The 72,089-nt window shown below is 42.6% G+C and overlaps 1 protein-coding gene, 1 long non-coding RNA gene and 1 other non-coding gene across 6 annotated transcripts; all 3 read left to right on the top strand.

Annotated features, from left to right (window-relative positions):
• The first annotated feature begins 12,180 nt into the window (after positions 1–12,180).
• On the top strand, positions 12,181–12,287 carry LOC113198052 (U6 spliceosomal RNA). Its single transcript, XR_003302796.2, has one exon. It is a non-coding gene; the product is annotated as a U6 spliceosomal RNA (small nuclear RNA).
• Positions 12,288–38,498: 26,211 nt separating this feature from the next.
• Positions 38,499–58,316, top strand: Pitx2 (paired like homeodomain 2). Of its 4 annotated transcripts, none has more exons than XM_026410629.2 (5): positions 38,499–38,820; positions 42,476–42,531; positions 43,032–43,169; positions 54,259–54,464; positions 56,894–58,316. In XM_026410629.2, exons 2-5 carry the CDS (start codon positions 42,486–42,488, stop codon positions 57,455–57,457), a joined length of 954 nt encoding a protein of 317 aa, XP_026266414.1. In that variant the 5' UTR covers positions 38,499–38,820; positions 42,476–42,485; the 3' UTR covers positions 57,458–58,316. The 4 variants fall into 4 exon arrangements, with proteins under 4 accessions (XP_026266414.1, XP_026266415.1, XP_077659283.1 ...); XM_026410630.2 differs by having other exon boundaries at positions 38,500–38,820; positions 43,071–43,169; XM_077803157.1 differs by lacking the exon at positions 43,032–43,169 and having other exon boundaries at positions 38,503–38,820.
• A 998-nt stretch (positions 58,317–59,314) lies between these two features.
• LOC113198048 (uncharacterized) lies at positions 59,315–62,984 on the top strand. Its single transcript, XR_003302795.2, has 3 exons — positions 59,315–59,732; positions 60,137–60,301; positions 62,385–62,984. It is a non-coding gene; the product is annotated as an uncharacterized LOC113198048 (long non-coding RNA).
• Positions 62,985–72,089: the final 9,105 nt, after the last annotated feature.

Here is a 72,089-nt window from a genome sequence, read left to right as displayed (position 1 = left end):
CCCAGATAAGCAATGCACCTTCATTCATTCATTCACTCATTCCTTCAACATGGTGCTAAGGACTGGGGTGCAAAGGTTAACAAGACTCCACCCCTGCTTCTTCTATTCAGCATGAACCCATAACGACAATACTGGGTAGCATGTCTAAGTAAGAGGAGAACAGAAAGTAAGGGAGCCAAGAAGAAGGAGCAACCAACTTTGTATTAAGTTGAGAGCAAGTGGGAGTAACTAATGATGACAATAAAATGATTCCAGTTATCCCCAAAAGGTTAATGGCATCTGGTCCTGGACCAAAGGCTTGGGGACTGCACCTACAGAAGGACTTAGTCCTCTATCCTTGTGATATATTGATTTTGTTTGAAAATAACAGCATCTTGAACAACATGGAAGTTTGTTTCTATTTTAAGTGGCAGTCCAACAGTCATGGTGGTTCTGTGGTGCTGGGAAACCAGGCTTCTTCTAGTTTGTTGCTGTATTGTGGCCGCCCCAACTCTAGTCCTCCACTGCCTTCCAGTCAGCAGAGAGAAGAACAAGAAAAGCCACATCCTCTCACTTTGAGGACAATTTAGATGTTAGTTGCACGTGCCATCCTTGTTAATATCCTATTGGCTAGAATTCTTTCACATACGCACACCTAGTCACACAAGAGGTTCGGCTGAAAATTCTACTTCCACAGAAACAGGGAAAGCAGATATCAGAAAGCAATTAGCTGTTGCTGCCAAGACCTAACCCTAAAAAATCATTCATGACAAGGCTTCCTCATTTCCCCACTTAGTTGCAACTATTTCCTAGCACCATGCTGTAATTATGGAGCTCCTGTTCCATGTGAATCGCATCCACATATCTGAGGCACTGAGTCATTGACTGTTCCTAAAAAGTGTGCCACAAGCTCAGAAATCACTTGCAAAGACTGCACCAAAGTGATTGGCCCCATGAATGTATTACTAGAACTGTTAGCACTTGCTCTCACGTTAATAAGGGTTAAGAAATAATTTGTGATCAAAAGAAACATTACCTATTCTTTAGGGACATATAAATCCATGAGAAATATATGCTGTCTGCCCTCCACTAGAAAGCATGTACTTTTTGGCATAGTAAGAATACTGTATCACTGTCATACTTGCGATATGAAAAATGAAAGTGTTATCGTCTGTTTTAATGATAGTTTGAAAGTGATGTTTATGAGCATATTTCTCAATTCTCTCTGCATTTACCTATCCGAAGCAGTCACTACATTAATAATGGAAAGGAACACTTAATCTGAGGTTAAAATGAATCATACCTGGTTCCAATTAAAATTGCATTGAATGTATGCATGCAATTCATTTGGCTTAGTAATACTCTCAGCAAAGATACCAAGAAGGACATTCCATGTGACAGGAAATTTGAGGTCTTCACCACTGTCCATAGCATGTACAAGTATCTAGTAGTTATAATCCCTGAGTTTATTTGAAGGTTTACCAATGCAAACTGCAAAGGAAGAGAGAATCTCCCAGAGAAACTACTCTCTGATGTAGCATTACAAACAGCCATCCAAACACATATTTTATCAGCTATGATCCCCTTGGCAGGCCATCTCCCAAAAGGAAGCTGCAACATCTGTAACCTCTCCATCTCTGGGAGAAATTTGACATTCTCTGGATACTGGAAGAACCATACTCCCCCTTAGGACAGAGAGCACCAGCCTAGCACACAGGCCTTGTCAGCTTTATGGCTTCTGCCAAACCCTGCCATCTCCCTTCCCCTATTTATTCCCTCTCTCTCTCCCACCTCCCCCCCCCACCTCTCTCTTTTTCTCTCTCCTCTCCTCTCCTCTCCCCCACACCATTCATCATGAAGACATGCTTCTAATATGAAAGTTAATTATACTGTTCATTACTAACGTTTTGTGGTCAAATGATTACCACTGGGCATGGTTATAAACTTTACCTTATACATTCGCACTAGAAAATGAAAAAGACAGTTGTAGTAGGGTCTGGAAGATACTCACTCCTGATACCCTTCTTGGGAGCAGAGGTCTGACTTCTTTTGCAAGACATTGTCCCCAAAATAAAAGACTACATTTCCCATCTTCCTTTCAGCTAGGCATGGTCACATGACAAAGTTCTCCCCAATAAGACTTAAGTGCCTGATTTCCAGCAAGCCTATTTAAAAGACCTAACTCAATGGGAGAGGACTCTGTTCCTGAGCAGGCCCTGATGATGGGGACCTGTCATTCGCAAGGGCTCCAGCAGCCATCTTGGGCCCTGAAGTGACTAAGAATGTAAGTCATGCCTCGGATGGTATCTTGGTTAAGGTAAACTAAACTGTTACAATGAAGGAAAAAAATCCACGCTTGATGACTTGGAGAACAGACAGCTCCTCTCTTGTGTAACAAGTTGTGTAAGGCTTCCAGGCTTTGCTCCAGTCATTCAAGCACTGAGGCTGTAGCTGACTTTGTCTTCTTTGTCATGTGGCTTCCAAGGCCACTCTAGCTGTCACCATCCAGCCAAAACCAAAATGAAAAAGAATGGAAGGCCAAAACCAGAGATCACATCTTAGCAAGGTGAGGAAGAAGCTGCCCACATTGTGTCAGCTAGGTGACTGAGCACCTTCCGGTGCTTAAAGTTGCATCGCATAGCCACATACTGCTGCAAAGGAGGCTGAGGGAAACTCAATTCCTAATTGGACAGCCACAATTCTGCTACTGTGGAGAAGGAGAAAGGTTTTGACAAGCATCTCTAATATCTAGACAGATGATAAGCCAGATGATTCAAGTCTGGGCCCCCGACGGCACCTTGAAGCTACGTTCCATGCTGCCCACTATTTCTTATTTAAAAGAAACAATTTTTATATTGTTAAAGTCACTTTTATTTTGCAATTAAATATAATCCTAGATGGTACAAATTATCAGATTTTACCTCTAAATGTAGAAATAACTTAGTGCATGAGTATAATTAACATGGTATTTAGACAGTGAAGAATTACTCACATAAGACATTGGAGCTTTAATTTTGACTTAGCTTTTAAAATGGAATTTTTCCTTATCTTCCCATGTTACTGTTCCTCTTACTGTGCAATATGCCATGTAATTCTCTGTGGCCTGAATGTTAATTACATTGAAGTAAAAACAAATTTATTTCAAATAGTGAAACTAATTTTTTTTTGGGGTACCGGGAATTGAGCCCAGGGGTGCTCAGCCACTGAGCCACATCCCCAGCACTTTTTGTATTTTATTTTAAGACAGGATCTCACTAAGTTGCTGAGAGCCTTGCTAAGTTGCTGAGGCTGGTTTTGAATTTGTGATCCTCCTGCCGCAGCCCCCTGAGCCGTTTGGATTATAGGCATGCACCACCACCCACAACATGAAACAAATTCTACACTTAGCAATTTTCTGATAGATGATACCTCTTTAATGTAGATAATTGACTATATCATCTACTCAATTTTGCAGTTTATAATTAGGATTTTTAAAATAAGCAGAATCATTTATCTAGTTGATAAAATCTTCTATTAAATAATACCAGAGATAGAAAGCAAGATACAGATCTCCCATGGAGAAATATTTGGTAAGTAATTTTAAGTTAGGTACAGTATTTTATTTGATCCTTCATAGCTTTTTTCTAGATATTCATAAAAATAGCAACCAAGGATAAAGGAATCTTATGCTACCTTAAAATTTTTTTTGTTGTGTTTTGTTTTTTGTTTTGTTTTTGCAATATCATTGTTTCTTATGTGTCTTAGGTGAGCTAGTTATACTTTTTTAACTGTGTTTTGTGAAGAAGTATACAAAGACGTAGAAGTCGCATTTGTGAGTCTTTCTAAGCACAAACTCACTGAGTCTAATTTCCTTTTATGCCTCAGTCAGTACATTAACCCTTTTTTAGTGTTTAGGGCTGCTTTTAGCACCACTCATCACCACATAAAATTGAATGGACTCGGAAATCTGCTTCTTAACTTCCAGGAGAATTTTTAAGAAGGGGAATCAAGAGACATGACTTCTGGGCGTTCTGGATGACACTCAGTCGTGTGACCTTCAGCAAGTCCCTAAAATGCTTTTGGCCCCATTTTCTTCATGTATTAGAGGGGGATGTTTAAACAATTTCAAAAATCCTGTTCTACTCTTAACCACGATTCTTCCAGTCCTGAAGTTCCCCTGCCCCGTGACATTAAGGCCGTGCTTGCCGCAGGGACATCAAACAGCATAACCCCATGGCATAAATCCTTAGGAACATGGGAGTAGCCTCTGAATTAGTCAGAAACGGTTACACAATTGTATAAGTCATGAGGCTGTGTTTTGCACCCACCATGACAACTTTCAGTAACACTGATAGTTACCTTTTACTGGGAGTTGATTATTTGCCAGGCACGGTGCCAAGTGAATTACACACAATATCTCACTTAATCCTTATGACAACTCCATGAGGGCAGTGATATTATCCCCATTGCACAGATGAGGAATCAGAGGCTTAGAGCAATTAAATAATTTGCTTGAGCCACGTAGAGTGTAGACTAGAACCCAGGGCTGCCAGGCTCCACACCGAGCTCTCCAGCACAGTGTGAGAGCCTCTAGGAGGTCAGGCTGTCCTGGCGAACTGCACTCTTGCCCCCACTCTTGAACATGCCCTCTGAGTCACCCATATTTAATTACACCATGAAGTCTCCATAGTAAACATTCTTTGTGTCCCTCCCAACTCCATTCCCTTACTTCTCCTAATAATAGATTCGAACATTAATTGAGCACTTGCCACAGCTCTTTAAATAGATTGTCTCACTTCATCTTTGCCACAGTCCGGGTAGATACTATTATTTCTTCCATTTTATGGGGAAGGACACCGAGGGACACTTTTCTAAGTTCAGTACCTTGTCCAAGCCACCCAACAAAAAAATAAAATAAAATAAAAATATATAAATATTTGAACCTAGTTCAAATTCCCAAGTTAAGTAAAAATTGATAAATGCTGACAGTATTTTAAATTAACATTGATAAAACTTTTACATGTCAGTCCCTAGGTTAAATGTTTCACATAAACTATAACATACAATCCTCATGACAATTTTATAAGGTAGGTATGATTGTTTTCAGTGTCCTTTTTCAGATGACAAAACCTTGACAGTCTCAAGTAAGTCATGATAGAAATTCAGGCAAAGACTGTCTAGAGCTGAATGATTACAAGATCAGGATTTAACATTTAGCTGATTGATTATCAGAACTACGGGTATGTTTTCTTTACAATTACTTATCTTACTCTACCTCAGTCTCCCATCTGAAAAGTGGGTGAATTACAAGGATTCAATGTGTTGTTATGTGTAAATTATTTGCAACAGTCTATGACACAGTGTAAAAACCATGTGGCTATGGAGACAAAAATAAATGTAAGCCTGGACTTTGCCTCTTACTAGTGAGAGGCATCTTCATTTTGTGTTTTATAAAGTATCTTTTTTTAAAAATCCTTGTATTGTTATTGTAAAAAATGATGAGTAAACATGTATAGAGAGTTAGGTATTAGAACAGAAATGTGCACAAAAAAATGTTAACTTTTATTGTTGTTATTATACCATTTTCTCATTTTGATCCTTTCCTCTGGTTCTGTAGTGATCAAGCCGGCCCTGCCTGAACACTTTCCTCCAAGGAGCAGAAAGAATGCCAAGGTGGTCAGCAATTCAGCCAAGTCATACATGGAGGTCAAAGCATGCCTTTTCCCCAGAACTTGACTCCATTAGGGCGGGGATGATTCCTAGCATCTGGGCATGAGTGACAGCCAATTTGCCATGCAAATAAACATACTTTTACCCTGTCATGAAATGTTTTCAAAGGATGTTCCTGACTTGCTTGACTGCAAGTCTCTCAGGGCAGGGCCTTGACATCAACTGTTTTGATGATGCCCACAGCACCAAGCTGTACTGCAAAGGATCGACTGCTCTATTGACTGATGGGACAGCCAGCCCTCCTAGCTGCTTCACTGAGAGGACAGGCTGCCCTGCTCCCTCGAGGCACATTGCATAATGGTTCCACTTTGCAGGTGTCAGAGGCTGACAGCCTGGGGTTGAAATCTGTGTCCTCCACTTCTGACTATGTCAACTTAGGCACAAGTTGAACTTTGTTTTTTGACCTCACTTCTTTCTACCTTAAAAATCTCTGAAGTGGGAATCCCAGTCATCTTTATTCTGAGAATTAATTGAGTTGATCATATAAATGCTTAAAAAAAAAATACTCCAGAAAGGTTAGCATTATCGACTAGTTGCACAGATGACTTAAAGTTTAGTCTGGGTTGTCCAATCACTTCATAGTCATGTGGTGTGTCTCTATCTGAATGTAGAACAGAAGGGTTCTTCCTTCCCTTTTGTGGGTATAGGTAATCGGTCCAACAGTTCCCATGGCAGCTGTGACCTGCCCATCACTCCAGTAGTGAATGTGTGCCAAGCATACATATCTCCATGAATCATTTTGGCTGTTAAGAATCATTCAGCAACATGACCTTCTCTCTTGTTTTGAGCCATGCTAATAAGGCCATCCCACTTGCCACCCACACATGTATACACAAGAGAAAAAAAATGACTGCTGCATCAATGATATCATATAGACTTGTACTGGGGCATCAAGAAACATCTCTTTTCTTGCCTTCCCTTATTCTGTTAAAAGAATATATTGAGTATCCTATACCTAGATACAAGCTAGGCACCACAATTATAACAGAAAATCCAGTTTTAGATCAGAGTTTATAATCTCAAAAAGGAGATGAAGAATTAAGCAGAAAAAGAAGTAAATAGGCAAAAAAAAAAAAATGTAGTGAGTAAAGAGCTTAGCCAAGGAGTGGTATAGGGAAGAGAGTTGGAGAGGGTGGGTTTTCAAAAAATTAGGCCCCAAACAAAAGGAAAAAAAAAAAAAAGTTCAAAGAAGTTTTCACAAGAGAAAGTGGCCTCAAAGCTGATTCCTCAAGTAAAGATATGCTAATTCTCACAATTATTCCATTTTGTGGGTGGAGATACTGAGGCAGGAAGATACTGGTCTGAAATCTTAAAAGTGTATGAAAGTCTTAAGAGGAAAACATCATCCTGAAGACGTGGAGTTCTTTCCTCCACCATCACTCCATGCTCCCTCCCTCCAAAAGATCTAAACATTTTAAGTTTATGAGTCTGACAACTTCAATGGCATTCCTTACCCAGGCTATAAAATTCTAGCCCTGCCACCACAGAGCTGTTTTTTCTGAATTTCACAAACTTAGAGATAACACTGACTCTAGTTTTCTGGCCAGCAACAGTAATGGAGCCCAGGACTTCGGTTTATATTTGAAGACTAACTTTACGACTGCAAAAAAGCTGTTGCCTGGGAAATCCAGGCCAGGGGGTGAGGGTGGAAAAAAAAAAAAAAAGAGCTTTCTTTGACATTTCCTGCTTTGGGAGAGCTCAACTTTCTAATCACTCAAAGTTACGTTTTTCAGAAGGTTTTGCTTACATCAAAATAGTATGCCACAGCAATACTTCCAGAATAATAGAAATGTTCTATCCAAAAATAAAGTGGGGAAAAAATTAAGTAGCAATGATGCGATTAATTCTCCTTTGTTACCGACTATTCAGCAAAAACAAAGAGGTTTGGGGTCAACATGTCAGCTTGGCACAGCACATAGTTATCACTCGTGAAATTGAACATACAGCAAAGTTATAAGGTAAGATTTTCACTCTATGTCCCATATATGCACATTCTTTCAGCTTTTGTACCACTGAACTAGTATTCATTAATCAGGGAGCTTCATGTGCCATGGTAAAACTGGCTCAACCAAAATATCCAGTGGAGATTCTTTGCCAAGCATATAAAGACTATTGCTCCTACAGCCAAATCTGGCTTATTTCCACTCTTATAATCATGCAATTTGACAAATGAGATATCCCCCATTCCTACCCTAACTCCATTCAGTTGAACGGATTCTACTCTATCAGTCCAAGTCTATAACAAAACAGAAATTATTATTAGAAGAGACAAAGATGCTATTTTGGCATAATTATAATCAGTAACCTGAGGCGTGCCAAAGTTAAGTCAATAAAGGTTATTTATAAAGCATGAGGTACCACAGTACTATCAGGAATAAATAGAACCCAGGACTTCAACTCCTAACTAACAATTCTTTCTCAACTGACATAATGACCTCTGCAGTTCTGAAAAAAAGAATAATGAAAATAATATCACCAAGACTACAATTTGCATTCTTTACTGAAAGGATATTTTAGGATGGGACATGATAATAATCAGATGTGTACTCTTACTAAGAAGAATGGAGTGAGACCAACATTTGCTCTCATCACCTGGCTATAAACACCATATACTTGTGATGCGGTCCAAAGAAAGATATAGGCCAAAGTGCGTGGGAAGTATGGAGAAAGCTTGAGGCTAGAAAGCATGTTCATTCAGGGTAATTCTCCTCTTTGCTTGGTACTTTACAGTTTACAAAGCTTGTCTTAAAGTGGCTGATATCATCAAGGGCCTTCTACACGTTGGCATCTTCCCAGGCACTCTGGTGTCAGTGGAAAATAAGGTCATAGAAGTCCCATCTCGGCTGATTTATTTAACCCTTAAAAAAAATTCACAAGACCTAGATGATAGCCCAATTTCATGAGTAAAATGCAGTGAAGTTCAGCCTGTGATTTTCCCAACAGGCTGAGAAAGTAGGAAGATTCCAAATGCAAGTTGATTGCCAGGCCAGCACTCTGTAAAAGAAGTCACTCCCTGCCCAAGAGGTGTCCTCCACCCTCTTGGTGGCCATTCTCAGAGCTTTTCCTGTTTAAATTATCAAATTTTCTGCAGGGCAATTCCAGAAGTCAGCTGATAGGCCTTTGAACAAAATGTTGGACAAGAGGAAGAAGGTTCAGAAACTGTAGATGAGGACAGTCTGGAAGGAATGCTGGAGGGAAGGAAGGTTAAGACTCCTGTCTCAACCCTGTTCTCCTCTTCATACATGAAAAGGCAGAGAAATTGCCATTTATCATTATTTTAAAGTGACTCTTAATTGTGAAATTAATGTGTTGACACCCATTTTAAAAACATCTTTCATCAAATGCTGATGTTTTAAAACATATATATAATATTATATATATATATATATGACTATATATATAGTTAGATGTAAGTGCAGACATTATTTCTATATTCAAGAATAATTTGATATTCATCCAAATATCAACCAATAACAAATCTTATATTAATGGTTAATCTTTAGGCTGCATTTCACACCACCCCCTAAAGATCAAAATCACCTGGAGGGTGATTGCCCATTCCCTAAAACCCTCCACAAGCAAATTAAATTAAATCTGAGGATGAAGCCTCAGCTTGGATTATGTGTCAAAGTTCTCCCGGTGATTCTGATGTGCACCAGAGATTGATAACTTCTGCCTGACAATGATTCTGGAACTGTGGTCCTAGAGACCAACAGCATGCACATTATCTAGGAACTTGTTAGAAATGCAAATTCTCAGGCCCCGCCCCAACTCCTCTGAATCAAAAATTCTGGTGGTGGAGCCCAGCAAGCTGTGTTCTAAGAAGCTCACAAATGAATCTACACATTTGAGAACTATTACCTTAGAATATTATGTCAAAGAGCTATTGTCGACATCCAAAATATCTCCCAAGCCATTTTGTTCTCTAACACTAGAAAAGATAAGCTAATTTTTAAAAAGTATTTTGTATTTGAAAAAATAAAGGCCTCAGTAAATAAATTCAAACTATATGGCATAAGGTGATAGAAAAACCCCATCGTTTAATTCATTTTTTTCCTCAATTCTCCTACCCTTCATTTTTCATTGACATCTTCCCTTCTATCTCTATTGATCAAATGCCGAAGTTTTCAGAGAGCTGGTCTAATGTAAATGAGTTCCCTTTCTCTTTAATTGCACGAGACACGCGTGAGCACAGAAATATGAGTTGCAGATTTATATGCATTAATCTTCGTGAGAGTAGCATTCTCTAAGTATCATGCAAGCCTCACGTGACAATCTTGGGTGCCACAGGCAGGCCTAAGTTGTTTACATTAGCAAATACATTTCAACAGAAACACATGTTGGCAGTTAGCACTCCCTCAGCTCCTCATACAAGCCGTTGTGTGGGGAGCTAAACTATGTAATGTTATGAACGACCAATAAAAAAAAAAAAAAAAAAAGAATTTGAATTTTAAAAGTGCCTTTTTTTTATATTGGGTTCCCAACAACCATGTGAAGAAGTTAAAACACTTTAGATATGTTCGATTTTCAATTCTCTGTGCATTTCAAGGAGGGAACATGACTGATCTGAAGCTATAAAGTAAGAAATTTAGGGGTCTCCAGGCCATAATTTCAGGGAACATAGTAATATGAACACTTCTGGGGGGAAGGCATATGTCAGGAGCTTATCATTCAGAAATCATCAGAAAACAGCCACGGAAGCCAGGACATCAACAGTACAGATCCGTGCCATTCCAAAGAGTTGAGAGATGTCATTAAAGTGACAGAGGCTGAGAAGAAGCAAGCCATTTCCATATGGCAGAACTAATACTCAGCGAGGAGACAAATCTGTTGCTACAAAATGTAAATACTCCTGTATTGATTGGTCAATAGCGAATGCTCCTGCAATGTCACCTCACTGCCTAGTCACCCCTGATGCTTTCCTCAGCATTCCTGCCCTCCTCACCCGTGTCTTGCAGCTCCAGAAGCAATGCCAGGCACAGCAGGAGACTCCTGGGCCCTGCTAACATTGCAGCTGTCTCCTCTTCTGATGACCAGAGCCTATGTCATATACTTTGATCAGTATCTTTGAATATCATCCATGTCTGTTCAGGTCAAAAAGGAATGACATCATTTTAGTACTCTAATAAATGACTAAATTATTTAATGTTTTAGCTTCACACAAATATAGTTTTGTGATGCAAGGAAATGCCCTTAAATTGAGAAATTTTAAAATGTAGGGGTAAATTCCCTCCAGTGAGCTCCTGTTCCAAACAGCAGCATTGGCATTGACAGTTTTTAAAGAGGCCATTGTGGTCCTGGTCATGGTCAATGATGCTAACATTCTACCCCCCTTGCTTCTCTCCTTGCCTCCTAATCAGTATCATGAGCCACCAAACTGCAGATGTGTTTTCCCCTCAGAGAAAAATATTAAAATTGACTTGGAAAAAATATGTAAAACTCATAAGCTTTAGAGTATGGTGCTGGGGGTGTGGCTCAGAGGTATTGCTGCTTGCCAATCATTCACAAGGCCCTGGCGTCAAACCCCAGTGCCATAAAAAAAGAAAAATAAATAGCGTTTGAATGTGAAATCTTGCACAATCTCTTTTTACACCTTCCTTTCAAAGCATTTTTTTTTCTCCTGTAATCAAAGAACAGTCTTCCCGACTATACATGTCCTGATTGGCTGCAGATGAGCAGCCTTGGAGATCCTAAGCCAGAATTCTACTCCTGCTTGACATCCCCACCCTTCTCTTTCCATAACCTGAAAAGAGAGAGGAAGGAGTGGAGAAGCACAGGGCAGTACCCAGCCACGCACAGTGTGTGAACTCCTGCTTCATAGGAGGGGCCAGCTGTCTTAAGCAGGTTCAGTCATGGTCACATCACCTCTACACAACGATTTGAAAGCCCCCACCTCCCAAACCTGCTCATTCGGTTTTGCCAGTTGTCTGATCCACACCCACCGATTCTCTACAGCTTTCAGTTTTCATTCTCTGCCAGCTTCCTTTGCTGAAGGCTTCACCAGTTCCTTTAGTTCCTGTTCTATACTTGACCCCAGTGTTCTATGGCTTTATACCCTGCAACCTCAGGTCACTCCCACACTCCCAATTCCAGCTCCTGGAAACCCATATTAAGCAGCCTTAGCTCCCAGACCACTGCTTGCCCCCAGTGGGAAAGAGGGGGAGGCCCAGTTTTGTCCCATCACTACGACACTTTCATAAGGGGAGTTGCTGACCTCAGGATTATTTACTTCTCTCCACCTGGTACAGCCATTTAGTCAGCTACTGGTAAGCACCAGCTCTTTAACAAGTTACTATCTCAGAAGAGTGTTGAAATCCATGCCTTACCAGGGCTTATATTGTTAAAGGAATTAGAAGTAAATCAGAATAAATGTAAAAGAAAAAGACATTTTAAGATCTATGCAAATATATATATATATATATAAAATAAATATAATTTTCAGCATGAAAAAAGTATACATAGCTCTTATGTAGTTGCTAATAAAGAATTTCTGTGCTCGCTTCGGCAGCACATATACTAAAATTGGAACGATACAGAGAAGATTAGCATGGCCCCTGTGCAAGGATGACACGCAAATTCGTGAAGCGTTCCATATAAAAAAAAAAAAAAAAAAAAAAAAGAATTTCTGCCAGACAAGAGGATCACAAGTTCAAAGCCCAACTCATCAACTAAGTCCAACTTAGTGAGACCCTCTTTCAAAATAAAAAATAAAAAGGGCTGGAGATGTGGCTCAGAGGTGAAGCACCCCTGGGTTTAATCCCTGATACCAAAAAAGCTAAAACAAAGAACTTCTGGGGGCTGGGATTGTGGCTTAATGGTAGAGCTCTTGCCTAACATGCGTGAGGCACTGGGTTCTATTGTCAGCACTGCATATAAATAAATAAAATAAAGGTTCTTCAACAACTGAAAAATAAATATTTTTTTAAACAGCTGGGCACAGTGGCCCATTGCTGTAATCCCAATGGTTCATGTGGATGAGGCAGGAGGATCAACAGTTCAAAGCCAGCCTCAGCAAAAGCGAGACACACAGCGACTCAGTGAGACCCTGTCTCTAAATAAAATACAAAACAGGGCTGGAGATGTGGCTCAGTGGTCAAGTGTGCCTGAGTTCAATCCCCAGTGCCCAAAAAGACAAAAACAAAATCAAAGAACTTCTATATATATAACTAAACTTGATGAAGTTCTTTTTTTCTGTGTTTTTTTTAAGTTAGTGCTGTTTTAAGATTAAAATACTGACTTCTAATATTGAAAATAAAAGCAATTTAGTATCTTTTAATAAAAAAAATTCTGTACAAAATAAGCCCCCAAATCATGTGCCTTATGGAAAGTTCAGTTTCTTTTTGTTAGGTTATTCATTTTTAGAATGTTCTGGAAGATGATATTATTTTAGTGCCCATGACTTTGCTTCAGCCTTGAGTCTTCTCATCCAAATTCTGATGAGGTTTACTATGTAAAGAGGATTAACTTTAACATTTAATTTAAGCACTCTCAGGATTATATTATCCATAAATGTCAGTAAATAAGTATTATCTTTATCCTTTGGTATACAAAATGTAACACTCTTGCACCCCACTTGGTTTTTGTTTTTTGTTTTGTTTTGTTGTTGTTTTTTTTTTTTTTTTTTTGATAACGTTTGGTATGGCACAGGGGTTTTTAAGAAACTGGTGTATGACCAGCAGTACAGGTCAAAGATCCATTTTTTTCCCATTTACTGCAGGCTTATGCAAGTTCAGTGTTTTGGCCCACTGGCCCCGTATCAATACAACTGACTTATTTTCCCCTGAAAAATACAACCTTGTCTTCAAGCATATGTCTTCAGACCTTTGTTGCAAGTCCAGCACCTTTACATAAATCCCTGCTGCTCAGAAGGAAACACTAAATTAGGTTTACCTTAGCAACAGGAACCTTCTGTCTAGAAAGCTTTGCTTATCTACTTGTTCTTTACTCCAAATATTTTCTTTTTGCTTCTTCCTAATCTTGTTTTCACATTCCCTATTATTTGTTATTAAGACTCCATTAACAGATCTGGTAACAAAGTCATCAAAACTAATGCTCTGGAAGACCTTCACTGTAAAACTCATCACTTCTGACCACTATCCCAAATCTCTCACCTCTTCTGAAATTACATGGATCCTAAGAAAAGCATTCAATTTCCAACATCATGCCAACGTCTCTGTCAGTGCTTCATGGGGGAGTTACATAAAAATATAAATATCAGGGTTTTAATCCATAGGAAGCCACATTATTAGGGCTTCAGTGTCATGTTAAAGACTATTATATTTGAAGTTAAGCAGGAGGGCATTCAAGTATTTAGAAGTGGGAAGAGGAGGTAAGGGAGGGAGACAAAATCCAATCCATCCCAGTTAACATGGAAATGGTTTCTCCTTCATCCTCAAGGAAGCATTTTCAGAGTAGAATGCTCACAAACCAGTGAGTCTCTAATTGGTGAAGTTATTTTTAAAATTTTTATAAAAATAAAGCATACATTTGTAAATCTCACAGACACACAACACATGCACACAAACACACACACACACAAACAATGTCACCCGACTAAGATTTATTCATACTGGTGGGAAATTAGTTAAAGACATTTATGTAAGCAGGGCAATACTCAGCTGCACTGTTTTTTAATAACAAATTTTAATATAGTTTTTGCCCTTCTGCAAAATTGATAAACAGTGTTGGGAATCACTCTTTTATTGCCAACCCTAGTTTCTATTTTTTACTATAGAATCTGAGTTCCTTCTGAATAGAATGAAGTACTTCATCCATCCATTTACTCAGGAAAGGCAGTATCAGTTCAAACAAAAGCTGTTAACTTGATTTTAATTGATGGACACTAGCCAGATGATAAATCTTCAAAGGGAAATTTATACCTACCATACAAGTACAATGGATTTCTGATATGCTAATAGGATTGTTCTTATGAAGAATTCCGGTAAGATAAATATGCTCTGGAAGAAAATGAACTTTTTTTCTAGATGACAAATTAAGGATTTTTAATTACTTCTTCTAAGCCTGGCATAAATATAATGCCCAGAAAAAATGATCGGGCCTATGTTTAAATTATCATTTTATGACTTAGATGAATCTCTGTTTGTCAAAAGGAAAACTCTTTATTCTTTGCATTAATTTCCTAGGGTTGTCATAGCAAATACCACAAACTTGATGGCTTAAAACAATAGAAAATTATTCTCTTGGTACCCTAGAGTTCAAAAGTCCAAAATCACTATGGTAGGTGTAGGGAAGAATTCCTCCTTGTCTCTTCCAACTTCTGGTAGCTTCTGGCAATTTTTGGCTTGTGGCACCATCATGCCAATCTCTTCCTCTGTCTACACATGATCTTCTTCCCTGGCTGTCTCTCTGTCTCACAGATCTCCCTCTCCTTCTTTTATAAGTACATATTCTTTGATTTTGGACCCAAGCTACCTCTTAAGATTCTTAATTTAATATCTCAAGATCCTTAATAACTACAAAGACCCTACTTTCAAGTAAGGTCACATTATTAGGCAATGGGCATTAGGACATAAATACATCTCTCTAGAAGACCCAGTTAAGCCACTACACATTTGTAAGCTTTATAGTTAACATTATTACGGGCTGCTCCACATCATGTTTATAGCAGCTCGATTCACAATAGCTCAACTATAGAACCAACCTAGGTGACCTTCAACAGATGAATGAATAAAGAAATCATGGTATACATACACAATGGAATATCACTCAGCCTTAAAGAAGAATAAAATTATGGCAGTTGCCTGTAAATGGATGGAACTGGAGAATACCATGCTAAGAAAAATAAGCCAATCCCAAAGAACCAAAGTCCCAACGTTTTCTCTGGTATGCGAATGCTAATTAATAATGGGGGGTGGGAGAGTAGGGAAGAATAGAGGTACTTTGGATTAGACAGAGGGGAATGAAGAGAGGGGAGGGAATATGGAGGTAGGAATGATAGTAGAATGAATCAGACATTATTCCCCTAAGTGTATATGTGATTACACGACCTGTGTAACTCTGTATCACGTACATCAAGAAGAAGGAGAAGTTATACTCCTCATGATACTCATTTATGTATGATGTGTCAAAATGCATTCTGTCATGTATAACTAATTAGAACAAAAATTTTTTAAAATCAAGTTATGATTGGCTGCAAAAGAAAAAAGTTTCAAAATATGAGTGCTTTAAACAAGATAAGCTAATTCTCTCAAGGTAAAACTCAAGTAAGAGGATGAGGTTGGTATAGCTCCCCATGTCACCAAGGACCCAGAGTACATCTATCTTATTTGTATTAGAATGGCCTCTACTCCTAAGTTCATCTCATAGACCAAGAGGACAGCTCTATCTGTGACCATCATTTTTGTATCCCAGGTTTCTCAAAGGTAAAAAAGAAAAGAAAAAGAACATACTTCCTTCCTTTAAGAAAACTTCCTGGATAATTTTCACATCCATTACTTCTTATATCCCATTGACTGGAATTTAGTCACATAGCCAACCTAATTGCAAGGAGAATCTTCATTCTGGAAACATTTGCCCACCAAAATTAAAGGATTCTATCACCAAGCAAGAAGTGGAAATAACATCAAAGAACACCTAAACATGTCTACCCTAATAGCAAATCCCAGGCTTGTACTGAAGAATCAAAAATCCTGAATTGCTCTGTTTGTAAAAAGTGGATGCCTGAAGAAAACCTGTACTTACTCTAATCTCCGTAATAACCACACTTTTACAATCAATTCATTTTATTTCTTATTCTAGCTTTAGTACTATTTGCTTATTTGGTTTCCATAGAATTCTGTGGCATCGCTACCAAGTGCACCAGTTAAAAAGTCACCACATTTATAGACAATTACAACATTCTTATCAATTTCCTTGATAGCAACTGTATTATTGAGCAATATCCCAGTATGTTTTATAAGGTTGCTATCAAAACTGACAAGAATGAAAGGTACTCCATAAGTAAAAGCACAACATTCCAGCAATGGGTGATTGCACCAGAAGAAGGAAAGCTGTGGAAAATCAGGGCAGCAGCAGTGGCAGTGGCTTCCTGGAAGGAAATGAGCAGGTCTTTCCCTTCAGACTTTGGTAGGGCAACAGCTACAGAATGACACGAGCTGAGGGAGGTAGGGATCCGGCATCGAATCTGAGATGACCGAAGAAAGAATCCTTGGGGAGTCCCTGTAGTCGTGACATCCAGAGCCTATTACAGACTATGACATTGATTAGAGAAGTTTACCTAATAATATAAAGGGAGAGGAGAGGGAATTCAAGTTTAAAAAATAGGGGCTATGGGAATAAGCTTAACAAACGGACCTCAGTAAGTCAGCTAGAGTAGTGGACTGCACCCAACTTCCCACTAGCAACAAGAAAGGTAGGAGAGATCCAGAACAAAAAGACCTCTGCAGGAGATAGACTGACTTTAATAGAAGTAGATTCAGAAAACTCTTGTCCGATGCTGCGGAAAGCACATCCAATATCTTGATGGGTAAAGTTCCAGCACAACCTACCAGTGACATCCATTCCCAGGGAGGACAAGTGTCAGTGAGGTAAGACCTGGCCACTACTTTCTCAAACACATGCACATTTGTACTGAAAGTCCCATGTTCATTTCTTGATCAACCCATACCTGACAGCTCTAATGTAAGTCCTAAAAACAAGATTGTTTCTGTGCTAAAACCCACAGCTAATCCACTTCAGGCCTTCACTTGTTTTGTTCCTAGACATACATCTTCTCCCCTTATCTATAAAATTGTTCATTACACCCTGGAGATGATTCAATGAGACAATCCTCTTATCCTGAATCACTGCTAAAATGAACAAATCCAAATTTCCCATTAATAACTCTGCAAAGAAAAAATCCTTGGAGTTCAGGCAGCAGTGGAAGAATTGATGTTCCAAAATGGTAAGACCATGAAAGTTCTCCTCAGTGTCACAATTTGGAAACTTAAGTATTATTCCCAGTACTTCGAAAGTGGTAGACATTGTCCTCTGATAAGATACAGAACTCTCATCTAGTCTTGGATCAGACACCAGTCATCTGACCAGCTATATCTGTCAGAGATTTACATCACCTCACAGAGCATTCCCCCTTTTTTTTACCACCTTTATTTATGAACACCATAGATTGGTGTTAAAAACATACATGGAAACAAATGCATAAGTATTCTGTACAGTACAAGTATACACAGATACAAAAAAAAAAGTCAGTATTTCTACAGGAATGAACACTTTCCTCTCTCCTCTAGGGGTATTTTGTTCACTCTGACTCACCACTGGACCCATGTAATTGCCAGGTGTTGAGAGGATTTTGTTTTATGTTCATTGTTATATAGTTCGTGTTCCCATTTCATCTTTCAGGTCTTTGTGTTGATTCTTCGATTTGTTTGCTGAATTTTCATTTTGCTTGCTCAGGAATAAAAATCTTCTGTTTATGATCCCCACACTGCACAATTTCACTCATTCCACAGCGTGGCATTGTTGGTGTGTCTTTAAAGGGTCCTTTCTGGGGAACACGAGGGCTTGAAAGAGTGACTGCTGGTGCACTTTCACTGCTCATAGACTTCAAAAGAGACGTGAGAGCAAGCTAATTTAACTGGTGCATTGGAGGGCAGGGGCAGCCTGGACCTTCAGTCTTGCACTTCATCTTCAAACACAGGAAAGTGTTCAAAGCTCCTACTTAGACACAGAGTGTTTTTGTTGTTTTTAATCTCACAATAAGAATTACATTGGTGTTTCCGAGGGAATACAATGTGAGCATGGAACCAACAGGAAGACAAAAGAGTCAGCACATGAACAAAAATGTCAACGTTGTACAACAGTGTTTATCAGAGCCTAGGATGGGTGTTGGGGAGGGAAGAATGGAGAAAGGGAGAGAGGTGAGTTAAAGGCTATGAGGAGGTGTCAGTTGGAGAGGAGACATCGTTTCTCATGTCCCATAGCCTCATGGGATAAATTGTCACTCTCCCCACCACCAAAGTAAGAGAAGTTGAAGAAGAAGTTCAAGAAGGCTGCGGGTTCTCTGTCATTGCTGATTGACTTTACAACAGTACTTTACAGGTAGAGGGAAGCCTGGATCTTCAGCCAACAATTAACTGAATATTTCAAAAGAGCTAGTAGAGAGGATTCTGAATGTTCCCAACACAAGGAAATGACATGTGTCAGGTGATAGACACGCCAGTTACCCTGACCTGATCGTTAGGCATTGTATACATGTACTGAAATATCTCATAATACCACACAAATATGTACATTACCGTGTACTGATTTAAAATAAATTTTTTAATTAGAGGAAATAGATTCACTTGGTGATTGATCCAGACAAGGATCAGCTTACCATCAGAACCAAAATCATCATGTTTATTCCAACTCTCAGTCTACTGGACTCAGAATAGTGCCCCTGGGGGGGGGGGGGGGGAGTGTGAGACCTTGGAGTAGAAACACTACCAAGGTCACATCCACTGGTCTACATAGAGAGTAAGGAAAGAGACTACCAAATACTCATGCTCAGGAGTTAATAGAATAGACCCTGTTTCGGTTTGGATCCAAAATATCCCCCAAATACTCATGTGTTAGGCAAAGTAGCATGGTTCAGAAGGTGAAAATATTTGATTATGAGAGGTATATCCTCATCAGTGAATTGGTCCCTTTGATGTATTAATTATTTAATGAACTACTGGGTGGTAACGATAGGCAGATGGAGCATGGCTGAAGTAAGTAGGTCACTGGGGGGGTGTACCTTTGGGGACTATATATTGTCCCTTACACATGCCCCCCCCCCACTGCTTTCTGGCTGCCATGAGCTAGCAGCTTTCCTCTACCATATCCCTCCACCATGATGCTCTGCCTCACCTCAGACCCAAAGCCATGGAGTCAGCTGACCATGGACTGAGACCTCTAAAATCATGAACCCAAAATAAATTTTTTTCTCCTCTAAGTTGTTCTTGTCAAGCATTTTGTCACGGCAACAAAAGGCTAATCACATAGGAAATTGGGATAATGGCTATCATTAGCCAAGTAGTTCACCAGGAGGAGAACTAAGGAGTGAGTCTAAAGGTTAGGATCATATCAGCATGATTTCCCCTCATGGAAGACAGGAAGAAGAAGAGCTGTTTCTCCCTACTAATAAATAATAGCTAACATTGATTGCAGTCTCACTCTATGCCAGGCAACACTCTAGAGCTTTACCTGGATTAACTCATTTAGTCCTCACAACAAGCCTATGAGGTAAGTAACATTATTGTCTTTATTTCACAGATGAGGAAACAGGCACAGGAAAGTTAAGTAACTGAATGAAAGAAATCACATCCAAGTGGAAGTCTATACCAAGTGAGCAGCTCTTTATCACAGACACAACAGGAGACAGCCCAGTATAGATGAAAGAGCTTCTTTCCTCCTGTGTTTATGATTACTGCTCCTTAAACATCCAAGGCTAGAGGACACCACCCATTGGGCTGCCTTTCATGGAGTATGATAGGAAAGACACAAGGAATATTCCTCTTTCTACAAAAATATTGCTCCCTTAGGCTAATGTGAAATCTGCACCAAAGCCCCACTGACTTATCTTTTCCTGGGGTTAATGCACCCAAGGCCAGCTGTAAAAGATTTAAGTGTTATTAACAATAACAATGAGGATAACAATGAGTTGCAATCAGCCTTTGTCTCCTTGCAACATATTAATTTGGAGATGGGGGTGAGCACCAGGAACAGAGCCCTGGGGAATGAGTCAGAGGTTAGAAAAAGGTAGAAGAAAGGGCGGAGAGGTTCAGGCTGTGCACCTGGGCCAGAGGGACTCACAGATTCCCAGGAAGTAGTGTAAGGAAGTGTGAGCAAAGAACTGGGAATGGCCTGTCTCTCCCTTACTCCTTTACATTATTTGACATGGTATTCCCAAGTCTGCCTCTGGGAGATTTTCTTATATAGTCCCTATCATTAAAAAGGTCTTCTTTTCCATCCATTATCACAATCAACCCCTCTCTGTCCCTGAGACTTTTCAACTGTTCACCCCACCAACAGAAACCCATTCTCCCTCAAAGTCCACGAAATGAGAAATGTCAGAATTAACATCAGTTCTATGCTCTCTCCCGCCCCCATGTATTAGGTTCCTGAGGCTACTGTAAAAAATTATCACAAACTGGGTGACTTAAAACATAGAAAGGTATTCTTCCACAGTTCTGGAGGCCAAATGTCAGAAAGCAGGGCCACACTCTCTCTGGAAGTTCCTTGGGAGGATTCTTTCTCACCTTTTCAAGTCACTGATGTCTGTCAGCATTCCTTGGCTCTGCTGGCTTGCAGCCATGTTGTTTTAAGCTCTACCTCTTTCTTTACAACTCCTCTTCTCTTCTGGCAGTCTCAAATCTCCCTTTGTCTTTCAATTATAAAGGCACTTGTCACTGGAGTTAGGGCCCTTCCAAGTAATACAAGATTATCTTTCCATCTCAAGATCTGAATTTAAGTCTGGGTGTGGTGGCACATACCTATAATCCCTGAGACTCAGGAGGCTGAGGCAGGAGGATAGTGAGTTTGAGGCCAGCCTCAGCAATTAGCAAGGCCATCAGCAACTTAGCAAGACCCTGTCACAAAATAAAAAATATAAAAGAGCTGGGGATGTGGCTCGGGGGTAAAGTACCCTGGGATCAATCCCCAGTACCAAAAATCAAAAGATCTGAACTTAAATACATGTACAAAGATTCTCTCTCTCTCTCTCTCTCTCTCTCTCTCTCTCTCTCTCTCTCTCTCCCTCCCTCCCTCCAAATAAATTAATATGCACAGATGCCAAGAATTAGGATGTGGTCAAACCTTTTGAAGGGCCACCATTCAACCCAGTACACCCCACTAGAAACACCAGAGAGGAAAATAACAAAGTGTAATGGTGTAGTGCAGTATTTTAGAATCGGACCTTCCCGCCTTGTCAAGAAAAATACTAAAATAGGAGATCCTATAGTGATCCCTTGAGAGAAGGCCAGAAAAGAGGCACCAGGTCTTAGCCCCAAGCACGTTGCCAGCCAGACATATAATCTTGGATGATTCATTTATCCTTTCAAGGATTCAGTTTTCTTATCTATGAATGAGGGGTTGCTCAGATGTTCTTTGGGTACCCGTCCAACCTCAGCATCTTCTGATTCTACAGAAAATTCCAAGCATATTTTAAGGCCCAGCATGTGCGCAGTTAGAAAACAGACAAAAGCAATGTTATCACAGCTAGTCTTTCATTCAGCAAACACTGTTGAATGCCTTCTTTTTCTGAGAAAAATAAGAGGCAGCCTCCGTGCATCGACAAACAACCATTGCATTAACTAAAACAATAATCCTCAGGATCTTTTTTTCAGTAATGCTGAAACCAACACGACCCCAACAAAATTGAACTGTTTTATATATTGAAAGTCTATCAAAAAAGAAGGAAAAGGAGAAGGGAAAGAAGAAAAAAATCTGGCATAACTAATCTGAAGCAGAGCTGCCCAGTGGTGGCTCATAGCTACTTCATACACACCCAGTTTTGTACGAGGCTAAAGAGACATCGTGTTGGAAAGAAAACTGTGTGCACGATAGATTCCATTCAATCCAAGATCAACCCTAACTCTATGAGATCTTGAACAAGTCCCTTAACTTCCCAGAACGTGTGTGTTCATGGGGAAAATGAGAAAACCCATAGGAATGCATATGCCTTGGAGAAACAGTGAGGACCCAACTCAAGAAGGAACAGAAGGCATTAAGCAGTACCTGTCTGGCATATGTCGCTTCCTTCTGTTTGCCCTGCCCAGCTGAAAGTAAACAGATCAGACCTTAAACAAAGTTGTAAAGTGTTTGAAGTTCATTTTCCTTCTGCTATCCTGTACTTCTCTTTTCCATCTTGATAGCAACCTTTCTAGGCAAAGAACTTGTCATTTGTAGTTGTTAATTGATTAAACTGAAATTATTCATACCCAGAACATTATCCAAAACAGACTTCCAATTATTCTGTCTCTAATGGCAGAAAGTATGTCAAATATATTTTAAAATAAGCAATAAGATGAAAGTAGATCACATGGTGGGAATGGAGAGCCTTATTCTGAGGTCCCTTTATATGAAACTGAGCAGCCTATAATCCCAGCAACTTGGGAGGCAGAAGCAGGAGGATAGAAGTTTCCAGGCCAGCCTCCACAACTTAGTGAGACTCTCAGCAATGTAGCAAGACCCTGTCTCAAAATAAAAAAATAAAGAGAACCGGGGATGTGTCTCTGTCATAATGTGTCCCAGGGTTCAATCCCTGGCACAACAACAACAAAGATGAAATTGAGCCCCTCAGCTGCCTCAAATGGAGAATCATGTTTAGGCATTTGAGAAATGTAACAAAGAACTGAATGCAAAAATTGGAATCCCCTTTTTCTTTCACAAGCCAGAGTGAAAGCTAGACTCTGCTTAAATTTAATAAAATAATGATAGAAGAGTGCATATCCTTACAAAAGAGAAGCCTTTCCCAATGCCTCATTCACCTTCTCCAAATTCACATACCATTATTACTTCTTCTGCCCGAAACATCTGCAAGATGTTTTCTGAAATAAATTTGTGTTTGGTTAATATTTGGTGTTTTTTTTTTATCATACTTAGGCCTTTCCAGTACCTGTTATCCATGAAAAAACCCCTATGACTCCCAACAATAATTCTGAAGGTCCTGAAAATATATGTGCTAGAACAATACTCTTCATCAAAAGTTTTCTCATTTGCAAAACAGGGACAATAATAGTACCTATGTAATAAATTGCTTGGCATGATATACTCATTATTACAAATGGAATTCTCACCCAAAATATATCTGTATGAAAATAAGAACTTATTGCTTCACTCTTAAGAGAAGCATTTTATCTCATATAAATGAAATATTTAAATAATTTTACAAAAAGGAGCATTAAAAAACTATGCATCTTCAATTATGTAGTGAAGAGCATGCTTTTCCAATTAACTAATAGGAAAGACATATTTGTAGAACTAGGCTGCCCATGAGCTAGTCCAATTGTTATTGTCACAATTGCCAGATAGGCCGTTTTAAATTCTATTTTCAATTTGATCCATTTATTCTTCCCTTCAGCAAATACCAATACTTGATATCAAGGGACTAGGCAATATTGTGCTAGGCAAGCAAAGATAAATAATATTCAGCTAATGGCCTTTGAAAACATACAGATATGTACTACACAAATGCAATCATATGGAAAGCTTACAAATAAGTAGTCTAGATAATCATTTAGAAATTTAGCTAGTTCTTTAAAAATTGACTAACAGAAGATAGAGGTGTATGATTTATGGTGATTTTTACTTTAGCATTGCATTAAAATTAAAACTGGAGCTGGGTATGTAGTTCAGTTGGTAGAGTGCTTGCCTTCATGCACAAGGCCATGAGTTCAATCCCCAGCACCACCAAAAAAAGGAAGAATATTAAAACTGTTTGGAAAAACACTAAAACATAGATAATTAGAAATTTTTACTATTTCAACTAAGCTCTCAGAGTTGTCAGTTAGATTTATTTGTTTCTATCTATGTACATATTTATTTCTTCCTTATTGCAAAAACTAAGCTGGACTAGCATAAATAGCTCAAGTAGGCAGCACTTAAGAACCTGACCCAGGTCACCATATGTATACTTGAAAGAAAATGGAACTGCCTTTTTAAAAAATCATTCTTTAATTTAGACTCACTAATTGTGACACTTCATTCCCTTATAGGTGTTTTATTTTGTTTCTTAATCATATAAACTGCCTAACAAGCAGTAGCCACATGACTCAGAGGTGACCTCCTTCCTATGACAAAACACAACAGTTCAAATTTCTAGTTTCTCTCAATATAAATGAATTATTAAAGCAAGTAGAAAAGATACTGAACATATTCCAGAATGGCTAATGTTCATATGAAACATTATCTAAGTTCTTAAGAAGAAATAAAATTTTCCATAAATTAAATTTATCATACTTTCAATACAAAACAATTGACCAGTCCTTTTGACATGAAAAGTAAGGATGAATGAAAAGGAATTTAAAGCAAAAAGGAAGAAATTTTCACCTTCCCAGGGCCAAAACAATCTAGTGATTGGAACTGACATGTGATAAATCATCTAAAAATATCTCAACCTATCATTTTATGGTCGTGTTTTTTTTAATTGGCCTGAGACAAGGAGGTTTTCATTAACTCTCACCAACATTATTCCAAAGAAGAGCCAGCTTCAGATAATGCCATATACTTTTTTAATTATGTGTAACTATGCCAAGGTGTTCTTGGGGAGGAAAAATAAAAAGCTCCCTCATAACCCTTACTAAGAATCTTACCATAGGGACTTTACTCTTATTTAAATTAAGAGTCAATCCTTTATTAAATATATTCTAACTAGCTATTACTATTATAGGGAAATCATCTCTATGAATGAAGAGATTAGGGACAGGAGAGGCAGGAAGAGGGTGAACTGGATTGCTAGTTTCTTTTACAATTCATCAACACTTCAGAGAATGCTTTGTAAAAATACAAAACATTGTTTTCACATTTTAAGCATGATTCTGTACTGCATCAAGTGTGGGGTTCAACTTTGTGCCCACATGTACCCACTGGGGAATGAGACATCATCTTTGATAAATAAATTGGGAGTGTTTAAAGAATTTACATGAGTTCTCTAAATGAGTAGAAGTGCTTTCCTATTTTGATTATTATTTATCCTATTCTTCGTTTTTGTTGTCAAAATTATGAGAAGATAGAATTTACAGGAAATGTTGGTATATAATGAATGTATATATGTGCATAAATATTTATATACACATTTATACAGGGTGGCCTATTTAAAATCATAAAGCCTTATATGGACCTCCTATTGTGAATATTTAAACACATATTCTTTTCCTTACATATAGAATACAGGAAATAGAATATATTCACAATACAACTATTTAAATTGTCTTTTTTAATGAAAATGAACTAAAAGTTAAGGGAGCTGGGGATATAGCTCAGTTGGTAGAGTGCTTGCCTTGCATGCACAAAGCTCAACACACAAAAAAAAAAGAACTAATAGTTAAATGAAACAAAACACTATCATGAATTTGAGTTTAATCATTAAATTTCAACTATCATAAAGTTTAATCACTTCTAAGTTGGATAGACCTATCTTTCTTAAATGTTTCATGACAAGTTATTTGTATTTTTATATAAAGGCATGAACTCAAATATAAAGATTCTGATGAAAATATTAACCTCAAAAACATCCCTTGTTCAAAATAACAATTGAAACCACAGTCAATGATTTCAAAAACAATGAGGTATTTTTCATCTCAATAGCAATATTTATTAATGGAAACTTAATAGTCGTAAAGAATATGTGGCTATTATATTACAGTCCCCTTTGTTATCAGTTCCTTTGAAGGTCTGAATTAATATTTGTAGCTTCACAAATTTCAGGTAGGTGCTTATAATCTGAGATAGGAAAGCAGGCATTTAATTGACTTGTGCCAATTAAAATCAATGAGTCTTATCCTATTTTAGAGTTAAATTCCTGTGATTTCATAAAGATGTGTTGATTTTTATTTCCTCCTAAATTCTTCAGCTACACTCTTTGTCTTTAGCTATTTATAGGTCGTAGCCAGGCAGGAATAGGCCAAGACTATTGGTAACTGGACAGGATGTTGAGGGGGTAGTTTCCACCCCAGCATCCCAGCTGAAGCTCCTCTATTCTGCCAGGCTTCTCATCCCCCATGGGTCTCATGATCACCAAACCGGGCGCCACTTGTACAGATCCTCTTTTGAGTGACTCTCACAATTGGACCTCTCTGTGACAGATCCAGATTTGCTGGTTTGGTAGTGAAGTGAAGTAAGAACAGCCTTGAAGCAGGTCCTCACCCTTGCCTTCTTTCCAACCCCAGAAAACCTCTGATGTCTGGACTAATTCATGGATTAGGTTATAGTTCTTCAATGAAATCATCTTTGGAGGGGCCTAGAAATATGTACCATCCCCCTTCTGTCAAACTTCCCCCCAAAAAATATGTTTAACAAAATAGCTAAGCTAGCAACATTTAAACTAAATCACATTTCTCCCAATACAAAAGATCATTTGTTACAAAATTGTTGAGGAGGTAAGAAGTTAATATTACCTCTAACTAGAAGTAAAGTTGCAGTTTAAAAATGGTAATACTATTTAAATTCAATCTGGGAAACAAAAGATTCAAAACTCAGTCCTTCTAAAATCAATCTTCAAACCTTTCTACTATCTATTGTTCTCTATTCTTTCCTCAATCCTGAACTCTACTATAGTTTAACTATCTCTCTTTTCTTTTCTTTCTTTATGATTGTTTGCATATCATTATAAGTTTCCATTAGTATTTCTTTTTAAACCCAGCTTATATCCATTAAATATCTAGAAATATTTTCAGCACATCCAGAACTCAGTTTAACAGATTAGGACAGAATGAATGTACCAGACTGAGCCATCTATCTCACTGAGTGACAATCCTAGCCCCTACCTATGCTTTTATTCTCATTTAAATTCAGTCCTTTCTTTTACTTTCTTGATTTTTTTTCTCTCTATTCAGCACATTCTTGTGGATTTGGAAAAGATGGGGAATGAGGAAAGGGTATACGAAACAAAAGAAAACAATAAATAAAAAATTCATGATGAAAACACTATTTTCATTTTAACTGACTCTTGTGGCTCACTCTTGGTTTTCGAAAATCAGAAACCAGTAGAATGAGAATCATATTTTGGGAGGAGATGTATGCATTGTCAACTGTAGCAAAAAAGAGTTAAGAATCATAAAAATGCCACATTAAGCCGTACCATTTGAGACTACTCTCCTTGGGGGGCAAGGAGATAAAACAAAATGCTCTTGGAAACTTCATTTCTGAGAGAAAGAGGAGATACTTCTGGGAAGATAAGAAAAGCAAAGATCAAAAAGGAAAATGAGCAAGAATCTTGTTGCTTTTTAAATTTTTTTTAATTGACAGAGAAATTACTTATAGTTTTCATGTACAATGTGATGATTTTGAAGTATACATCTACATTGCAGAATAGCTAAATTTAGCTAAGTGGCCGATGCATCACCTCACAGAGTTATCATTTTTGTGGTGAAAACACTTAATATTCATTCTCCTTACATTCTTCAGGAATACAGTGTGTAGGCATTAACTAGGCCCATGCAATACAGTGGGTCTTTTGAATGGATTCCTCCTATCTAACTATGATGATATATTCTCTATCCAGCGTCTTCCCACCCACCATCCATCCCCTAATAACTACAGCCTGAGTTACCATTCTACTCTGTTTCTATGAGCTCTACAGTTCTTTAGCCCCCACATATGAGTATGATGTAGTTTTTGTTTTTCTGTTACTGGCTTATTTTTTTTTAATTGGCAATAATTGTATCTGTTCATTGTATACAACATGTTTGGAAGAATCCTATTATATTCAGGAAAAATACTTCACAATATTTGGAATATATCGATTAAAAAAAAAAAAGAACATTTCATACCCAGGTAAAAAGAGAACATGGAAAATCAGATTTGTATTAGGATGACTCCAACATTTTTCCTCAGGTAATTTAAGCCTTTTTCAGTGAATCGCCAGGTTTCATGAAGTCAAGCTTAGAAAACAACCTAAATATACCTGTGAAAAAAGACACATCTAAGCAAAAAGGCTGTTGTTATCATCTCAAGCATCATGAATAAAATGATGGGCCTCCTCCCCAAATAAAGAACAAATATCCAAATTTCTAAGAAGTGGAGGCAGCCCCCATGATAGAAGGCATGGGATGTGTAGTTTCAAGATAAGAACAAAACAGTAGCAGCACTGTTAGTTCCATGTGATATTTGAAAAATATGACAACCATCTAAATCTGCTCAAGTAGCACTCATAGTAAGGGTGAAATTTTATCAACATTGGCTAATGTATGGTGTATTAGGAAACTAGCAGGGAAATAAATTGATGGATTAAAACATAAACTACTCACAGGCAGACAAACAGAAGGACAGATAGAGTTATAATCAAACGGGCACTTTCCTCTGGCAGAAAGAACTGATGTGTCTGGGGGAGGCACTGAACATAGAATTTTTGTCTTTGATTTTAATTTAGTTCTCCTGTGTCTCACTGCAAAACCAAGTATAGTTCTCTAAAAGTCTCTATGACACAGTTTTCCATCTGTTAAATAAGACTAATAATTTTAAATAGCTTTTTTTAGTGAAAATTATGTGAAATACTTGGAGGACCCTGGAAAGCATGACCTCCGTTAATTAGAGATGTTTGGTGTAGCATCAATTTCTTCAGCAATCGGAGTTCAGTTGATAGACATCCAGAGTAGATATGAAATTGTGAACCATCAGAATGCATTATCAAGGGATCTTAAGAGAATCTTTTCTGGAAAAGGGTAGCTAGCTGTCTTTCCAGAAGTAATTTAAGCATAGGCTGAGGGAACAGGCTACCCTCTAGGTCCTTTTGTGATCTTTTATTCTATGGATCCTAATTCTCTTTCTCATCTTAAAAAAAAAAAAAAAAACTCTGTAAAAGTGCCAAAGTAAAGACAGAAAATAAGGCTCTCTGATTCTTCAAACTTTATTTTTAAAAATATCACAGCATTCTGGAGGAGACCATTGTGGATTCCTGTGACAGCACAGGTTGAGTTTCCCCTTAAAATGAACTCACCCATCCTATCTCTTGATATGACTCTACTCTTCCATGTCACCTTGTCTATATTATATGTAGCACAAAGAAAGGAGAGAATTTTTGCCAGAAAAAAAGAAAACTGGATAAATGTTGAGAGCTTGAGGTTCTTTGCCTCACCTCTGTTGGCCCCCAAATTTGGCCTTTGCACCAGAGGTGAGGCAAAGAACCTCACCCCCCCAATGGTGCAAGGGCCAAATTTGGGGGCCAACAGAGGTGAGGCAAAGAACCTCACCCCCCCCCACACACACTAATGCAAAGGCCTATCCACAAGTATGGCTGTATGCTAGACCGGTAGTCAATGATGGGTAAGATCCAATTGCAATGGTACCAACCTAAGACAGGAGGCTGACTCCTTGAGGTCAGCTCATCTGATGACGGGTAAGGACCATATGTAGTATTGGACAACCTAAGACTGGCATGGTCCCTAAGCCACATTGCTTGTTGTTTAATTAAACAGAAGGGGGGAGATGTTGAGAGCCACAGCTGAGTCGGAATGGCCCCAGGCATTTTGCCAGAAGTAATGGTTGAGAGGCGAGCCATTAAGATGATGCTGGATTGATTCAATTGTATATAGACCCCTGCTGTCCGCCTCTGGTGCCTGCTACTTTGGAGTTCTCACGGGGATTTCCTGGGGAGTTCACATTGGTTGGGGAAGTTCTGGTGGAGGGAGTTCCAGTTGGTGTGGTGTGCCGGAGAGGAGCCGCGTGGGTGGTGTTCGGAAGAGTTCCGGCGTGGAGTGCTATTGGAGTTCAGGCAATAAAGTTTCCTGTTTGAACATACAAGTGCTTTGTGGCGGCTCCGTGATTTGTGCCCAGACAGACTGTGGCAGATTAATACTTCCATTCTTTTTCTCCTATGATATTTAAAACTAAGAGACCATTCCTACATTTGTATTTATCTATCTCTTCTCAAAAATGCCAAAGTAGATCCAATTTTGGATCATTTTCAATAGTGGGACAAATTTGAATTGGGAATAACCTTTGGGACCAGTCACTGGCCTGTGTGAAAAAGATATGTGGAAGGCTATTTGGGGTTCTTGCCTATTTAACATTCTACCAACAATGTAGGACCTAGCCCAGCACTGCTTTCCACAGACTGAGTTCTCAGGATCGTGATCTTTTTCTCTGCATCTGTCTCTTGACTCTGCCTCCTACCCAAGATTTCTTCTTCAGCACAAAAAGTCATTTCATTTAAAATATCCAAAATACATGTATGCAGACATGAATTGGTGTGAACATACTTTATATACAAACAGAGGTATGAAAAATTGTTCTATATGTGTAATTAAGAATTGTGATGCAAAAAAAAAGAATTTCAAATGACCACATTATAGTAGAAGAAATGCAAACTAGACAGAGGTAGGTAATGATAGGTGAAAAACTCATTTCTTCTTTGTGCTTGGCATAGTTTAACACAATAGCCAGATTCCTAACAGGTTTTTCTAGATTTCACTCCCCACTCAACTTGCATGTTCCAGCAGCATAGATATTCTTATTACTCAGTTCTTTCATCTCTCTTTGGTTCTAGGATAAAACTACTCAAATCCAATTCAGAGGTTTTATTCTCTTTGGAACCTTTGGGAACAAGTTCTTATAACTCAATTCCTGAGATCTTATATTAGGCTCAAGCCAACCTGACAATCAGAGCATTAATTTTCCTATGGCTCAGAAATATCCCTGAACTTCCCTTTCTCTCTCTTGGAATGAACTGCCCAGGACAAATATTGGAAATTGGCTTTTTTTTTTTCTGCTCTCTTTCACCCAGTCAATCTTCCTTTCCTCATCTCTAGCTCTGAAAACATGTCTGATTTTCTCTTTTCCTTAGGTAGTGTGTTTGTCATTCCCATCTCTGCATTTTCCTTTTGTTTTTTGAAATGTTCCACGTTGAAATTCTTTATTTCTTGCTCCCAGAAGTGACCTTCTACTTCTGGTCATCATTGGTTTAGTGTGCTAGCTAACAGCTGGGTCTTTAAAATTAGGCAAATCTAGATTCAAATTCCCCCTGTGCCACTTACCAACTATGTGACCTGAGTAAATTCATACCCACTCTGGACTCTAGCAGTTACAAGCTTATGTTCTTAGCAATTGGTGATCTTAAGCCAGTGACATAATCACCCAAACCTCACTGCCCTCATTTGCAAAATGACAGTATCTATCTTACAGTGCTGATTTAGGTAGACATGATGATCAACACACACACACACACACACACACACACACACACACACCAAAAAAAAAAAAAAGTTTTGCACAATGGCTAAATGAACTAGGTGCTCCATAAATATTAGTTATTATCATTAATACTAATTCAAATTACCAGATCCATATTGTATCTATAAGGTTTCCTGACTTCACTTTGTTATCAAACAATACTCCTTCTAATACCCAGTCAACATCACACCTCATTAGCCAGAGGTTCTCTTTCATGATCCACATGAAGTTTATAGTAGAATGCTGGGGAAGCAGAAAGCCTTGCCACACTTTATGGTCAAAACCATGTAAGCCTTGAATTTAAGTTTTGCTGAGTCCTTATTTGTCCCAAACTCTTTCATATTCTCCAACTTACTAACAGAGCGACTTTCACCTAAAGACATCAAACATTGAGGCCATGATAATAGGTATGAGAACTATGATTAAAAACATCGTCAACCCAGAGACCTTCTGTGAAACCAAAAGGTGAAGACCATGACCAGGATGAGGATGTACATACCAAGTGCTTCTGGATTCCATAGTAGCGCCCAATTAAAGAGAAATGCAGAGTGGGAGATCTGACCACTGCAACAGTCACTTTACTAAACCCAGGTTTTCTCCAGCTAAAGGGGCTACCAACCTCCAAAGTCCACTTCAGCTCTCACTGCTTAGTTCAACCCTCCAGAAACCAATGCCTGTCAAAGAGGGGATCTTCCCAAAGAGAAAACGCTCCAGTTCCTACAGACTCTCAGTAGAAATTCCAAAAAGTTTACAAGCTACATTTGTAGGATGATACTGAGTAAGTCCAAAACATTCCAAGTACCAATTATATACAAGAAAGAATTTAGCTTTTAAATTTGTTGGTGGTGATGATGACGACGGTGTCTTGTCTGAAATTCAACCCACTCTTCAAAAAATGTAAAAAGAATGCAAATAATGATAAAAACTATTATTACTTGCAACAATTGAAGTGGAAGTTCTAAAGGAAGTAAAAATGGGAATTTTGCATATGAAACAAAAGATTTTTGTTATTTGAAAGTCAATATTATACTGGCAGAACAGCCATTTTAAAATCATCAGAGTAATAGAATTTGCATATAATGAATATGGATCCAAGCAATGATGTCAGGCCAGTTAAGAACTTGCAAGCCCTACAAGATAGTCCAAAAAGACTCTAAGGGAACAGTATTACATTCCTGAGCTTAAAGGAATGGTCAACTCACAGGATTACCCAGGTCAAATTATCTCTATGGCTTCATTTTCTGAATTTGTTAAAATAAATTAAAGAAAATTCTTTTTGATAGAAATTCAGTCTGGTAGATGTAAATGAAATGTGTAAGGCAGTTCACGTCCTATTCACTCCTGCAATTAAAACTAAAGTTAAAACATCAAAAGTTATAGAGTTTGAGGTTCTTTTTTGTTCATTGATGAGCCAAAGAATTTGTCTTCTCTAATACCAATAACTCTGTTGACATTTTTCCTGTTTATTTTTGCACAAAGTAAAACTCAGTGATTTCAAACAAAACTCAGAAATACAATCTGCATTCTGATGAAATGAACCTGACATTATTCTGCTGTGGCTTTATTTTTACTGTGGCTTTACCTGTTATCCTACAACAAAGGTTCTGATGGGCCTCCTGCTTAGAATGACTCTCTCAATGTAGATGACAACCAGAGATGATTGAAGAATCCTGAAATTAGGGACTCTGAATCCTGATGCCATCTATACAGCAATCCACTGCATTAGCTCCTCTTTATTTACAATTTGGTAAAGAATGTGGGTGGAGATGTTTTGGGCACACTTGCCCAGATGTTGAAACTTCTTTGGAAAAAGGAAGGGTAGAAAAATAGTATCCACGTTGAAATCAGGCAGGCATTTCATATTTCCAGAGACAAACGTTAAAGAGAACATCTGCTGGGTTGCCGGGGGTTTGAGGGCAGTCTTTGTAAGTCTTCATATCTCTGAGTGTGTGTGCACATAGTGAAGAGGGTGGCGCCTTCCATCCTCAAATCTGAAAAGATTGAGAGATTTCAGAGGGCCCAGATGTGCCAAAGGTCAGAGGGATCAATATACAGGCCCTACCATAGAAGGGGGTGGGGAGGTTTGAATAGAAAACTGCTGCCGAGAAGAAGCCACTGAGAGGTAAGGGAGTTTCTGAATAATTAAAAAGTTAAGAATAAGCAAACTCGATTTCCACTGGGGAAGGAGGTGAGGTGGGGGATAAAAAAAAAAAAAGAAATAGTTGATGTGGTAATTAAGAATTTGGTGGGAGCTTGGGCAGGTCACCTCCTTTCTCAGATCAGAGCCCCATCAGAAATTCTTTCAAGTGTCCTTCTGCGTCGCCAAAGATGACAACAGCAAATCAATAAGTGCTTGAAATGAAAGGGGATGTTGGCTAGCCCCCAGGCTACAGATTTCCCGCCGCCAGCCTTTTCTGAACTCCTATAGCGTGCCTTTGCGCCGCCTCTCTTAAGAAGAGCTACCTTTTATTCCTATTCTCAGGACGAAGGTAAGTGCTCAGTTAGCATATCTATTAAATGTCGGCTGTGGTTCCAGCTCGCAGAATGCGCAGAAAGCGCGCTGCTTCGGCTCTCCCAGCCAGGTGGTGGGACTTGGGGAAAGGGGGAACCTGGCCTGGTGACCTGCGGGGCTGGCCCAGAGTGTCTCAGACTTTAGCGCTTCTGGGTTAAAACTGCAAGGTCCCAATCAGAGCCAAGGGCCTGAGCGACCGCGGGCCATCGGAGCGCTCCTTCCACTTCATTTATTTACAAACAAGCACAAACAACAGAGGAGGAAGACCAGTGTTCCAAAATTAAAGCTAGGAATTTTACGGAAACTGCTTTCTGAGTTCCAGATGTTGGTCAGTTACCCTTCCAATATTCATCCCTCCCTTTATATGTCTTGATTTAACCATCTTTTTAGCGCCCAGCATATACCCCCGGACGTTTTAATTAGGTAATTCATTAGTGAGTCAATACAGACATTTATATATTCTTTTAGCTCAAGTGGTTAAGTACTAATTTCGAAATGATTATAAAACACCGGAATAGGCAACGCATAGTAATTTTAATTTATATGCAAATCAATCAGTTCATCTTAAACGCCTTAAAAAAAAAAACAATTATTGTATTGTAGCATCGGAGGAACCGATCAAACGCCCAGAATAGACAATTCGGAAACAAGGTCTGAACTGGAAAGAAAATTTAGAGGAGCCAACAAATCAATAATGTTTGAGGCAGTTAAACATCGCTAGCCATTGGTATTTACATACTCGCTTGTTGTCAGATAAGGAGCTAGGGAAATTGCTTGCCAGGGTTGAGATCATAATCCACAGTGAAGAAAGTAAATGGTAGCACGCAGCCCGTCACAGCGGACTCTAAAACAATACTGTACCTTTCCCAAATCCTGACTCCTGGGTGAGAGGGAGTTGGCTGAGGTCACCCCATATTTGTCCTTGGTTTTGCCTCTTTTGATCACAAAATTTTTGTTGTCCCTGGGCTTCCCATTTTGATTCTTGTTCTAACAGCTCTGTGAGTTGCTTCAAAATATTGTCGGGAGTGATATCATTTAGAAGCTCTCTAAAAATTCTCTGAGCTCATGTAGCCCGCACTTCTCCTCCAGTCCTTAGTTTTCCAGAGTTTAATTCTCTGTACCCCCACCCTCATTAAATCGGACCATGGAGAAGTCAAAAGGAATGGCTGAAGGAAATGGTCCAATGCACTGGTTTACTGAAAGGCTATTATCTTCAGATATAGTTCAAATTTTTTGATAAAATACAAAGGATGTAAGTTTCTGGGGGAAATGTTTTTAAGATATTCTAGAAGGGTGGGGTTTACCAGGAATTACCAGGGGATCCGCGCCGGAGTTGTTTATGTGAAAGTGTAACATCCCTGAAATTCACAGATACATAGGTCAGTGTCTCCCCACCCCCCCGCCTTTCAGCCCTGGCGATCTGGTCCTGAAGGAGCTCGTACCTTTGATGCTACAATCTTGTTTACATCTGCAGGACAGGGAATTGCTTGCTTTGCTTGGACGCTCCCTCCACCCCCTTCTAATTCGAAGTAGTAATCGGAATCTAAATACAATCGCCATGGCCCACTCTTCCATTACTGCTTTGACGAGGGAAAAACCTGAAATCCACGTCTTAAATCAGCTCGGTGGTTTGTAGCCCCCCAGCACCCTGCCTCTCCGCTGCATGCCTAATGTATTCCCTGGTGATTCTGGGCATTAATTAGTTGTTTAATAGGAGTATGACTAAAAATGTAAAAGAAGGATTAGGAGCGTGAAACGTATGTCCAGCTCCTTCCACACACTCGAGGAGGGAATGAGAATCATTCTGTATCTTCTATTTCTCCAGGAGCCATTTGCATTTCCCACCAGCTGCTCACTTCAGCTGCACTGGCGCTGGGCGAGGCGAGGACCCAAAAGCTCTGAGCGGGGTGTCTGCAGCGGCCAGCCCTGGGGTTAACCAGGCCGGGCGGGCGAGACTCCAGACAGAAGGGGGGCGAGGGGAACGGGAGCTTCCCGGAGCCCCATCATCCCAGCCCTGGTTGCAAACCTCTGAGTCCTGAAAGTGGGGAGGGAGTTGCACGCGCAGATCTGTGCGTCTCTGCAGCGCAGCTCCTTTCCCTTTCCCCAGGTCCCTGCGCGTTTCCGAACCTTCCTGTCTTTAATTTTCGTACTCTGCCCACTTCCATGTGAGATTTTTCATCCTTGCCACCAGCTGAAGAAAGGCCGTTCTGCTACCAGCATCTCTTAATCTCTATAAAATGAAAATTAAAAAAAAAAAAAGAGGGGGGAAACATCGGCCCATTTCTCAGGAGGGTGCGACAGGCAGGAAAAATAGCCCAGGACAGGGATGAAAATGCTGTTCTCGAACCACCTTTGACAGTATGCTGCTACTAGATTTCAGTTGTGAGGCTTGTTGAAAGGAATTTAATTTTCTTGCCTCAGAAATATTTCAGAAAGCAGAAATAAAATTATCAGACAGGAAGGAAAAAAAAACATTTCAAATAGCATGTGGGTATTTTCCCCTTCATTACTTTTCTCTTAAATATCGCTGCTTTGAGTTTCCACTGGGTAAAAACAGAAAGTTTGCGTTTTCATGGATGTTAGGAGAAGGTTGGAAATGGCTTTCAATGTAGATCTCGTCAGTTTTCTTCGTGGCTAAAGAGGCTAACCCTTTCCACAAAATGAGTCCATCTGTCGACTGTTAGCTATTTCAAAGTGAAGGGATTTAGCACTCAAAACAAATTGAGCAAGTTTGTTTGCCTGTTTTTACTGCTAACTCAGATGAATTCAAAACACGGAGTAATTCAAGAAAATACAAAACATGTTCTAGATAACCTCTAATGTAAGAAGAGATCAGCAACTATGTGGTAACCCACCCATAGTTTTAAACGTCAGTCGTTTTGTAATGTATATATTTCATGCACGTTCTCCCAATAAGTCTATGTTTTCCTAAAATTGAGTGAATTGGTATATTGACTCAAAAGAGCAGTGCAGCTTTTAAAGGGTTTATTCTCTATTGGGGACCAAAGAGGAGGACTCTTGAATGGTGGGCCTCAGTTTTGCTCCCATGATGGGAAAACCCAAACCCGAGAGCTATGGCTGGTTTCTGAGACTTTGCAAAAACATACATTAACTGGACGCCCTTGAGATTGAAAGAACTTTGTCCCATATGCCTGTCAGAAGCCTTCGCACCTGGTCCTCCAGGCGAATCGTATTAATAGTCCTTCCACCCGAAGACAGGACTGAGCCAAAATATCCTGCATGCTACCAAAATACACGCCCTTATTGGAGTCAAGGAATAGGAAAATGAGGGTTGAGAAGTAGGGCACACTTGAGTTTGAGAATGGCCCCTCAAACTTTACACACTCTTGGCTTTTAGGGGCAAATGTGGAATTGAGGGAAGCTTCCTCTTTCTTCCCCTCCCCCATCCCGTGCAATTTAATACCATCCTCGCCAGGAACCTTAACCTCGTCATTTTAAAAAATGAGATATCCGTGACCCGGGGTGAACTTGTTGAGTGTAGGTACAGCAGACGAAATTCTAGACTTGGAGCGTCCGAGCCTTGTCCAGCGCGATCTTTTGGTGAACACTGGTCAGTCCGTGGCCGTGCCTACCTGCGCTGGGACACTCGGAGCGCTCCTGGTCCACTGCCTTGACCTCAGGCGGGGTGCCTCTGTCACACCGAGCCAAGCGTCCTGGCCTTCCTACCCTTATTAGCCTAACTCTTTTGCTCCCGGCTGCTGCCCCCCCCCACACACACCCCTTCTCCCTCACTCACCCCATTTTTCCAGATTTCTCCCTAGTCATCCCTTCTCACCCCACCCACTCACCTCCATTCCTGCCCTCTGTCAGTCTCTCACTCCCTCCCCCACTCGGCCTCTCATCGCTGCGACCTCTTTCTCCAACCCTGCAGGCCTAAAAGGAGGTCACACTCGCACACAGTCACACACACTCCCCACGCCTCTCCCCAAACAAACCCATGCACAGTGTCCTTTGTTCCATTTCGTGGGCCACCTTCCCTGTCCCGTCTTTCCAAGCAGTCCTGATTTACTCCCCCAGGAGTAGGTGTCTGTCTCCCCACGCCCTGGCCCTCCCCCTCTGATTTATTAGGGCTCCCGGTTTGGCGCAGATTCCTTTTTCTTCTCCATCCCATCCTCCCTCCCTTCTAGTCCTCCTTTCCACTGCGGGAGCGCGCGCTCCTTCTTCACAGTCAGCTCCTGTCGGAGCGCCCAGCCCGGCTCCCTCTCTTTTCGGCCTCCAGGCTCTTTCTCCTGCTCCGGACTCCTCGTCCGGCCGACCTCCCTTTCCCTCCCCTGCCTTGCTTTGCGTCGCCCCTGGCGCTCCCCCCCGCGCTCGCTGGAGCGCTGTGCTCGCTCCTTGATCGCTCGCCGCAAAGCCGGGTTCAGCCGCCCGCCCGCCCGCCCGCGCGCCACTGTGCTGTGGAGTTTGGTGGAATCTCTGCTGACGTCACGTCACTCCCCACACTGAGTCGGAGCTGAGGGAAGAGAGAGGGATGAAGAGGGAGGGAGGGGAGAGAGAGTGCGAGACCGAGCGAGAAAGCCGGAGAGGAGCAGAAAGAAATTGCCAGTGACGGCTAGATTTCGGAGGCCCCCAGCGCACTCCTGGACTCTCTTGGAACTTAGCACCCTCGGGAGCTCTGCAGTCCTCCCAGGCCCTGCTTTCAGGCGCTTTCCGTGCAGCCCGAGCCTCTTCGTTCTGGAAATCGTCCTGGGAAGCGGTGGGACGCGGAGACAGCAGCTTTCTCCCGGTAGCCGGTAAGTGGAGGCCATCTCTCCCCGCAGGGATGTGAGATAATGCAAGTCTGGAAATTTGTTCCACTTTGGAGAATCTTCACCGTAGGTGATTTGTGGCTCTAGGGGCTGCGTTTCCCCCGGGGTAAGGCAGTTGGCAAACAGACCTTGCAAAGCCTTGTTTCTTTCGTCCCCAGTCACAGACACTAACAATCCCTGTGCTGAAGTCGAGTGGGAAGCCAGACCATGGCTGGCATTTAAAACGAGGTATCTTCCCTGAAATCTCGGTGCCAACACGGCAGGGACAAATCCTCAGGCTGAGGATTAGCATTCTCAAGATAAAGGGCCTCGTACAAAGTTTCAGCTACTGGAAGATTAGCCTTCTTCCCATTATTACACTTTAGAAAAAGAGATTCCATCTTAACTGGCAGTTAGTGACCTCTCAGGCCCAAACGAATTACCTGGGAGCCAGGCCTAGATGCCAAGCTCGAACAATTACTTTGGATTATAAATCCTTTAAATTGATCACCAGTCAACTCCAATCTTGCACTTCAGGAGATACATTTTAAATGGACGCAGGGGAGGTAACTAGTATCCAACTGGAGTCTAAAGAAAAATAGATGACTCTAAACCGGAGAAATGTGTTCTTTTATTCCAGTTTAATCACCTTACTTTAAGAAACAATTTAGAAATCAGACTAGCATAGAGTGCTTTTTTTTTACCCTCTTTGTACAAGTATTGTCTTATTATAAAAAACTAAATGGAGAACACTTTTACTGTTATAAATAAAATTACAGGAGCTCACATTCTAAAATATCTTAATGAAAAATTAATCTGCTTTAGAGAAAGGTCCTTGCATTCCGTTTAGCCCATTAATCAAAACTAAAGATGGTGTTATCACATGAAATACCATTTTGGAGGAAATCCATCAAAATTCAAGTACCAATAATGTCAGAGAAACAAAGCACATGAGCAAAATTGAGGATTTTTGTTGATGTAACATGAAATAAGAATAGGATTACAATAATCAAACATTCCCGAAAAATTAAAATTTATGGAATTAAAATTAAAATTTATGGAATGTTGTACTTTACCTCAGCAAAACTGCACTTAAATTATTTAGGTGCTTTGTCCCCTAAATTGGCTATGTTTGTCTCCAGATATTCCTAAAGCATCGATATTAGTTTTTAAAAGGCTCACACATGGTAAAATATGGAACTGTATTAAGCAGTATTTTAATTTCCTTAAATGATTACCCACTGCAAATTAATTCACTGGCTAATCACACCAATTTGGTTCATTTAAAACACATGTTCTCCTGTTTATTTTTAAACTTTCCATTAAAGATATTGTTCTGGATTAACAAAGTAAATGCAAAGGGGAGAAATATGAAAAGTATTTAGAATTATTAGAACTACATTTTTTCCTTCAATTGCATTCTTGTGTCGATCAACAGAAATTATTTTTAAACAAACTTATATTTCTTAGAGCCTGCCTGTCTGCCTTGCCAGTGTGGTGCTGTGTGGTGCTCTTTCCTGTGGTCACAATGTAAAACACAAGTTGGTTCAAAACAAGACTGCCTAGCATATACATTCCAACAAGACATGAACTTTTGTGGTGAAAATAACTTCCCATCAGGAAAAGCCCCACATCCTCAATTTATGAGACTAGCCATTGATGCCAGTCCCAAAGTCTGGAAGCGAAATTTGTCACACCAGACTTGTCTTAACAGGGCAAGTTTAAGAATTAGCAGGCAGGAATCGAAGGTCTCTTTTAAATATTTTTCTTCCCCAGTAAATAGACTGAATCTGTCTATTAGGCCTGGTCATTATAAAAAGTATAAAATGCAGGTCTCAGGGCTTTTTGACTGCAAAATAAATCCTGAAGTCACAAGGACACGTAGGAGTGAGCTAAGGAACACGCCTTGACCTTCCTTTCAGTCCTTAGAGTGGAGCCCTATGAGTTCTTGAAGATTTGTTTTGTATTGCTTTGTTTGGTCTTCAACACTGAAGCACAGGGCTGGGGTGGGGGGGGGGGTCGTAGAATGTGTAATAATTGACTTTACACCCAACGACCAGATCTTTTTCTTTTGTATATTTCATTCCTTTAAAAAAAATAAAAACTATTTGCAGTTGCCATCTGCAATGCTCTGGCTACCGGCTAATAATGCAGCCAGTTCAGACATATAAAAAAAAAAAGATTATCGAAATGATGATGACATGCAAATTTCCCCTGAAATTATCATAAGTAAACATTTGAAGTCTGGACTAATAAAATCCCATCTGTGTTACTTCATATCGAGTTAGTAGAAAGCTGTGATAATGAATTTTGTAATATCTCACGAACAGACATCTCAATCAGGGACTAATCCTGTGATTTTACTGCAGAATCACTAAATCTGGAGCCGCCAAACTGCTACTTCTGGGCCCACAGGCCCACAAGAATCCGCAGAGTCCCCGCCCGAGTGCTCAATAGCTGGTGGGGGAACCACCAGGAGGACCCCACACACGATCCCCACGCTACCACACCGGGCAGCCCCTCCTCTAGGCCAGCGGCCCCTGGGGCCAGGCTCACTCTGGGAGAGGCTAAGAAGCAGGGGAAAAAGACCCGGGGTAGAAGTAGGCCCACAACTCCCTGCCCCGCCTCTGCCCCTCCGCCAGGCCAGCCCCGCAAAGCCCGCTCCCACCCCCAACCCCTGGCAAAGTGGGCTTTCCTGCCGCCAGCATACCTCAGGAGCCCAGGACCCCTCTTTTCATGATTTTTAAATGCTCGGTTGCCCACTTGATGGAGCCCTCGCCGCCCACTTCTCCTGGTTTGCCTGTGGCAAAGAAGGGGGTGCACGCTAAAACGCTTGGCTGGAAGCGCTGTGGTTGGAAATTTGAAAGATTTGGCTTGCCTGAAGGGGAAAAGAAAGAACTAGGGGGGCAGTTTGCCCTAGGGCTTTCTCCGTGCTTGGCGGGCAGTAAACCCTCCAGGAACGCTTGCTCTCCCTCCTCTGTTTCGCCAAGTCCACTCCGTTTCTCTTCTGTGCGATCTTAAATCATACTTTAGGGTAAATAAATGGCCGGATGAGTATCTCCAGGGAAAAGGGTGGCTAAATATGGAAAAATGGCTCCTGGTGGATGAGAGGCCCAAAGTCAGCTTGCTCCTGGAACACCCCAGGCCAAAAGTCCCTTCATCTCAGAATGTAGAAAACGGAGGGAAAGTGCTGTCTGGGACAGGAGCAAGTTGGCTTTGACGTTCTGCAAATGTTTATGGAGCTCCAACTAATGGACAAACACTGCAGAATGGTGGCCTTCCAAAAGAGAAAAGTCGTCTCTACTCGCTCCCAAATTGTGCTGAAGGTTGCTCTCCAACACAGACACCCTTGAAAGTAGTTCCACAGTCTCCCCTGAACTCTGTGGCTTAATGGGCCTCTTGCCTCTGGGGCCCATTCCCTGCAACTCCGTAGATAGCTGCGCTCCTGGTAAATATGCGGAGGTTTTAGGGACCAGGCTGGGCTAGAGATGCTGCTGGGCAGCCAGAGACTGACAGGTACGAGAAACATGTTTGAAGCGCAGTACCTAATGGGTGCATAACAGCTAGAATTGACGTTGACCTCCACACAGGTAGCCTCCTCTGAGCCTGGTAAGTTGGACGAACGCGCTTCTCAAAGCCCTCCTTCTCTTCTGTTTTGCAGATAACTGGGAATGGAGACCAACTGCCGAAAACTAGTGTCGGCGTGTGTGCAATTAGGTAAGAGTCCTTTTCTCCTGGCCGTGGACCAGTGTCCTGGGCCAGTGGACGGGAGACCGCGTCACTCAAGGGCGGCGAGTGGGCCCCGGCTCTGCAGCGAGGCCCCGGCGAGGGGCGATTTTCCGAGGGGCCCTCTAGACAGGAAGAAAATCAGAACCGGGGCGCCCACAGTGTCTCCTTTGGGAAGTTTTGGGGAGCGGTAGGCAAAGAGGATGCAGCTTGTTGCGTGCGGAAGGCCCTGACCCACTCTCCCGGTTGGAGCCGCGGGCAGCCGGGAAGGCGCGGAGAAACTACGCCGCTCTTCGCTGGGTTGCCAGAGGGTCTGGGGGATGGGAATGCCGTCCGCTCTTTTCTCTAACTGGGTCTTTGCTCTTTGTCCCTCTTTCTCCTCGGTCCTGCCTCGCTCCCCACCCTCACCCCCAACCCCCGGGCTCCTTCGGGCCACGGTCCCTGGCGTCCTTCTCCACTGCACGTGGGGCGGGCGCGCGCGCGCGGCCCAGGCGTGCAGCCGGCGGCCGTTGAATGTCTCTTCTCCAAAGACTCCGAAATCAAAAAGGTCGAGTTCACAGACTCTCCCGAGAGCCGGAAAGAGGCAGCGAGCAGCAAGCTCTTCCCGCGGCAGCATCCCGGCGCCAATGGTAAGGCCGGGAGGGAAGCTCAGGCCGCGAGCTGGGCACCCGCCTCCGGGACTCCGGGCCTCGGGTGAAGCGCAAGCAGACGAGGCCGCCAGACCGGGCGCCGCGGCTGCTTGAATTTAGACACTTAGCTTCTGGTTAGAACGGGAAGCAGCCGTTCCCAGGGACGTTAAATCCTTTCCTCAAATTATACTGCACTCCTGAGACCCAACACCTCTCCCTCTCCTCTCCCCCTGTGGTCTGATCCTCTCCACACTCCCCAGCGCACCTCGGCTCCTCTAGCTGGCGCCGAAAAGTGGTCCAACAGCGACCTCTGTCGCTCGTCGTGTCCCACTACGCGCAGAACCACCAGGGCCCACCCGGTCCCTGAGGCTTTCAGCCATGCCCCACCCAGGTTTGTGGGTGCGGAGTTTATCGCGGGAGGCAAGCACAGGAAAATTGTCTTGGCGAAGGTTGGCCTCGGCGGGTCGAGGTTCTGACAACAGCCCCGAAGAGCCTGAGGGCAGCCACTGTGCGCGACAGCTGAGGGTAGACTGGAGCGTGCGCCCTTGACGACGCGAACCTGCCTGTTTGTGCCGATTGCCAGGCCTTGGTTCTGGTGATGTCGTTGTTTGGCTAATTTCGCCCTGGACGCGTCAAGGGACATTGTCGCGCAAAATCTGTAGGCTCTGTGTAAAAGGTGTAAATATCTCTAACCCACTGTACAGTCCCTCGCTGAATGGAAATTTGTCATTTAATGTTGTGTCTGTCTGTGCGTGTAGGTGTATGTGTGTGTGTGTGTAAGGAGGAGAAGGGGACTTTCTTTGGGAATATATTACAAACTTAAATTTAGTGTTCTCCGGGCTTTCCAGGCTCCGTAATAAATAAGTACCTAGCCTTAATAGGTTGTTGACCTTTGATAGTGTGCGGAGATAAAGTCCCCCACAGCCCTCCGCCCCAACCCCCTCCTTCCGGATTAAAGTGTAAGGATACAAATGTAATGTGTGCCAGAGGGGGGCGATTTGGGACTCCAGTCATGTAAACAAACCCTATTCCTAAGGAGAAAACAAAGGCGCTTCACTTAGGCTTCTCCGTGTTTCCGAGGGGGGGGGGAGAAAAAAAGCATCGCTTGTTGAAATACAACGTCTAAAGCGATCTGAGCTGAAGCTCCAGGGTCCTTACTCTGCGCAGTATCTCCAGTCGTCCTGCTGGGCCAGTTAAACGCTCACTTGTCCGGGATTAACCCCATGGGGTTAAATGGGGGCAATGCAGAGATAATGTCGGGTGATTTCTTGTCATTAAGATTGTGTTAAATTCTTCTTCTGTTTGATAATCGGTCATAAAAATAAATTATTAGACCGGAGAATGTTTGGAATATGGTTAAAAATCAAGAGCAGCGATGACTCTCGGGGAGAATGTTTTGTGCAGGCGCAGCCCGGGCTCTGGATAGATCAGCTGAGCTCCCAGGTCTCGCTTCGTACGGGGCGGGCGGGCCGCCGCCTAGCAGAGGCTGACGTTTCTTGCACCGTAGTCAGGGAGACTCAACCTGTCTCCTCCCCACCTGCCCCCCACCCCGGGTCTCGTTGACCGGAGGAATGGCTTCTGAGGACAGGTGACCTCCTTACAAGCTGAGAGGAGAAGGACCCCCTTCCAGGAGAAGTCCAGAATGGGATAGGGTCCTCTCACATGGGCAGTAAGCTCTGAAAGCCGAGAGTCCTGCCCGCACAGGTCACAGGTGCCCCTGGGCATTCGCTTTCCATAATTAGCAAAAAATAAAATAAATAAAAATTAAAACCAAACAAAAACAAACCGGAAACCTAGAAATAATGAACGATTGTTTTCTTAACTACTATTTTCAGGCCCGGATTATTTTAGTGCAGGTGAAAGTTTCTTCCCCCTACACTGTCAAAACGTCTGTTTTCTACCTTATGGACCGAAGAGAAAAATTGCTGCCCAAACATGTTTAGTGCCACTAATTTGGGAGAGGCTTGTGATGGGAAGAAATGGGGGAAATTTTTTACTTTATTGGCTTTTAGGGAACTGGTAAAGAAAAATTGTCACATGAGAGTAGGCAAAGCAATAGCATCTCTGAAGGTTGCCAGAGCAAGTACCCTTTACTGATTATAAAGTGACAGGAAATCTGCAAACTCCTGACCAACCCACTTTTAAAACAAAAATATTTACTTCCCATAATTTTAAAAAGAAAAAAATTACAACAGCAGATGATTTCTTTTGAAGCCGTGATACTCTATCATTGGCACTATCTTCTCCTTTCCCCACAAGTACACATCATACCCTCCTTGAAGACTACAAATGCCCTGAAGAGGCAGGGTAGACCTCTGAGGGGCCCGGGTTCTGCGTCCCTTCCCCAGAAAGTCCCCTTCTTGATGCCCATTGGGGGGACCCCAAGCCAGGCTCAAACTCAGAAACCGGAGGAAGGGGTGTGAAGGTGACTAAAATGTCCCTTGATATCCAGGACTTGAGGGTTAAGAGAGGAATGGCTGTGGGAGGGGGTGGTGAGGAAGAGTTGGTAACTTTAGTTACTCCCCACAAAGGTGCAAGTGTCCGAAAGGGAACGTCGGTGTGGAACAGGGGCTCTTGGTTTTTCTTACCATGGGCATCCCCCCGAAAGGAACCCATTTTGCGGAACTCATAAGATGGCCTTGACCTTCAGGAAGGGGATTGACTGACGACTGTGGATGACTCCAAAAGTTTAGGGGTGGTGGCTCTAGGATCAGGACTGAAATCCAGCCTGGCCTTGCGTTTGGATGTGGGGCAGATACTTCACTCAGCCTCTCACCCCCAGCGAAGCCATTAATTTTAAAATAGCTTTGGGAGAATGGCTGGGCTAAAAGTGTGCCATGAACTGGTGTGCATAGACTTTCTCCCCCAGGTTGGGGAATTCCAAGGCCCCCTGGAATACCCAAGGCGCGGTACACACCTCCTTACTCTATGGCTGCTTGGTCCCAGGCTCTTTCCAAGGAGCCGGGTAAACTCTGACTTTCTCGGTGGCCGCAGCCTCCCCCCTCTGCCCCCCGTTCAATCAGCAAATGTTTGCCTAGCACGTGCTACGTGGACGCCTAATGTTCCCCCTGAAAGCAAATAATCCGGTTTTCCTTCGCGGTTATGAAGCGACTTTAATGCTAATACGGATTCCAGCGAGATCAGCTCAGATCGTCTCTAGCAAAAAGCAAAATGGTGGCGCTAGGGTGGCGATCTGGACCCTAAGTTGTCAGAAAGGGGATGTGGAGGGCTCTTACTGTGGCTAGGGGACAAGGGACAAGTGCTCACTGAAGGAGGCAGGAGGATTGAGGAAAATGCCATGAAGTAGGAGAGCTGGGTAAAGAGAAGAGTTTTCCATTTTCTTTTCTCCACCCGGACATCACCACCATCATCACCTCAACATCCAATCTGAAGCTTTTGGCAGAAGCTGTTCCTCTGCTTTGCGGTTTTCCCGGCCAACGGGGAAACTGTACCGATTGTCCAAATGTCGTCAATCCCTTGTGGATCCCCGCTGTCAAAAGCAGTGTTCACAGGTCGCGAAACTCGCTACTGACTCCTTACGCAAAAGTTTCTGGTTGGGCTGTTATTCCGCACCGCCCGCTGTTAATGTATGCAGCAGTTGTTAGAGCGACTCCGGGGAAAAGGAAATGTATAACGAAAGCTTATTCGTGAGCAGGAATATACTAATGGAACAATCTGATGTCTTCTTAATCCTATGTAAAAAGCTTTGTCGTCTTCCTAATATTGACTGAATGGGTAATTAATGGCTCTTCATCTAGGCGAATACCCTGTAATCCAAGATAGGCAAAAGACAACAAGCCCAAGGTAGAAGACAAAGGGCCCAAATGCAGCCGCATGTCCCTCCCCAGAGTCTCCAATTGGAAGTTTCCTCCTGGAGAAAAAGGCAGAAATGGGAGAATATACCTACCATTTCTAGGCCAAGACTTAACCACAGCACCTAGCTACCCATCTCAGTTCTTCACTACTCAACCTTTCCCTCTCCAGTCCTCTTTGCCTTTCTTCTTGAGCCTGATAGGTTGCCCCCCGTGTAGAGGATCTGCAAACATCTTTACCCACAAAGCCCCCATCTTTCATTTGGGGAAATGATCAATAACCAATGAGCAACACACAAGGTCCCAAAAGGCTCAGCTCTGTCCCAGGTTTCTTTCTGCTCTACAAGAATACTCTTCTTTTATAATCCAGTGCATAGAGCCTGTGAGGACTCAGGTAGTCCTTGAGAGGAAAGGGAAGAAATTAATGGAAGAAGACAGTGCATGCAAAATTGTGTATGTGTGTGTTAAAGAATCATCAGGATTGAAGATCTTCTTTGTGAGGATCTGATATGAAGAGTGCCCAAGATTCTCCCAGCATGTTTTTAACAGGATGACATTTTAATTTAAACCTTTAGAAGTAATATATTACTTGGGTTACTACAATGAGGTGGGTTCCTTTTTTTTTTTTGTCAGCTGACAGCTTTTAAAATATTATTTCGCTAGGGAAATAAAAGCTTCATCTCAGATTATAGGTGGGTATTTTTGGATTTATGTGATTTATGGTCACCATGACAACTAATGCTGAATGTTAGCTACCAGCATGTCTGGGAGAGAGAAAACAGAAAGAAGGGAGAGTGAGAGAAATAGAAAAGGGAGAGAAGGAGAAGAGAGAGAGAGAGAGAGAGAGAGAGAGAGAGAGAGAGAGGAGTGTTTTAATCCAGTTATTTTTTTAAGTGACTTCAGTTAACCCCTTGCCACTTCTTTCTCTCCAAGCCTGGATATCTGTGTTTAATCTCATACTTTCATTCATGCATTCATTCATTCTCTCTCCTCCATTCTTTTCTCCCCTATGCCTCTTACCGTTTTCTTTATTTTACTTCTTTATTTAAATAGCTACTTTCTAGAGATTAAATGAGCGCGTAGTAAACCTATAGCGCTACCAGACAAATTTGTGAGGAGACATTAGAGGCATATCGGTCTAGTCATTTCAGCACCTCCCCCCACCAATCCCTCTCTTCTCTCATTGAGGGTGGGGCTCCCACCCGCACCGAAACCCAACCCCGCAGCTAATCACCCCAAACTTGAAGAGGTTGAGTAACTAGAGTTTGTGGGACAGAAACATAGGTATCACTTGCAGGGATCCAGGGAAGGTGGGTGTTGCTCAGTCTATCTACGGACATCCGATGCGGAAAAGAATCCACCCCTTTTAACAAAGTAGCACTTCTTTATTCCATTTAGGGAAGAGAAAAAAAAAATCAGCCACGGAGAAGCCTTAAATTTCTGGGTTGTTTTCAAGGCTCTGGAGGAGAGGGAACCTCTTCTAGCTTGGTTTGTTTTCCGGGGGAGCCAAGCAGTGGAAAGAGGGGAGGAAGGGCCACTTCTTGGGCAGGGTGCAAGGTCTCCATCTGACCTCTGCGCCTCACACGGCCAGCGCACACACTCACCGCACATCACGTGGCTGAGAGCTGAGTCCGGGCGGGCCTCGTCCTTGAGCTGGCCTGGGCTGGGCAGGATTCCCGCCCCTCTAGGGCCTGACAGCTCAGGAAGATATCTAATTGAGCCATCTTCCGGGTGAGCTCTGAGGGCAGATTCTTTCCAAAATTCAGAAATCGCTTGGGTAGGTCCCAGCCCATACTCCGCCGCAACTAACGAGAGTGGCTGCCCAGCCCAACCGCTCGGCCCGATGGCCAGAGGGAATTTGCGCAACTAACACTAAAGAGTGTGAAATTAAATAAGACTTTAAGACTGGTAATCGGTGGCAAATACCAGCTCAAAACACGCCTGACCCCATGTCACACATTTCCCTCCTGGAGGGTCTCTCTTTGAAAGAGTAAGCAAGAAAACCCAATTGAGTCGGCCCCTGATATGTCTCCTAGACTCAAAAGCTCAAATCTGCACTAGGAGGAGAGACCAAGTTGCTTTTTCCTGGATTGAAAACTTATGTGATGGAGGCTGAAGTCGGAGTAATTTCTAGAGTCAATCAAGAAAATTCTAGCCAGAGATCACAGTTATGCTGAAATCACAAAATACATAATATTTCTTGATTTACAATTCTTTCCCATCTATGCCGCCAATGCCCGTGCATGCAGCACACAAGTGTGATGCGGATTAAATCTTCAAGCTTGCTCACCACTACCACCACAGAGTTTTCATTGAAAACCATTTCTTTGTTTCTACCACACATTTCCTTTTTCCCATCTAGACTTTTTATTTTGTTGTTTCCCTGTCATGGTGGAGTGAGCCCTGTTGGTCCTGGGAAGAATGTTACCTAGTCTCATCTGCTCAGAGTGTGTAAAGTAATTAAGAGATTTAGGAGAGGATTGAAACTCCGGCTGAAAAAATGCAAAGAAAACCCTCAATTTGAATCAATTGTTGGGAGTGGTGTGTGTGTGTGTGTGTGTGTGTGTGTGTGTGTATGTGTGTGAATGTATGTGTATACACACACATACATATATGTTTGACTTCATTTTTATTCTCCTCTTGACTTCAGTGGACCCACACAATTTTAATTCCTTATCTTTTTAGCTTCTCAGAGGCTTGAAGATCTCCAGCATTTTCAAGATCTCCCACACATTGGTACTACCACTAAGTTGCTGTCACTTACCCTCGGGTTTTTCACCCACTTTGGAGACTGTTTGAGGTCCTTCACATGTGTGAGTTCACCATGATGAAAATTCCATTAGAAGAGCAGAGCAACCAGAACTTAAAGAAAAAAAAAATCTGTGGGTTTAATGAGATGGGTTTGAAAATCTATATGGCTCTGTGGAGCTTCTCAGTTTTGTAGAATAAGGAGTTTTGAAAAACACCCCAAACCTAAAAAAAAAAAAAAATGCACCTTCGGGGTTTGAATCTTGAAACTAGGAAAAGAGTATGCTCACTACAGTAGGTTTTTTTTCCATCCATTGATGTGATAGAGTCTCTTCATGAAATGAAGTTTAAGGAGCATGGTATTGTGGGGTTCATAGATATGCTGAGGTTTAAAGAAGAAACTGGGATATGATTAGTAAACACATTGGGCAGAAAAGAACTGGAATCATATTGACTTTGTTATAGGTCATTGGCTGACAGTGCAATGGAAGAAAATATTTACTTTACACATATACTTTATGATCTTGGGGGAATTAGAGGAAATTCAATAAGAAAACGGCTAGAAACATTTAAAACCCTTATTTAAAAGACTTAAGCAAATTAGAGTCTTATCAGATTAAAAACCACTACAAATGTAAGAGCATTGTCTTCAGTGAAACGCTGTGGGGTCTGAGAAGGAGATTCTCCGCCAAATCTCAGGGATAAAATGCGTCATTTAAGCACTAGATAATGAGCAGAATGTAAATTAATTTAACCTTCTTTACCAACAGGCTGCTGGTGTAATATGTATAATTTAGTGATAAGATTGCAGGACCTAATATAGCTGGATGTATGAGCCTCAGTTAATGCAGACCTGTCACATGGGGATGTGTTCTGTGAGCAGGTGTGTGCATGTGTGTGTGTGTGTGTGTGTGCGCGCGCACGAAATGGGGTAAAGTGGAATAAAAGGTTAAAACCAGAAAAGCTGATTTAAAACTTACTATGAAGAAAGTTCCTGTAGTAGCTAAATTCATCATAGTACAGGATGATACTGGTGGGAAGAGACTGAAAAACTATTCTCATTTGGTTCCTCCGACTGCCCTCAATTGTATTTAGATTGGGGGAGATAGGGTTGGAGGGTGGTCAGAGCAGAGGAGGAAGATATGTTGCAAGAAGATTTGTAGTCAGCTTCATCTGCTCAGTCCCAGACTGAATAAGTTTCCCAATCTTGTGAACAAGGACAAGAAGGGAGTTTTCTGAAGATACCTCATACTAGCATTGCAAATCATTGACTGTAATGTCAAACAAATACACATTCAGGGATGATAACACTAACTCCACAATAAAACAATCGCCAATGCAGAAACCCAGGGGAGATTACTTTGTGTTCTTCAGCTGACCTAAGCTGGGGGACAAAAGGACTTTTTTTTTTTTTTTCTTTGTGGTGCTGAGGATGGAACTCAGGGCCTCTCATGCCAAGCACTCTACTACTGAGAGCTATATATCCCCAGACTGACAAAAAGGACTTTCAAAAATTATATTCAATATTTGAATTTCTTACTTTAATTTAGTTGGGAATGGTGCTCTAAAAAGTTGATGACCACAAAGGTGATTCTTGTTTTCTTTTATGTAAATGAATAAGGCTTTGCTTTTCCCAGTTGAGCATTCCTGTAGGCTTTTCCCCCTCAGCCCACATACTACCGCCCCTGCCTGCTTGTACTTTAATGATTGAAGACAGGCTTGAGCTCCCTAGGAAAAGAAAATGCCAAAAATTATCCTTGAAATTGGTTATTTGACAACATTTTTTAATTGTATGGAAATTCATTACAGCATATTTTATATATAATTAGCTCAAGGTTGTTGATTCTACAGGCTTTATGGATTTGAATCTGATTGATAATAAAGTAAACAAGAGAGTCAAATTTAAAGCATGGCTCTCTCGGGTTAGGATGAGCTTAATACAGTATACAAGGAATTTGAAAGATCTAGGATATGTGTCTTAATCAACGTTAAGTAGAATGGATAAGCTTTCAGCATTTTGAAAACGCTGGGTTAGGGTTTCTATTCTATTGTGTGTTGTCTGTCTGGGGACTAATAAGCATTACAGAGGACGTGATCTGAGGCGACTTTTCATTCTTGTATAAATCCAGACTGAACCACCAAGCAGTAGTTCGTTTAAAGTCAAGGTAATTTTCTTTTGACGGGTCCATTTTCTTCTCGATTTCTAATTTATTAGCCTGCCTGTTCAGGGCTCTGTCTTTTTTGCAATTAAAGTAAGGCTTCTTCAGATTAGCGCGGCATTCACCTGACAGGCAGTTTGGAAAATTTAAGATCAGAACGTGGATTTGTTGATGTTTTAAAAACATTTTATAGTTTTAGGTAGCATGTCTCCTTTCTATACGGGGCAAGAGGGGGGGTGTCTGTCTCTACTTGAAATGGAGTAATGAGACAAAAGAAAGGGAAGTGCGGTGCCTTGTTGATCTTGTACTTTTCAGTCCTCAACATCAACCTTTCTCCCAAGTCTTTGACTCCTACCCTCATCTCTGAACCTCAGGATCCTAACTAAAAGTCGGATCGCCTTTGGCGGGGCAGGAACAGAATTCCCAGGAGCGTGCCTGTGTAGACCCGGTGGGCATAGCAAGAATTAGCCCGGCCCCACACTGCTGATAGGTGCAGACAGGACAGTCCCCTCAGCCGCAGCTCGGGGCCTCATGATTGGTGTGGAGTCACGTCACTCCCGCCCCTCGAAGGGTCTGGAGGAGGCGGAGGCGGAGAGGGTTGGGGAGGGCCGCTGCAGAGTGACGTCTCGCCACCAGGAAGCCCGCCTCTGGTTTTAAGATGTTAGGCCAACTGAGAAGCGCGGAGCCGCAGATCTTGTCCGTCGCTTGCTTGGGTGCTTGGAGCTGAGCTGCGGCGAGGCCCGGCTCCAGCTCGACGGCCAGAAGGGGTGTGCTTGCGCTCCGCGGAGGGTGTGCTCAGAGGCCGCGTCGCTGCTGTTGCCGCTGCCGCCGCCGCGGGGGATCTAATATCAGCTACCTGTCCCTGTCACTCTTGACACTTCGCTGTCAGGGCTGCGCGCGAGGGGCGGGCAGAGAGTGATCGGCGTTAGCTTTCCTTATTGGAGGGGTATTTGGGGGAGGGAGGGAGAAAAGAAGGGGGTCTTTGCACACTCTTGTTTCACTTTGGAGCGTGGAAGCCTGCTCCCCAAAGACGCTCCGAGAGGTGCTCTCCTGCTCACATCCCCATGTTTCCGTTTGCCCTCTGACTTTCGGCTGCCGGATTCTTTCGCTTGAGCCTTCCGAAGGAGACCGGGGAGGCTTGGTTCCAGGATTCAGCAGGGGTTGCGACCCCTGACTCTGCCTGCAGCTGCCACAAGGGAAACTACGCGCCTAGAGCGCAACTCAAAGTGCGCAGCGGCGACCACGGGGGCTCGGCGGGGCGGTAGCCCAGGACTCGTAGGGCGGCGCGTTCCCTCGTCCATGAACTGCATGAAAGGCCCGCTGCACTTGGAGCACCGAGCAGCCGGGACCAAGCTGTCGGCCGCCTCCTCGTCCTCCTCTGGTCACCATCCCCAGCCGTTAGCCATGGCTTCGGTCCTGGCTCCAGGTCAACCCCGCTCCCTGGACTCCTCCAAGCACAGGCTGGAGGTGCACACCATCTCCGACACCTCCAGCCCGGAGGCCGCAGGTAAGGCGCCGCGCCGCCCCGCGGACACTCCAGAACAGCAGCCTGCGCGCCGCCTGGTCCCTCTCGACCCCAAGGAAGTCAGCCCCTCCTGGGGGAGGCGTGGTGGGAGTGGTCGTTCTGCTTGCTGGCCGCAGAACTTCCGGAAGCCGGGGTTCTGATGACCCTGTCCCTTTTTCATTTTACCTCCGCTGGCCTGGTTCATGTGGCCGCGCAATTCTGCCGCTACCTCCCACCACCCCCCCCCACTTCGTACACTGGCTTCCTTTCTGTTTCCTGGATCACAAAAGTTCCAGCATCTCCATTCAAGGACGTTCAGAGGCCACTCCACCTCTGTCCCTGTTTTCTCGGCTTTCAGCTCCTTAGAAAAGTACTTCTGAAACCACTCAAATGCTCCTTGCGAAGAGGCACCCCCCACCCCCACAAAGTATTGGCGTACCTGGGAACCTAATGAATCCCAATAGCTACTTTTCCTTAACTTCCAAACTGCATCGAAAGCTGAGGGGGGTCTATAAAGACGCGCGCAAGTGCACGCGTCCGGGGAGACTTGGTGTGGCTGCGTAGAGGTGTGTAAATATACTTGAAAGCACGGGCTATAAAAATGAATGTGCCGCCTTGCTGAGATAAACATGTAAATAAAACGTGCGGCGCTTGGGGGGAGGGGAGGAGATGGGGCGCACACACCCACAACTTTCGTCTGCACACCCCATAGATGCAGCGCTCCCTGCAGCGCGGAGTCGCTGAGCACGAACCCCTCCAGCTGCGGGCAGCCCAGCTCTTTCGCGGCCTCTGCCGCCGGGTCCGGTTGGAGTCTGGGGGTTGCAGGTGGGCAAGCTGACCGGAACCTTTGTGTGTATCGTTTTCAGAGAAAGATAAGAGCCAGCAGGGAAAGAATGAGGACGTGGGCGCCGACGACCCGTCCAAGAAGAAGCGGCAACGGCGGCAGCGGACTCACTTTACAAGCCAGCAGCTGCAGGAGTTGGAGGCCACTTTCCAGAGGAACCGCTACCCAGACATGTCCACGCGCGAAGAAATAGCGGTGTGGACCAACCTTACCGAAGCCCGAGTTCGGGTAGGAGCAAGCTCCAACTCTGGGAAATTAGGGGAGGGCGTTGTTGAGCTGCAAGGCCCGCAGACCGGGGAGCAGGGAGGAGTAGGGAAGGCAACTCTGCCCCGCGGGGCGCTGGTGGGGAGCAGCTTTGCAAAGGCCTAGTGGCTGCCGGTGTTGCAAGATTACAGCTCCCCCTTCCGAGGCCGAGCTGCCTGCCTGGCGCAGGCGCTGGGAGCTACACCGGTTCGCTGCGGTGCCCTGCGCCCTCCTAAGCTGGGCCGCGTGGGCATTCCTCTGCAAAGGGCATTGTGTTCCCGGATTGCAGTCGCCAGACCAGAGCTAATAAAATCCCTCCCGGTCAGGAGCCGTTAACAGGCTCCAACCTGTGTGCCTTTAACAAGGAAAACCCAGCCAGACACGCAAGGGTTGGCCCTCCCTGGGAAACCTTCACGCCCGGCCTGGCTCAGCCATTTCTTTCTTCGGCTCGAGTTCTTTATACGGTCTTTTCGCCGGGGTATGGCCATTTATGTCTCTTTCAGACCCTATTCCCTGGTTTTGTGATCCTGGGAAGCAAAGTGTTATACAGAACTACTATCCTGCTAAATTCTCTTATAAGAGAAGTGAAAAAAGAAGACTTCAAATTTGGTTTATTTATCTTCTCTCAGGAGTTGAACTCTTTGAATACTGATACAACCCTCTACCAAATTACAATCATAGTTTTAGGAAAAGAGCTTACCTTAACTTTGAAGCAAATCTGCACTCTATGGATTGGCAAAAATGAGCTTAAATAAATTACCCAATAGCAACATCCTGGTTTGTGCTGGTCGGTGGAAAATTCCAAAATTGTTAGGATTCTGGAAGCGGCAAGCAGAACCAAGCAGCATCCAGAAGTTTTGCTGTTTAAAATGATTTTTTAAAAAGTGTTCTGGGTAGAAAAATAAAGTCCTCATAGCAAGGAAAACAAAAATAAGAAAACGTTAGGTAACAAAAACGGCGGCGAAAAGAATAAAAACCAAAATGTGCTTCTAAGCAAGAGGGAATGACGACACTCCTAGGAGGCATTTGTGCAGGGAATGAGGCTATGCTGGTAGATAAAAGAGCCAGGATGAAGTTTGATAGAGTTTTACTTTAACTGCCCGGAACCAGAGCTGGGACTAGGGCCGCGTGGTTTTGCGCGAGGTCAGTCTTCCATTAGCCTTCTTCAGCATCAGGGGAACGGGCCTTGCACGTACCCTTCTCGCCTGGACAAAGTTCAGAAGGCCTAGGGTAAAAATGGCACGTAATTAATATAAAAACACAGTTTGTGGGGTTCCTGGCATTCTTCGGAAAAGTCCTTCTCCCCCACCCGCTTTTCCATAGCCCCTCCCTTGTCCTCTGCAGCCGCTGCGCACGGATCTTGCTCCTTCCAGCTGCCTCCTTCCAGCGGCTGCTAGTTCAAGCCAAGTGGGAGTGAGGCGTGCTTTTTATAGCAGTCGGGTGCAAAGAGGAAGGGGGATAAAAAGGAAATCGAGAAAGAAAGGGAAAAAGCGGATTAGGTGGCTGGGACCCGCGGAGATGTGTAATGTGAAACATCACCGGTGTCAGCTCAGAAATCTCGGGCCAGGCCTCACTCCAATACACAAAAGACTCCGTCTGGGGCGACTGGTGGGCGCGATGTGGATTGGAGCGAGGTTGTGGCGGGGCCACCGGACGCGGGTGGGGGCTGACTGGCCTGGCCGGCCGCCTGCAAAACCAAAGGGTAGCGTCGGGTCAGGCCTGGGGTGGTCAAGGCACGCCTGAGGGGCCTGAAATGGGCGGAGTGTGAGACGAAGCAGAACCAAGGAAGGGGATCGAGAGACCGTCCCGTTCTGGGTTCTTGGAGTTTAAGGAGCAGATTGAGAAGGTGGTCCTCTGCTTTATGTTTGGTTGTTTTTCTAGGCGAGGAAGAGTGTCGCATTCCGGTTCTTGTTGAAGGGGCTCCTTCCAGGGGATGGGGACCACAGTGGAGATCCAAGAGGGGAGGGAGGAACTGTGCGGGTGAAAGAGCGGGTACTCCGGTGCCCTCCCACCCTCTTGTCCTCGTCACTGGGTCTGAGGCTTTGGAGTAGAAGCAAATTTACCAGGTGGTCTGGGAAGGGGTGGGCAGTCGGCTGACCCTCCTTTATTTCACAGTAAGAGTTTCTGGCCCCTGAGGAGGGTCTGGGTTCGTGATCAAGCGGCCCACAGCCCGCTAGACATGGCGGCCCAGCTCAGAACCCATGCTCACAGGCGGGAGCTGGCTGGGCCTCCCGGCTCTGACTGCGGCTTGGGGCTGGAAACAGTGCGGGCCTTGGCGGTGTGGGGTGCCTGGCTGCAGGGGTGCGTCGCGCACGCGCGTCTGGTGGAGGGTTGGCCTCTGGTGTTCTCTGTGATCTAGCTTTTATTAATCCCCACTGTGGCCTCTGTTTGCTCCCTTACCCTACCGCGCCCAGGTTTGGTTCAAGAATCGCCGAGCCAAATGGAGAAAGCGGGAGCGCAACCAGCAGGCCGAGCTGTGCAAGAATGGCTTCGGGCCGCAGTTCAACGGGCTTATGCAGCCCTACGACGACATGTACCCGGGCTATTCCTACAATAACTGGGCGGCCAAGGGCCTCACGTCAGCCTCCTTGTCCACTAAGAGCTTCCCCTTCTTCAACTCAATGAACGTCAATCCCCTGTCGTCACAGAGCATGTTTTCCCCGCCCAACTCCATCTCATCCATGAGTATGTCGTCCAGCATGGTGCCCTCCGCGGTGACGGGCGTTCCGGGCTCCAGCCTCAATAGCCTGAATAACTTGAACAACCTGAGCAGCCCGTCGCTGAATTCCGCGGTGCCGACACCCGCTTGTCCTTATGCGCCACCGACTCCTCCGTACGTTTATAGGGACACGTGTAACTCGAGCTTGGCCAGCCTGAGACTGAAAGCAAAGCAGCACTCCAGCTTCGGCTACGCCAGCGTGCAGAACCCTGCGTCCAACCTGAGTGCTTGCCAGTACGCAGTGGACCGGCCCGTGTGAGCCGCGCCCACTGCGCAGGGATTCTAGGACTGTGCGGGATCGGGCAACTCCGCCCTTGAAAGACTGGGAATTATGCTAGAAGGTCGTGGGCACTAAAGAAAGGAAGAGAAAAGGCAGATATAAGGAGAAAAGGAAACCACTGAATTAAAGAGAGAGCGCCTTTGTTTTCAAAGGAAAGTCCTCAGTGTCTGACATCTTTCACTAGAAGTATTTCCAACAGTTGCAAGGACACATACACAAACAAATGTTTGACTGGATATGACATTTTAACATTACTATAAGCTTGTTATTTTTTAAGTTTAGCATTGTTAACATTAAAATGACTGAAAGGATGTATATATATCGAAATGTCAAATTAATTTTATAAAAGCAGTTGTTAGTAATATCACAACAGTGTTTTTAAAGGTTAGGCTTTAAAATAAAGCATGTTATACAGAAGCGATTAGGATTTTTCGCTTGCGAGCAAGGGAATGTATATACTAAATGCCACACTGTATGTTTCTAACATATTATTATTATAAAAATGTGTGAATATCAGTTTTAGAATAGTTTCTCTGGTGGATGCAATGATGTTTCTGAAACTGCTATGTACAACCTACCCTGTGTATAACATTTCGTACAATATTATTGTTTTACTTTTCAGCAAATATGAAAAAATGTGTTTTATTTCATGGGAGTAAAATATACTGCATACAAATTGGTCTGAATTCTTTCTCCCCTCCTCTGTCACCTGGCCGAGGTGTCTCAGTCACTGCCTCCTAAACAAACTAGTTTCCTCTGCCTGCCAGTAAAACATACAAGGTGGCAGTACTTATTTAAATTTGGTAGAAATAAATTATAGTCCTGCATCAGAAATTAAAAAGAAAAAAAAGTGGGGGAGAAGACTCCTGGGGCTGGGGCTAGGGCTGGGACGAGGGGGAAGATGGCAAAGTCTGGTCTTGTCTTTCAGATTTTTCTTTGGCTTAAACCCAGAGGATTCCATTATGCTAGAAACAACATAAAAGAAGAAGAAAGGTGAAAGAAATATAGACACATGACTCTCAAGTTCACCCCAACAGAGGAGAAACTGCACCTCCAGTCAATTGTTCTGGAGAAATGTGTATGCATGTATACATGTATCATTTATATACATTCCTCTTAAGAGGAATATATCTATAATAAATTTATGTGGAAACACCTCCAGTTCAAAATATTTAGGCCTCTGCGTTTATCTTTCAGGCTTAAGTAGAGAGATCCTTCATGTTATATTGCATTACTATTTTCAAATCCTGTGGATACATGAAAAGAAACAAAGACCATTTCTAATAACTGCAGCCTTTCAGTTTCTCAAAGAGCCCAGGGGTTGAGAGGTTAGAGTGGAGTTTCCTGAGACTTGTCGAGCAATATGTAGTTGAGGCAAAGGTCATGCTCCCCGTGTTTTGTTTTAAATAATATTGACCCATTAATTCTAAACCTGCTTGTTCCTGAAATTATACAGGATTATAGTTTGCAAACTGCAGGACAATGAAGCAAATCAAGATGAATTACAGCCCTGGCCCTCCCTCCCATCCTCTGACATCTAAACTGGGAATGAGGTCGCTGAAAAAGTGTTTAAAAGAATTTTAACCACCCACACTTTCTTTATGGGTGCTTTTTAGATCTCTCTCTTTTTAAAAAGTGAAATTTGATTTCTTAAATAGTAGCAAATAGGACTTATTCCCAAGGAATTCATCGCCTTGGAGCTAGGAGAGTTATGGGGGAGGAGGAGGACTGCTGAGGTCTTTTGTTATTCTTGTCACCTCCACCCCCCCCCACACACACACACCGCTCCCCACCCCGCCCCCTGGGCGAGGACAAACACCGTGCGGGGAATGGAGATCGAAAAGTAGCCGCTGATTTTCTGGAGCCGAGAAAACCTATGTTTTTGCGCTTAGGTTGCTTTTATCTGACTGAAACTTTACCTAGAAGCTTTTGGAGCTCAGACACTGAGTCTTTGTTCTGCAAGGAACTGCTGCTGCCACTTAAGGAGATCTCAGATAATGTCCCCGATTGAAGATCAGTGCTCGACGCACATTAATTTTCTTTCTTTTCTTTCTTTCTCTTTTTAAAGCTCTGCCTTCGACCTGTGGCGGAATCACGCGGCAGTAGGGGGCAGATAGAAGCCCTTTGGACGAGGGTCACCTCCGTCCTTGTTGTTCACTTGAGAGCAGTGGAGAGGAAAACGGTCCCCACTGGCGGACTTTGGCTTCTGGAGCCCCGGGACCCACCGGTCCCTGCCTCCCCACGCCTCCTCCTGGTAGGGGATGAGGAGGGGGGGAGGGGGAGGGGGAGGGGAAGGAACTAGAAGAAGGATTTGGGGATCTAAGCTAGAAGCGCTAACGAGACCAGAGGGGAGAGTTTGCGTCTCCTCCAGGTCAGACCGAGGGTGACTTGGGAGCGCTGGGTAGAGGAGGTGAATCTCGGCCTAGTTTGTTTGCTCAAATAGAACTCCATCAATGGGGGGGGGGGGTAGGGGGGATGGAAGTCGAGTTTGGGAAGAGTTGTCATTTCCCCGACTGGAGTGGCGCAGACTGGGGGCGGAGACTTGGGACCGAAGAGAGGCCTTTTCTCAACCACCCCAGCTTTCCCTGGACTTCCAGAAGGAAGAATTTTACCTTCTCCTGGCTTCTTCCCCCACTCCCATCCCGGCTCGCCCGACAGGTCGCGCCTACTTTTCCCGTGGAGCGAGAGAAGCCTTCTTCCAGAGCCTGTGGGGTCGGTCTCCTTGACCCCTCCTGCTCCCTCCCCGGACCCCCTCCAGCCATCGCCACCATCCACCACCTCGGTTCCACTCAATCGATTTTTGCTGCATGTTAACATTTACTGGTGAGTTTGAGGGTATCTTTTTCTCCTTCTCTAGGTCTCTTAATGATTTCTGAGCTAGTTGTGTATTAAAGTGCTTATAGAAACCTTTAACGTTATAGCATGAGGACCAATCTCCTCTTCTTGGGTTAAAAAATGGCGAGTCTGAGGTCGGGCCTGCGGAGCCCAAGCTTTTGGCCTCTGCTCACCTTCCTCACCAAGCCCGGAGCAGGGAGATGGTCCAGGCCTGCGGCAGGCAGCCTGCGCTCACCATCCGCAGTGTTGGGGCCTGCTTTTATCTCCCACTTGCCCACCTGTTACTCGGATCTTTTTCCACCTTGGTGTCTCTGGAGTATCCTCGGGTTTTTATTTCATTAAAAAAAAAAAAAAATCTCCACGGCCTCCAACCCTTGATTCTCCTAATACCGAATTCAGATTGGTGGAGATCTGGGGAAAGGTGTGTACAGCCCACGTTTATCTCCATTTCCTCTCAGTTCCCCAATCTGAGTTTTAATGTCTACGACTTGGTTATAAATTTAATTGTAAAAGATATTTTGGGAAACCCGGGCCCCATCGGGCGCTTTGATTAGGAAGTGAATCCTCTTCTCTTTGGCCTGTTTTCTTCCACCCCCCCCCCCCCTCCTTCCTACGAGGTGCTGAAACCCGGGAGTCCTTTTAGGAGTTTAACAAAAAAATTAATGGGAAAAAAATAAACAGTGTCTTTAAAGTCCCAATATTCCTCGAAAGCCCCATAAATTAACCCGGCGAATCCTTTTAAGGCGCGTCTATAAAAATCTAGTGAGATCTTGAAGGACAACCCTCCCCCAACCTCTGTCGCGAATGTGGCCAAACAAAGGTCTGTCCTGCAATCCACATCCTAATCCACGGGCGCCCCCGCCGCCGTCTCCCGGGCTTCCCGGCCTCCAGCCGCCCACAGGCGACCCATGCTACGGTGGGAGTCCCTGACTCACCGATTTAACTTTTTAAGAGAGGAGGAGAAAAGGAGGGGGTGTAATCGGATCAGAGGCCTTTATGAATATAGACTCCCTATTGATTGATTTATAAACCACCTCCGTCATCTCTCTCTCCCCCCTCCACGAACAGCAGTTAATGTAACAAGAAACGTTGCTAATAGAGAAAAGGTCTCCAAGTGAACGGGAGAAATTCTGGTAGCAAATATTCAGAAGGAATTTTTAAAATACCCTTCTTTTCTTATTTTCTCAATTATTTATATTTTAACTGATATTGAGAAAATGGTATAAAAGATGAGATTTTTAAAAAATGGGTTAAAAAGAAACACAATTGTAAACACACAACTACCTTTTTAGTTTTAGCAGATGATATAGGGAAATTTTTACTCTAATCTTAAAAGTTTATCACCTCCAACCCTTCTCTGGCACACACCTCCTCCCTGAGGGTGAACTTCTCATTGTTAACTTTTTATCTGAAAAAAATAGAAAACAGAATTTATTGTGTTGGGATGCATAACTTCATCCAATTCTGTGGAGTATTTTATGCCCTTTATGCAAATGTTGATTTTAGATTTTGTTTGAAGATTAGACAAGTCCTTCAAAAAAATGAAATATCCCATTGAAGTTGTATTTAATTCTACTAAATTGCCTTTAAAAAATTGCTCCTCCTTTTCTAACAATCCACTGTGAACACAGGCAATTTATGGAAACCAAGATATACTTGAAGCTGAAGTTACTTAGAAAAAAAGTCTAAAAGTACCATCTAAATTCCTTTTAATTGTAAAAAACACTTTTAAAACATGCAATGACTATATGGAAAAGGTGTATACTTTGGGGTATAGTGCAGTGGAATTGCAAATTTTTTTTTCCTTCGGAGAGACAACATTAAGTTCAGACTCAATGGGCCCTTCATGACCAGGGTGTGTGTCTGCACTCTGACTTTGATGGATCTTTCTCCATCTAGTTCTCCCTTTCCAGTCTTCCGACCAAAAAAAAAAAAAAAAAAAAAAAAAAAAGAAAGAAAAAAAGGCATCATCCCCCCACTTTTGTCCTGTTATTTTCCCCTTCTACTGTCTTTGTCCCTAGCAAAGTTTTCACATTTTTGCTTTGTTGTTTTGTTTTTTTCCCTGCTCTAGCAACTTAGAAAATGACTCGTGAGGCTGGGACCTTAAGTACCGAGATTAAGGCATGCGGTGGTTTCCTGAGAGCCCCAAGACTCGCCATATCAAAGCTTCCTCCTTCCAGAAGTAGCAAAGCTTCTGTCCCTCTGCCAGCAGTTTGCCTCAGCGGGGAACCCCCTGACTCGAAGTTCAGGGTAGGAACCTTTTCCCTCGTCGCTCTGGAATATGAAACCTAGAACAGTCCCCTCTGTCTTTGGAAGTGGTGGGGCACCACATCAGATTGTGATTTGGAACTCAGACTAGTGTAGTCCAGCAATTCTGCTTCTCTGGGTAGGTAGCAGGGTGGGGTTGCTGCACCTAACAGTAGTTTAATGGCATTTCCCTCTGCCCTACGGAAGGACTAGCCGGGCCTTCTGGGGCATCACTTCACGCAGTGGTTCCCTGCATTTGGTGGACCGCCAGTCTAGCTGACTTGACAGCTTCACCCCGCTGTGTGCGGGCGTGAGGGAGGGGGAGGGGAGACTGTGGACAGTGGTGGAGACCCTGCAGGCCATCCTCGGTGCTAAGGAAGGGGCTTTGCCTGCTAGTGCCCTAGGCTACAGACTACAGATCACTTTGTTTGAAAAATAAAATAATATCCAACAAAAGAAAGTGAAATAAAACCCTTCTTCTGTGGGCTCTGGGCCTCGGGCGATGTTCATTTACAGGACTTTACGGATCTCAGAGCCTTCGGCCCCCTTGAAATCCTTGAAATCGAGGGAGCCGTTCTTATCTGATGAGGTGGTGTCCTGTTTATCTGTTTCTCTGACAAGGAAAAAAAAAGCCCTTGGGTGAATGCTGGGCCACCATTCCCAGCCCCGGCCTTCCAGAGAGAAGCTCTCCAGTCCCGAACCTCCTTCAGCTGCGCAACTGGGCCCCCTTGCCAACCTCCAAGCACGAGGTCCTGGACAGTTGGTCAGAACATTCTGGACGCCTGCATTCCGCTTGGGTCAGGCGGCCAGGTCTTTAGAATGACGTTCCACCTGAGCGTGCCCCTAAGGGCGGCTTCTCCTACGGCCTCATTGGCCGCCTGAACCAGGACTCGGGGACAATTCCGTCCTCCCGCTTTCCATTAACCAGAGCACCTGTTGGATCTTAATGTTCATTTTTTTTTTTTTTTTTTTTTTGGCCAGTGACCTGGGGGAAGGGCGGTGGTAAGGCGTCCTGCCTCCCTTTACCCTGACAGTATTTTCAGAGGCAGTCGGAGAAGCGGGCCTTGGAGAGACACCTACACACCTCCGGGTCGCCCTCTTGGGTCCTGGCACCCTGCGGGTCTCTTGCACCACAAAACTGAAATCTAATCTGCAGCTACCGCCGCGCCCCCACTTCCCGCCCGCGTCCCGCCCGAAGCCCCAGGCTCCCGGGTCATCGCAGTCTGTTCCCTGGCGCGGCGCGGAAGGCCTTGCGGTCCAGCTGGGGAGACTCGCTGGCCCAGGCGCCTGCACTCAAGACGCCCCCCGCACGCGCCGCTTGGGACCTGGGCGGCTGCCTGGTGGCCGGTCCGGCTCGGCCCGGGTGCGGCCTTCTAGCGGTGCCTCCCGAAAAGCTCGATGGCCTGGGCTGTAGATGTGTCCTCCAAGGGAGTCTCGGGCAGGCGAAGCCCTCCCACCACACCCCTTCTCACCCTGTCTCGGGCCTCTGCGTCTTCACTCTGGAGCGGCCATATACCTTGAGTGGGTCATCCCTGCTGCCTCCTACTGCCTCTCGAAGCCCGGGGTTTGAACATTAACCGGCCAGAGCTATAGAGTAGGGTAAAACGTTACATATAAAAATGAATCATCTATCCGATCCTGGGAGCGATGACCTATAGCCAGCTCGGCGTTTTCAGCAGCCGCAGCAGTGCTATTACCCCAAGTTTCTTGTGACCCGCCACTTCCCAGGGACTGCATTCAGCTGCGCTGAGGACAGGTTCAGGTTGGAGGGTCGAGGGTTAATGAGCCAACCTTGTCCTTGAGGAGTCTGTGGTTAAGGACTACAAGCCAATGTCCTTTTTCTCCTATTTGAGAAATATCTAGAACAGATCTTTGTCTCTTATTAAACGTTGGTGGGGACAACTGTAATCTAGGAGGAACCCCTGCCGTCAGGGCCAAAGAAGTGCTGCACCTCTGGATTACAGGGTGGAATCCTAGAAAACAGGGCTAGGTGGGTAGGAAGTGGCAATAGAAGCCTAAGGACCCAGGACTGGAGAGGCGGGGAAGGTGCGCCGTGGGTGGCACTGGACCTGGCCCCTGAGGCTGAGGCCAAGCACAAGCCCTGGCCTGTGGACCACGATGAAATCCCAGGCTCTGGTTGGACCCCACCTCTCCTTCCACTCGCCTGGACAGTCTTTTGCTGACTCTGACTTATGTGATTCTTTCCACATAAATAATTGAAAGTCACAATGTTACTTCTGCACTAACTTATGCACTAGTGCTCAGCCAAATGCATGGTATTTGCAGAAGATAACAGAACTGAAGGAAGAATTAAAAGACTATGCACCTCCTGAGTTTTTGTGCCCTCACCTGGAAACGTTATGACTCAGGCACTCAACAAATTCCTGAATAGGAAGGTGACTCCTTTACTCCATCTCTGTTGTTCTCCCTCTTCCTAATCCTCACTTCCCCTCCCCCATTAAAAAAAAGTGAGATAAGATGGGTACAAGCAAGATATGTAATGCTATATAGCCCTCTCATTTGTTGCCAACAAACTCCAGAAAATTCTTGTACCTCTTAGGAAAATTGGTTCATTTATTATGCAAAATAATTATTTATGTAAAATTCAGTGCCTTGCCTGTAGTAACCTCTCAGTGATTCCCTGCTCCTCCCCCCCCCCCCACCACCATGTTACCCTGAATGTCTACAAGGTTTTTCAGAGTCACTCAGCAGGCATCAAGCCTGGGTTGAATACCATGTACTAGTATTAATTGAACATCACCATTCTGCTAGTTCCTAGAGAATACAGCTTCAGTTCAAGATGTGATTACAGAGTGTTCATCACTTCACATAGTGTCACAACTCTAACTTTGTCATGCTCATGATATGCTATGTCATCCCCCTAGAGTAATTATAGCCCATCTTTTTGTTATCCCACTCCCCCAAGAAAAACAGAATTGATTCAATGTTCCACCAGTTTGCTCCAGAAAAACAATGAACACATCAAAGCAAATAAATAAAAAGAGGCATGAATCACACACTCAGTTGCCCTTCAGTAACTTAGAGACACAAGGAAGCATAAGTGGGGAAAGAGTATTTACTTTTAAAGGTGTCCATGGTTGGGGAAGGGAGTATTATAAAGAGTATGTATGGCAGCACTCAAATTGTCTTCTTCCCCACCAAACTACCATGTTATCTGACACCCTCAATCTATTTGTGTCCTGGGTAACAGACGGTTTGACTAAGAGGTCACAGACTAGAGGGCTTGGGTGACTGGAAACAAGTTTGACAAGGAAGGAATCTGGGTGGGGTGCCACCCTGGAGGTGGAGAGAGGATGAGGCCACAGTGGCTGGAGCAACTTGGCAACCCCAAGCCTCTGCTGGACCCTGCATTTACATGAGATGCATTGTCAGAGATTGGGGGATCAAGAATAGCTGCCAACACAACTGCATGGATCAGAGAAATTTAAGTCTCTGTCTACATCTCCTTATTTTCCTTTATATTCTACCCCCTTTATTTTCTCCTTTTCTTTTTGCTCTTATTCCATCTCAGTAGGCTTTCTCCAGAATCCTAGCTACTCCCTCTGCTTGACCTCTCTTTTAATTTAAGTCTTCAGATTGTCTTTCATATATAAAAGTTGTTCCATACAAACAAGAATCAACCTATAAACCATTCATACTCATAAATATGGAGTGCTTATATGAATCATAAAGGTTTTAGGACCAATAAGTATAGCATACAATACTAGAAACTGGCTTTTCAGAGCAAAAGAGGGACCAGGTGTGTGTTCTTTAATAAAACCCCACTGCATGCTGGATACTCCAGGAGGGTTGAGGAACATATTCCTATAACCCAGACAACATGACTTTTTTCATTGTGCCCCCCCCCAAATGAAACCTCTCTGTTCAGTTTATCTTTCTTACCTTGGAAGCTCCTCCCCTGCTGAAATTGTCACCTGTGAACTTGCACACATTGCCTAAATTATGTGTTTGGGGAAAATAAAGAGCAGTCCTTTAATAGAGTTTATGTGTTAATAATATGAGTTCATCTCTGCATTTTTCATACAAAGGTCCTTGTTTTTCTTGTGCTTTATCCTTTTGTTCTTGACTCAGCAGTATTTTAGGGTGATTTTTCTTTTTGTTTTGTGTAATTAGAAAACACTTTCATTTTCATCCTGCAAATCTTTTAGACTAGAAAGATTGAAAGATCATCATTTCTTCTGCAGAAGAGCTGCTCCATTCCATTCTCCTTTGCACCTCTCTTTTCCTTTAGAACTTCTTCCAAAATCTCCTTAAGGTAATTCTAATTTCACAATTCTCTCCCCTTTTAATTTTTAAACTTCATTTCTGAGTGCCCTTGTTCCCATACTCCACAGCTAAATTTGTTTGAATTACTCCGCTGTCAATTATCAAAGAGGGTATTTTACTATGAGTTAAGTTGTTTTTTAGCTTCTTATGGGAGCCTGGCACAATACCTGGTAAAATATTAGATGTTCAATAAATGCCTATTGATCAAATGATATAATTAAAACCTTTGTTCACAAAAATACTAGTTCAAAGTCATTGAAATCTATTGAATTGGCATGTATTAAATCTCAGATTAGTTCTAATTAATTTCTAATCCTTTTCTCAACAAATCGGACATGTAAAAGAATTCTATAGCAGAAATTCCATCTTGATCTTTTTTTCATCATCTTCACTACATCACAGGATTTTTAGGATAAATCATGATCACTGTTCAAAAAGATATTGGACAAATTTTAATATTTTAATATATTTATATTAAAATAAAGAATTTAAAAAATCTATCCTGGAGAATATGTATGGTAAGGAATGTAGATAAAGGAGGTATGGAGGTATGTTTATTGCGGGGGAGGTGGAGGACACATAAATGACATAGAAGTTTCCAGTTTGCAATTGTCTAGGATAATTTTGCTAGTTAAGAGATTATATTTTCAATCTTCACATTATTTTGCATTTTAAAATATTTTGCTATTTACAATAGTATCAAACTATACTATGATTCATAGCATATTTAATAAAGTTGGATACTTTGGATAAAGTTGGGTCTCTCTCTCTCTCTCTCTCTCTCTCTCTCTCTCTCTCTCTCTCTCTTTCTCTCTCTCTCTCTCTCTCTGTTTATTTTTGCCATACTGATGATCAATCCTGGGGCCTTGCCCATGCTATGCAAGTGCCCTACCATTGAGCTATTCCCTTAGCCTTTGCTTTGCCGTTTTTATGGTTAGACATATGAAAACCTAAGAAGTTAAAAATTACTGATCCAAAAACAACAAAAAAGGATTTTATCCACTCAGACTTTGATTAAAGTCATAGACCCCAAAAATAATATCTTTATTTCTTGCTAATTTTTGTCCAGTAAGTTTCACATATTTTTGATTGATTTATTGGTGGCAAAATATTCCTTAGAACACTTACCATATGCACTCCCATTTTCCAACTGTTATGATAAACAACAAACTAAACACACTTCACCAGAAATAATGAGAAGATGTTGATGAAACATCTATGAAGCATCGGTAGCTTTCAATGTGAACCACAAAAAAAAAAAAAATGCCCTATAGTGCTAAGTAAATGAGCTAAAAAATACACATATAAACAAACAAACAAGTAAATAGCAGGGACTGGAGCAGCAGAGAGTTACAATCGAGTTTTTCAGTGCCTGCAGACCTTCTGAAGACCCCAATTTCTACTGGAGAATCACTCTCTTGGGTGTACCATTTCTTAGAGGTCAGGAAGGGTTATATGGCTGGGGATTCAAAAAAAACAATAGAGAGGGTAAAAGTGTAATCAGCTGAAAAAATTATCTTTGCTTGGCTCAACTGCAATACTCATCACTTAAAAAATAATCCACACACTCATAAAGCAATCATGATATTATTTTCACAGCACTCAATATATTTTTTGATTTATTTTATTCATAATTTCTCTAAATATAATAATATAGAGTAATGCAGAAGATAGTTTGTTGAGTACTTCCTATGAGCCAGGATCTAACTAGTGCTTTTCATATGTTATCTCAATTAATTCTTACAACAACAATACTACAAAGTAGATTCTATTATTTTCTTATTTGATGGAGGAGAAAATTGATGCTTAAAAGTAACATGCCTCAGGCTTTCTGATTAGTAGATTAGTGAGTGGCAGAATCAAGCCGAGAATAGGACTCAAATCAGGCACAGTCTAACAAGGCCACTAAAAACTGCCCCCCTCAAAGAACTGTTCATATCCTATATACTTTTTGTTGGTGTGATTAGAACATGCCTTTCATAAAATAAAATAAAAGGAAAATATATTAGAAGTGCTATGAAAAATTAGAAACAATATTATGTAGTTATCTTATGAGATAGTGTTTTTAAAAAATGATTATTCAACTGAACCTAAAATAAGGTTGTTTTACTTTTTCACAAGTGTTTCAAGGCACATTTATTTAAAAAAAAATTTTTTTAATATTTATTTTTCAGTTTTTGGTGGACCCAACATCTTTATTTTATTTTATTTTTTTTATGTGGTGCTGAGGATCAAACCCAGCACCCCGGACACACCAGGTGAGCGCATTACCGCTTGAGCCACATCCCCAGCCCCTCAAGGCACATTTCTTAGACTAAAGCAATATGCACAAATTATCAAAACCTTTGACATGTGACATTTAGATAGAGTAGAAAAAGCATTGAACTCTTGCTAATATTAAATGAGGATATATATGTATATATATTTTATATATACATATATACATATGTATATATGTGTATGTCTAGTTATCAAGTGGTTTTTCTTTAGTCTTGTACTTTATAACCTGCTGTTTTGTCTTGTTCTTTCTCTTCTTTCTTTCTTTCTTTCTTTCTTTCTTTCTTTCTTTCTTTCTTTCTTTCTTTCTTTCTTTCCTGGGAATTGATTCCCGGGTGTTTTACTACAGAGCTACACCCCAGTCCTTTTTATTTTGAGACAGAATCTCACTAAGTTGCTGATTGTGATCTTGTTTAATCATTGAGGCTGGTCTTGAACTTCCTATCCTCCTGCTTCAACCTCCTGGGTTGATGGCACATTATAGGCATGTGCCATCATTCCTGGCTCTGCTGTCCTTTCTCGCTTTCTCCCATCCCCACTGTCCCTTCTTAAATCTAGTTTAGATGTTAGCTCAGATATCCCTACTCTGAAAAAGTCCTTACTTATGTCCTGGCACTGGGTTAGGTCAACGTGTCCTTCCTGTGCACTTCCCTATCAAAGCACATGATACACTTTCATAATCTTAAAGCTTTTGAAGATTGTAAGTGACTTTGTAGAATGTCTCAGTTTTTATTTTTCACACTATTTTCATATGATTAGATTCAGATTACATATCTTCTATAATACTCAGGATATCATAGGGCATAGCAATGCTGTGCTCTTTGTACATCATGTCATGGGGCACCCAATGTCAATGTATCATATTTGATGATGTTAATTAATTACTTAAGGTAATATCTGTTTCACTATTTTAATGTTTAAATGCTATTTTAAAGACTTATGTTACTTTTTTTTCCATTGTAATTGTATTTCATAAGCAACTTTATAGTGAGAAACTGAAACCTCCTGCCAACAAGCAATGTGAGTGAGCTTAGAATTCAGTTCTCCTGCTCTTCAAACAACTGCACTACACATCTACTTTCTGTATGCCAAAAGTTTTTGTCACTTTATATTTATTACAGTTTTCTTCATTTTTTGTATGTGAGGGGCTTATTCTGTTTTTTCCCCTTTTCATGCTTCTCCCCCCCACCTCTCTCCCCTCTGACATTTTAATAGCATTTGGGGGAAAATCAAGATTAAATGAGTACACTTGAGTCATCATATTTTAACAGAAATTCAAGGAGTGCATCTCATGTACAGAGCTGAAGTAGGAATGGGATAGGACTTAAAAGGGATAGGTGGTGTTTTATAGCCCCAAACATTTAAGACAGAGGAAATATGAGATAAATACTAAGCGGCAGAGAAGGACATTCATTTCTCTTTTATTTTTTATTTTTGCAGCATTGAGGACTGAGTCCAGGATGCTTTCTCTCTGAGCAATGTCCCAATCCTTTTTATTTTTTATTTTGAGACAGGGTCTTGCTAATTGTGCAGGCTGGCCTCAAACTTGCCATTTTTCTTCCTCAGCCTCCTGAGTCACTGGGATTTACAGGCATGCACCACCATAGTTGACCGAGAAAGACGATTTATAGAAAATAAAAAGCAACTGAAAAAGATACCTTTATTTCATATTTAATAAATCCAATTCTGATTTTTGAAAGACATAATCTTGCTTTGCTGATCAGGCTGGTCTTGAACTCCTAGAACCAAGTGGTCTTCCTGTCTTGACCTCCTGTGCAGCGGAGACCACAGGTGCACCGCCCCCCCAAGCCTGGCTTATTCTAATTTTTAAAAATATAATTTTATGAACACTTGCTTTGTCTGTCCAGCACCCTCCCTGCCCCCTTTTTCTGTAAATAAAACTGTCCTCCTACTGAGGGAACTGCTCTTTTTTTAGCCCCAACCGTATTGTTCTCATGGAGGCTGCCCATCCTAGAGTGGGTCTCCGTGTTCCCAAAACAAGGCACATGACCTCAGCTGGACTTTGGATCCTTCCCCACAAATTTTCCAATGAGAATTTAGAGAAGAGAACCAGTCCTTTTCATGATAATGAGATGAGTTGTCAAAAGCCAGGTTCTCCAAAGCACAAGACAGCAGTCAGAAGACAGGAAGTTGACTCAGAGAAGCACAAATGAGAGCTTAAGAGAGAAGGTCCTGGTGATGGTCAGGTTACTGGGATCCTTCAGGTCCAATCAAACTTGTGTCCTTTCTGGGATCTTGCTAGTCAGTCTAGGTCAGTAATTTCCTGTTTGGCCTAACTTCATTCAAATTAGGTTTCTGCCACTTGTGACAAAAGAAAAAAAAAAAAAGAGTTCCTGCTTTGATAGACTAATGGCCTCTTCTGGGTTTACAGTCTTGTCCCCTGCAGAGCCTAAGGAGGGACTTTTGAAGCCATAGTAGACACTTTTCATCTTCTAATGTCTTGTAATGGCCCTGGGCTAACACTGCCTGATGAGGCAGGTGAGGGGGTGAGGAAGGAGGGTTGTGTGTACACATATGAACTCAAACATGCAAGTACACACACACCTGTTAAGATTTATTTTTTTTTTTACCATCAAAATATTACTTACTGAAGGTCTATTATATTTCAGGTACTTTCACAAACATCTGCTCTACATTAGTTCAGGACACTAGATTTCCAGACTGCTCTTAATTACAGATAACATTTTGAAGATAAAATATATTAAATACTAGTTGCTACAAAAATGGGAAAATTGTGAGGAAAGATCTTGTGCAGCTTTCCTCACCTTCTCCAGGCTCGGCTTACCACCACTTGAGTTATCTCTTGCTTTTTTATGAAAAGATTATTCCAAGGAACTTGGAAACAGGACTTCAAATGCAAGTGTTATTTCAGCATGACTGTTTGACGGGCTTGTTTCTAAAGACATTTTTGGGAAAGATTATAAAAAAAGAACCCCAAATCTGA

The sequence above is a fragment of the Urocitellus parryii genome, chromosome 10, assembly GCF_045843805.1.
Source record: "Urocitellus parryii isolate mUroPar1 chromosome 10, mUroPar1.hap1, whole genome shotgun sequence".
NCBI lineage: Eukaryota > Metazoa > Chordata > Mammalia > Rodentia > Sciuridae > Urocitellus > Urocitellus parryii.
This window is presented reverse-complemented; position numbering and strand designations above follow the sequence as displayed.

Coding starts and splice junctions, on each gene's coding strand:
- Pitx2 (XM_026410627.2), top strand. CDS start 53,188: ATGAACTGCATGAAAGGCCCGCTGCACTTGGAGCACCGAGCAGCCGGG. Junction 53,396..54,258: donor CTCCAGCCCGGAGGCCGCAG/GTAAGGCGCCGC, acceptor TATCGTTTTCAG/AGAAAGATAAGAGCCAGCAG. Junction 54,465..56,893: donor TTACCGAAGCCCGAGTTCGG/GTAGGAGCAAGC, acceptor TACCGCGCCCAG/GTTTGGTTCAAGAATCGCCG.